Below are 72,089 nucleotides of genomic sequence, written 5' to 3' on the forward strand. Positions count from 1 at the left end.
CTGCTCCTGGATCTTCCAAACCAATCAGCCTCAATCAGTCCGACCCCCCTCGAAACAGTCTGGCCATTCTCCTCTGACATCTGGCATCAAAAAGGCACTTTTACTTAGCTGCATACTGCCACTCACTGGATATTTTCTCTGTTCTAATCATTTTCTGTAAACCCAAGAGGTGCATGCCTCAGTAGGTCAGTAGCTTCTGAAATACTTAGACCAGTCCATCTGGCATTAATAACCATGCCGTCTTCAGAGTTACTTAAATCACTTTTCTTCTCTAGTTTTCTCACTTTGAACTTCAGCATGTTGTCTTGAACATGTCTACATACCAAAGTTCATGTGATTGACTGATTAGATATTTGAGTTAACAAGCGGTTTAACCGGTGTATTTAATAAAGTGGCTATAAAAGCTTAAAGAACACAAAAGACCTAAACATTTTTTTAATTCAAAATTTCTTAAATATATCTACTGTAACCGTCATAGACATCTACTATATACCACTTTGTGCAACAAGATGCTACAGTAAATCTATATAGCATTTAGCATTTTGTTTTTGCACTGAACAATTGATGTGACATGTTTGGGTCGTGTTGTTCTTTTGCCGTAAATAGCAGAAAACTGAAAGTGCATATTCATTGACACATTTCTGATAACATGTCACACACAATCTGTTACAAACAGTTCAGCCAATGCCTCCGACAGCAATCCTATCTACCTTAATGTTGCTGCTCACTATCGTTCTCACATACTATCCTTTTTGTCATTTCTGTTTTATCAAACAATAGAGATAGAAAGAAAGGGCCTTTTATCAGGATCAGTTGTCAAGTTCACAAGCTATTGCAGCACAGTGGTGCATCAGCTGGCCTTTTACTAACCTCCTGCTCTCTGTGATACCGCATTTAATGCAGCCACTTGTAGTATAGAAAATCTGTATAGAAAATCTAAAATGCGGATGGGATGGTGAACAGAAGCATGTTGCATTCAATCAGGATAGTCCAGAACTCAAGGTCACTTTGTGTTTACAGCAACAGCCATTCTGGAGAGTGGTGAATGAAACTACAGCAGAAACATATGACACCGTTACACCACTGTATTTTCCATGTTTAGCTCTTTCCATAAAGATGTGCCAGCCAAAACTAGCCATCCTAAACACATTAGACAAAATGCAGTCACATGTCACCCCATCTCTCTTTCAGTGGTGCATGTAGAGAGCTTCAGCAGCTGCACATCTGACAGTACTGTATAATGTTGCCTCTTAGTGTTACCCGAGGTGACAGAATGTAAAAGGCACCTCCAGATTCAAGCTAGTGATAAGAGGGAGAGACGTGATTTGTAGCAGTAAATCACTCACAGTACTCCTCCTGTTGTACCTGATATAAATGTTATTCCTTTAGATTTTTTTTTTCAAGTGCAAGATAAACTCTGTAATATAATTACATATGGGCAAAAATGGGAGAAGAGGGTTGTAGTCAGTGTGTTGCTTTGTTCTGGTAAGCTAGATACTGTATGAGCTTCAGAGTAAATACGTGTGTTATTATGTATTATGCAGCGAGGTATTTATAGTTAAGTTAAATAAAACTAAAAGCCAAAACAAGATGTGAGAAAACCTTTTAGTTCACTAAAACAAAGCTGCAAAAATAGACTTAAAAAAAAATCAAAACAAAATAAAATGATTTTGGGACATCTTGGAAAATTAATTAAAATAAAATGAAATGATAGAGGAAATAACCCCAGCTTTAGTATTTAAGTTTGGTAAAAATGTTATTACTGCTTGCCCTATCGAGATATTAATGGATGTGTTCATTGTCTAAAATACTGTGTCTAAAAGTCCAGTGTTTTCATCTTGCCATTGACATCTCCATGCAATAATCTGAAAGCATAACTGTGACTAAATCATGTGATGCAGACATGCAGGGGCGATTTTACATAAACTGTTTTTTTGAAACTTCACTTACCACGTGTTCGTCACTTGTTTGTGCTACTGCGACTACACACTATGGCTACGATGAACACACCACGGTCTCGGCGTCTTTTACTTTTAACTAATGAGATTAGTTTTTGCGCAGTTGGAATTGTTTTGTTAGTATTTGTGATCACTCAACCTCTTCTGAGGTATAGTGTTTCCTGTTTCATTCGGTGTTATGTAACACATAGAATGAAACAGTAGAGATGTACTATTTATCAATAAATAATTCAGAGTATTCATAACAAAAGATAATTAAAAACCGAATTTAAAGGTGAATAATTTAACACAGTCTAATCTCTTTTTAAAATGCTCAAACTGTGTACACAGTGGATCATGGCAAGCTAGTCCCTGATTAAAATCTATGGTTTTATTGTGATACTAATATAAACACCCCAGCATTTTAAAATTAGATTATATTGATGTGTTTTTTAATCTTACCTGCACTAAAATGACATCTGTGTTCAACAGCTGAGGTGAGGGTGTTGTAACAGGAATGCATGTTGCATTTACAGGGAGACGCTTAATATTGATTTTGTGTGTCTTGTATGTAAGAATTCACAGTTGCTCATGTTTTATATCCACAAATAGCTCATAATGGCTGCATAATTAACTTTTATAATCAAACCTGGTGGCTACAGGGTTTGACCCTCACGCCGAAGATTGAAATGGATCCATCACAGGTTTTAGTTTTTTTCCATGGTCTCAAATGCAAATATTTAGGAGTTGTGCTTCCTGCACTAGTGTGTGAAATCTTCATATACACATCATATATAAATTATTATCCATGGTTTAAAAAGTTGACCTTTTCATAATAGTTAATTGCTAATAAGCCTAATATCCAGGGTTTCTACTCGTAATTAAAAGTATTGCGGTTTTAAATTTGTCATATTCAAACATATTCCTATTTTTGGTAAACCGTTGCATGGATCCTCTGATTTGTCACAAAGGTTTGAGTGCTTTCATAAAACATAAAATAGCAATGCATTGCAGAAGATTTAACAGAAGTAGCTCCATCTATATTCTTTTCAAAATGCGAAAAACCTGGAAATAAATAGAAAGAAAAATTCAGAATGGAACAAGCAGGGTTTTGGTCAATCAGGAAAACACAGACTCCTTAAGTGCAGAGGAAACGGACATTTACATGTGCATTACCATAAATTGAATCTGTCTCTTGTGTCTGTTGACAGATATTTTGAATGTCTTTAAAAGTGGGCCCGACATCTGTCTGTTGACAGATATTTTGAATGTCTTTAAAAGTGGGCCTGACAGTACCCTTTCTCTGTAAAGATGAATGTGAACACTAAAAGGGAAGTGCTTCTGACACTGGTTTTAAGTGGTATACTCAATGTGTAAAAACATGTCATCCATGAGTGATGATTTCATTACATACAGGATACAGAAGCACATGTTTAAGACAAAACGCAATACATAAGGTTGTAAAATGAGAGATTTACTTTTTTTTAACTGTAATATAAAACAGTGTATATCATATTTAAGGAATAGATTCAACTGAAAACAACCTCCAGCAGCTACTCACCAAATAGCAACACCTTAACAGTTATTAAAACATCTCAATCACTTCTAAGTTAAACCTAAGCAGAACACACCATCTCAGGGATACATCACACAGTCTTACATATTGCACCCACCCCCACAACATCAACAATGTATGTTACTCCACTTTTTATCACACCATAATCCCTATTGTGGAGAGGAGAACTTGTTTCAATGCTGCTGCTGATTTTACTTTTTTTTGCCCACAAAGCTTTAACTCCCAGAAACAGGCGGGTTTCATTTCTGAGAAAAAGAATGACATCTAATTCCCCTCGATTGCCCAGTGGAGGCAAACTAAAGCTGCTTTGAAAGGGCACTGATCTAAAGAGCCTCTCTGTTCAGGCTTATTTTCTGGTTTTGATCTATCTTTTGGTTACAGTGGGTCTCCATGAAGGATTTTATACATTGTTTGAGTTGACTGACCGAGCGCTGTGTCCTCTGGGTTTTACTGCATGCTGCTCTAGTGAAAGAAATGCAGCCATTTTCTCCTTGACTTCTCTGAAATAAAGCTATATAAATTCATATATTTGCATAATAATGTGTCTAAGGTAAAACAAACACTGTTATTTTAGTCTCTTTTCATACTAAGAAACTTTGTTTTCTGCTCTTAAAGCAAGAGGAGTTCCCACAAGGTATCTATGCAGTCTCTGTGAGTGAGGGCTATGTGTCTCATGCTGAATTCTGGTAAACTTGAGACCAGATCTTATTAGCACTGCCAGCAGGTGCAGGAGAATTTGTTAAAAAAATTCTTCAATGATCCACCATGTTGTTAATTAACAATAATCTCCCACTTATTTTACAATTTCAAAGCGCACTATCCGGAGGGACATTGGTGCTTTGCACCATTCTGCTGCAGTCAGTAGTTTGACTTCTTGAGTTGGATCTTAAGAAGCGTCAGCTAAACATCAAAGGGCCTTTTTTTTTTAAACTCCTCAAGTTGTAGTTTGAACTGAAGGAAAAAGTGCTTGAGAAATATAATTGGATCCACATTGGGGAGCATGTTACACAAGGCATAGAGATTAAGGCTTCATGTCCAGTGGCATTTCCTGAATGGTTTCTTCAACTTTGAATTTTTGCATGAGGTGTTAATGTTTGACTGTTTAACAAGCTTAAAATCAAGTCTATGTAAAGTGCACTTTTCCCCCAACAACTTTGGTAATTAATTAAGTAATTATATTTCACTGCTCAGAAGTTTAGTTTAAGTCAAATTTGCAAGTGATTGGTTGCATCACAGCCTTTGAACCCTTTCACTGTCCCTTTTATATTATTTACACAAGCCTCTGTTGGGTTTTATTTGAATGTTCTTTTTACTGGATAGTTCTTATCATTGGTTAATGTCTCAGAACTCTACCTGTGCACCTGATATTTATTGGTTAACACGCTTGAGGCAGAACTGCTCTTTTCAGATACCAACTTTAAACTATTTTCCTCAATCGGTAAAGCAGTGAAGGTGGGTCAACTGGTGCTTGATAGATGATCTTCATATATACATATTTTTTTATCAGTCACATTTTTGCATTTGTTTTAAGGAACGTCTGTGTTAGCATGTCTGTTTCACATTGTATTCATCAACCATAATATTCAGAATCAGCCTGTGGTGCAGAGTCACAGTTTTACCTCATCAACTGCCTCATGAGATGTGGGGTCCCACAGGGCTCAGTTCTTGGACCTATTGTCCTTTGGTTACATCTTCGTCCATACATCCATCCGCCCATCTATCCATACAGGTTGCTGGAGCCTATAATGGTTGAGATAGGCTATATAGGACAAGAGGCAGGGTACACCCTGAGCATGTAACCAGTTTGCATTCAGTTCTTTTTCTCATTTAGTCCTGACAAACGCACAAAAATTGACTGGATTACTTTTGATTTCTTACAACCGAGCACTGATAAATCTGAAGTGCCACTACCCACCTTGGACGACTAATAACGACCCAAAGCAATCTGCTAGAAACATGGGCATAATTTTCAATCAGTGTCTCAATTTCAACCAGAATGTCAAAAGCCCTGTCCAGTCTTGCTTTGTACAGATTAGAAATACTGCAAAGGTCAGTCCAAGTCGCCGATTTCCTCCCTGCAACTCACTGTAAACATACAAAACACAGCGGCAAGACTCACAAACGCTTGGTGCAGGTAACACATTACTCCAGTGCTCACACAGTTGCACTGGCTTCCAATTTCCTTCACAGTCCAAATTAAGATTTTACTGCCTCCTTTTAAATCACTGCTATAATAGGGAAGGGGGAGATACTATAGTTGTGATCATAACTTTAAGATAAAAAGATACTATTTAATTTGCAAAACTTATTGTAGATGATGTAAGCATAACATTTTTCTCCAGATTTACTTTGATGATACACAGATGCTCAACATCAGTAAACTCGGTATCCACATACCAAATGGTATGTAAAAAATACCAATAAAAGTATAATAAATTTAGGTACAGTGTATTTTATTCACAAGTTACTTCTACTGTTTGCTAGATGCATTTCACCACAGGACCTTGTTCTTTATTGCAGAAGATAAATTTCACACTTACCGCTGTGATTTATATTGAAATGTTGGCTGATTTTCAAGAGCAACAAAGGAAAACGTTTCTCTTTAGCTTTCTAAAGGTACCAGTATATGCTGTACTGTTGCACTGCACTTTTAAAACACCTTTTTTCCACCAAAACGCTGCACTGCTTAGCTTCAGTCACCACATAAAGAATTCTGCACTCACCAATGCTATTTGCTCATATGAACCTTATTGTTACACATTATACTTGCCTGTCTACTTAATCACTGATGTTTTTTCCTCTATGCACTTGTCAAACTGCCCACATTGATTTGTCTTCTATATGTTTTGTGTTGCTTTTTGTTGAGATTTAGTAGCTCTCTACTTCTCTGGTATACCTCTCCAAAACAGAAGGGCCCGCGTTCCAACAGCTCATTGTTACTTCAAAGTACTAGTGGAAGAAGGACTCACAAGTGTTTCTGTCCTCCTGTAAACCTTTATGAGCTGCTTCATGACAGTGTATTGCAAAAGTAGTTCTGATAAAGCTGTAATAATTTTTGGCCAAAGTGGGGAGCTTGCCCAAACTGAAAAAAACTCTTTTTCAGGTGGTGCTTTAGGCGCATCAGTTTCTCAAGTACCCTCCACAATCAGCAATCATTCCCCAGGAAGGAAGATGTATGACTTCCCTTAACCCAGAGTTCCAAACTCAGTTCGATCAAGGGAGGAAACCACAACATGTAGTGTACCAGTTTTGTTTGGCTTTTTTTCTGTCTATAAAAATTATTACAATCAACCAAAAGGTTGATCTATATGAAAGCTATAACACTAATGAGGTTTGTTATAGAACCTCTTTATTTGGAGTGCTGTGGAGCTTCTGTGCCTGCAGGACATGATCAAAGATGAACCCTATAAAGGACCAATTAGAGATTCCAGTGAAAAAACTGAATAGAGATCAAAGCGAGAGGGGTGGGGAGGGGGGCATAACGTGACAGACCTGGGATTTAAAAAAAAAAACCCCAACTCTCTCCCATTATTATTGTGAGCACATCTGCTAATGGGACTTTTCAGAAAGGGAGCCATTATGGTTGCAGAATGATTAAGGTGTGTGCTGAGGTGCCGTTTGTAATCAGTGAAGCAACTGGGGTGTATTTCGTCAGGTTTTCAACATCACTGTGAAATAGACAACCTGTGGGTAGTGGCTTGAATTAGAAGAGATTTAATTCAGTTCAATTCAGGTTTATATATATGTATACATATCGTCAAATCACAACAACAGTTGCCTCAAGGTGCTTTATATTGTATTATTATTGCACACTCTCTCTGACTTTTCTACTTTTAAATTCCCTAGGAACCACAAGTAAGACAGTAGTCTGAAGTGATCTGTTGGGTTATTTGGTTGATATGCTACTGTTACGTCCCTCTGCAGCTTTTAATCGTCTCAGTGTTTTCAGCTGGTGCTAATTGGCCACACCTAGTCAGGTGTGGATAAAAGCATACCTGAGGCAAGCTTTCCGGCAGTGCACTAGTCTTTGCCTTGGTGGCACCAGCCATTTTAGCCAACCTGGTTTTCCATTTTAGGATGAAACCTCTTCTCACCCTCACTCTGTTATTCATCTCCTTTTTTTTATGTTGCGGCTTTTGAGCCAGGTCGTAACATAAGTGGTGGCACGTCCGGGATATTTGGACATTTTAGTGGAGACTGAATGTCAGTTTGTTTTGCTTTTAAGTGGGTGAGTGATGGTGTTCACTGTAATTGAGCAAACTCCCTTTAGTTAGTGTGTTTCAGCTGGGTGGCTGTGCTGCCCTTCCATCGAAGCACTTGTTTGTTGTTTTGCTTTATTGTTTTAGTTTATTGTGTTTGGTGGCTATCCTGGGTGGGGGTACGCTTCAGGGTTTGGTGGGAGACTGTACCCCGGTCTGCTGCCTATCTTTGAGTTTGCGTTTAAAGGTGCCTCGAGCCCGGTACACCACTGAAGACTAGACAGGTAAAGTTTTATTGTTTTTTAGCATTTTAGGATGGGAGTTGCACATAGTAAATCAGTGGCACCAAACTTGGTAGGAGGTTTGAGACCATTCTTGATTATGGTCTGTAGCTGAGGCAGGTAGGCTGTTTTTAAGTTGGCATTGTGTGCACACCCTGTGTGTGCATATGTCAGTGTGGATGGATGCTAATGAGATCCTTGTGAGGTGAGTGTTTTGTGCTGTGACCTTTAGTGTTGTGGGGAATATGGCTATTTTGTTGGATCACTTGTGAGTGTTGTTGGCCAGGTGATGGCAATAACACTGTGGGGTGCTGAGCCACCCTTGATGTGATCATTGTGGCCATAGCTCTCCATTTTGTGGTTGGTCACTAGTACGCTTGATTTACTGAACTTTTTGGATTAAAGTAACTTGTTGTGGTATAGGGCCACTTGTATGTGACTGTTTGTGTGGTGGAGACAACAGATCACTTGGTTGTGATTATTTGTTGCTACTTTTGGTTTTGTGTTGTAGCAGATCAGGTAATCATTTTGGGTTTGTGACTGTTGTGCTCCTTTGTGTTGGTCACATGTTACTTTTTGTCTGTTCGGTGTGGCAACTTCAAATCCTCATGCCCATCCATGCTTAGAGATGCCAACTATAATGTGAACACTGCTTCTGTTAGCTTTAACTTTTATTCCAGGTTTGTGGGTCAAGGAACTGAAGGCTTCAGAGGGGCTTTTAATAAATTTAAGGGTCCTAGAGGAACCCTTTTAAGGGAGGTGTTACGTCCCTCTGCAGCTTTTAATCGTCTCAGTGTTTTCAGCTGGTGCTAATTGGCCACACCTAGTCAGGTGTGGATAAAAGCATACCTGAGGCAAGCTTTCCGGCAGTGCACTAGTCTTTGCCTTGGTGGCACCAGCCATTTTAGCCAACCTGGTTTTCCATTTTAGGATGAAACCTCTTCTCACCCTCACTCTGTTATTCATCTCCTTTTTTTTATGTTGCGGCTTTTGAGCCAGGTCGTAACACTAAGTATTTTAGGCTTTAGTTTACTTCAGCCCTATTCCATATAAATCAGGTATCATACAAAAATAAAAATAGCTTCAAATACAGACATCACAATAAAAGAATATGACTTTAAGGACTTAACAACATTACTTCAGTTATAGTACACAAACATCTCTTACACATTAGCACTAAGGGAACACTGAATGCCCTGGTGGGTTTTGTCCATAAAACTACTCATCTAAGATTACCACAAAGTAAAAGATCTCACAGCAAAATTCTGCAACATTTTAGGCACTATTGCTCCTATCAACTCAGTGAGCTGGGATTTTTTTTTTAATTCTAAATGAACTACTGTTACAGCAACATGAATTGCTGTCATTTTTTTACATCACAAAAACCTGGCATTTGAACATGTGTGTAGATTTTTTTTTCTATAGCCACTGTACATGCGTTTTATCCTCAGATTAAAATTATTATTCTGTGCTTGATGTGCCTCACCTTTGGCCCTGGCTCTTCCCCTCTGACTGCACTAGGACATATTGCTATCTGATAAAATAACACATTGATTCGTGCCATATAAAAAGTGAGACATGTCAATTCAGATTCTTTGTCAAATATACACAAATGAATCAATTTACGTCAGCAGCCTAACAATTGTCATGATAATAAATACTAGTTAATCTATAGCACCAAATCATCAGTCAGTGCCTCTTCACCTCTGTCCGAGCTACAACATGGCAGAGCTGCCTCTGTCACCTGATGAATAACAGTGAGACATTCCAAATACTACTACTCTGAGACTGAGATAACTAATAGTGCTGTTGTGCAGTTAGTTTCCAAAACACGTTATTCATGGTTACATACAATTTTAGACTGATGTGGGCCAAAGCCTAGCATAGCCTGTAACGTTATTATGACAGACACATTTTAGGAGTTAACTTGGCTTTAAGTGACTTACAGGTTTCTTTGAAAAATACTTTCTTATATCCAGGTTCATCCCCTTCTCCTCCTTGCAGGTCCTTGCAGCGCAGGCTTGCCGCTGATAAAACTAAACAGAGCTCCCTGAAAGGCACAGCCAATCACATTGGCCATATTTGTCACATGAGGTAGGACTCCAGTAGAGAACCTAATTTCATGATTTAAAATGCATCTTAATCTATTACAGTTGATATAAACCAACACTGACCATGCGCACCACAGCCACTCTGCACCAGTCCAGCGCACTGCTTTACAAGAAATTCACCACAGTATGACAAGCTAACCTCTTTATTAACTACACAGGATTTTCATGACATTTGAATAACACAAAAATAGAATAGCTTGTGATTAAAATTACAACATTAAGCTTTAAATCTGCAGTTTATCAAGCATCACTGAGCAGTCCTTACCTTTAAACCTAACCTGTCATCTTCCTCTCCTGTCCTGTCTTTTCTCACATCATTCTCCAACTCAGAGATTTTTCCTTTTTGTGCTTGTTGTGGTTTGCAGGACTAAGAATTCATCTTAATTACAGAGTCATAACGCCAAACATAACAATAAAATCCATAGACTCTAACCATACCACTGAGATTTTCACATTCAATCGCCCTGGTATTTCTTGCTGTTGTCCAAGTGGTTGGCCAATTTTGCTATAGCTCAACCTAGTTTGTTTTGGAAACACCATATGGATTTTTCTAAAAGATTAACATGCTGGCACAATCCTAACAGATGGTAATCACCATTGTAGCTGCTGTTTTGCGATACAACTCAGTGGCACTTTCAAATTGACATCTGGCTCCATCATTTAGTTCTATACACAAGTGGCAGAGAAGGAAAAAAACAAGTCAGCGGTCACTTTTAAGGTCTATGTTGACCATGTCGAAGGCAAAGTGTCCACTTAATCAAACACTTTCCCCTCCAAAAGCCTCTCTCCCCTCATCTTCTTAAGGTGCATTTAAGGAATTAGAATATCCTTCATGATGGCGGAGGGGGAACAGTTTCTTGATCGCACGATGCGAAGCAGTGCAAGTTAGCATAATGAAAAGTGCCCAGTATATTTCTTTGCCTCACTTTTCTCCAATGTTCCTGTTTTCCCTGCTTGTGCTCTGTTAAGAAGGTATAGCGGGTCATCTACCAATTGGATGGTTAGTGATTCAGTCCCCGGCTCCTTTAGTCTACATGCCAAAGTACCCTTGTGCAAGATACTGACCCTCCAAATAGCCCAAAATGCATTCATTATTCAGTGTGAGTGTGTGAAGTTTAAAAAGGCAACAGCACAGAAAAAGGCACATGTGGGAACGAGGCGTGTACCGTAGTAAGAAGGCACTCAAATAGAGTCGATAAGCACTCAACCAATTTGAAGTTTTCAGTCCTTGCATTTTGGACTAATAATTTCACATGATTCATTAATTTACTTTTTGGTTCCAGCTTTTGTTAGTAAAGCTCCCCTTTCACTGTGCTTGGATTAAATTAAGACGGTACTGATGATTGATGTGCATAGTGTTTGTACTCAGGACTATACAGCCACTAAATGGCCTAAAGAGCATGAACATGGGCACCTTACACTATAATGAAATCGTTATCTCTGTATCAAGTCTATTTTTTCTGCCCGGTAACAAATTAATAAAGGCGAGAAATTTTCTATTACCGTTAAAACTTTTCAAATTACTGCTTTCATTTTCAGACTGACAGTGTCCCTCTCTAGATGATATCAAAATGAGCTGCTCAGATACAATTAGTCATAATTAGATTATCTGCAGAAAAGATTATGCTCATTTGCTAGAGAGCCAGAGCGTGATGAGATCACTTTCGAATTAACTTTTGAGTAATTGGGTCCATATTACCATAAATGCACATAAATGCATATAAGCTTCAATATGTTGCTGTTTATTTGTTAAATGTGACGCAGAATAGCGGCAATAGAGGATGCTGTGAAACTGAGTGTGACTGTAAGAGAGAGACAGCTACGAATAATGGTTGTTCAGTGTGTCGGCAGAGGTGAAGTGCCCTGTCAGTGCCCGTGACGAGTCCTTATTCTGTGCACAACAACTGGGATGAAGCACGGCGACCGCGCTTAACACACCGCAACAGCCGCTGTCAGGCTGCCGCCAGTCAGCCTGCTGGGTCAGTGGAGTCTGTGAAATCCAAACTCAGCCAGGTTTCCCAGACAGTCGATAATTAATAATTAGATCCCAAAACAAATGATTTCTTCAGTCAGCATCCATTATTGTGGAGGGTTTGTGAGTGTTTGGACGTCAGCAGAGTGTGTCTGATCATGCATGGAGCATAATTACCATCGAGGGAAAACAACCGCTTGTTTTCATTCTGTCCACCTTCTAACCTTCAAAACCCAGAAGACAAGCACCTACAAGTATTAGCATATTTATATTATGAATCTTAATTTTCCATTAATAAAGAGGTTTAAGTGAGTCTATTTTTTTCATATGGTGGCACAGCAGTTTTTGCCCAATTTACAAATTCACATTATATTATTAGTACGTAATTAATAATTCAGTCATGAACATATCACTTTTTCCATGTTGCTGAGAAGCCTAAACTTTTTTAAAAATTTTAAATTACATTTTTTTTAAATTCATATATATATATATATATATATATATATATATATATATATATGTGTGTGTGTGTGTGTGTGTGTGTGTGTGTGTGTGTGTTATGGAATGCCCTTTAGGAAAATATTATATATATATTCCAACCAAGTCTGAATATATAGAATGATCTTCTGAATATATAGAATGAAACTTGAATATATAGAATGATCTTCTGATCTTCTATAGAATGAAGCTTGACGTCACGGAGGCGCTTGCGCCATCTAGTGTTTTCCTTGTTTGTACCTGCGAGGAATGGCACTATGAGCAGGTCCGCACGGAATTTTGTGGCTCAAATTCTAAGGAATGAGGAGCTAATTAACACCCTGGCAAATGCATGTTCTGGCCAACCTAATATTTGTACTAGTGTACCGCATCGTACTACTGATGAAGAAATTTATTCACTTTTTCATCGTGGAAGACCAAATGCAGTGAACCTCTCCGGTCAGATAACCCCTGGTTATCCAGCTAACGTTATGGAGAATGTGCCTTCCACATCACAGGAGTGCCCCACAACAGGTCCCATCTACAATCTTAGACCTTTTACTCGAAAGGGCCCAAGGCAGAAGAGGTAAGACCAGAACTAAATGCACTGAAATTACTAGTGGAAGGTTAGTAATAGCCCGTAGGTTTCAATTGCTCGACGAAGCTAAGTAAACAAAAATATCACAAAAAAACAAACCAAAAAAACTGTGCGACAGACTGACAGCGTGTGGACGTGGAGACTAAACTGTGCACAACAGTTAATTTGTTTAATTGTGGAAACATGCGATTTCTATAATATTTCACGTCCCGTAAGCTTAATCTGCAAACATTGTGTAAAAGCAAAGCACATCAGTTGTTACAATACATAGTTGTTGGCAGTATATAATTTAATGAAACCTTTTTTAAAGCAACAAAAAGTACTCCGTGAATTGAAGACATTTGTTTATGTGATTGTTAAGTTTCTCCACCCACCCATCCCACTATCTTCCATCATCTATCCATCCATTCATCCATCCATTCTCTTCCACTTATCCAATTCAGGATTCCAAGAGCCTATCCTAGCTACCATGGGGCTAGAGGGTGTTTATTAATGCAGATTAGACATGTGTACAGCATGGTGTATTTTTTTAATTAAATGTACTTCATTGATCAGAGAAGTGTGAGTATATTACATGCAGAAATGTTTAATTTGCCTTTATCCTCCATTAGGTTTCCAGCACAGCTAAGCAGGTCACATTCTGTGGCTCAGTCTTTCACCAAAGAAGTGATTCTCTTGCCAGACCATCTAACTACACATGTGCCAAGGCGTAACAAAAAAGCTTGGCTTTTTGAAAATGGACATATAAAATCTGCACTGGAGTTTAGCTGTGACTGGGACTCAGACAAAGTAATGCAGGCAATAAGGACTGCCTTCCAGCCAGTTCTTGAAGGATGCAGGTAAGCATTAGATCCTTTTTTATAAAAAAAAATAAATTTTTTGTTACTTAGATTATTATACTATTAAAGGTCAACTTTGGGTATTTCCAAAAAGGATCTGGGAGCACCGATCGGATGACTGGATTGATATCTTTTAGAGTTAACAAAAATTAAGCCTTTTAATGTATTGTATTGTATTGTAGTCTGTTAGCCTTAACAAAAATTTCATATACACTATGTTTTCTTCCTCCCCTAGGCTACAGATTTTGCTGGCATGCCACACCAAACTAGTTGAGCCATCACTCACTTCCAAACAGACTTTGAATGGAGACCTTGTGAAAAAACTGTTTCATCAGAAGTCAATTTATGTCAGACCTGACAAGGTCATCTTATGTGAGGACAATGAATCAGTAAGTAATCCTGATCATTTCAGCAAATGTATGTATGTTCATAAAATGAGAGTGAAAAAGGCAAAGATGGATTTTAAACTCCCTTAAACATTGTCACTTGTATTATGTTTTAATACATAATACATAAACATATTACTAATATTTATTATGACATTTTGTTGTCAGTAAAATGAAATGTATTCTCTGTTTTAATTTACAGACATATTCTGATGGAGAGAGTAGCCATACAAGCAGGCAGGATTTCACAGAAACGTTGAATTCTGACAAATGCGGTAAATATTCCTATCTAAAAGTCGCTCCAAATAAACTGTAAATTAAGTTGGTTCAGTGTCTGTTACTTAGTCATCTTAGCCATTGTGTCTTTAGTTAAGTGTCAAGTCTTTGTTAAAATCATATTTAAATTTAGTTTAATATTTTGAGCAGGAAGAAATGTACCCCTAAATACATGAAAAGCAAAAGCTATATATGTGATGAGATGTTATTCAAAAGTTAAACTCCTGTTCTTTGTGTTCTCACAGTTGAAATTTCTAAAGAAGTTCCCTCAGCCATTCCCATTGTTAACGCACAGTCCATGTCTGTTGATGATGAGGTCATCTGGTGCGTTGCAACCCAAGATGTTTGTACTGTTGAATCTTCCATCTCTGCTGACACCCTTACAATGTCCACCAATCCTGCTGTCGTTGCTACTGATGAGGATGAGCCTTACTCCAGTGGAACATCTGCCTTTGTCAGTTACAACACACCTGGCTTATCAGCGGGTTCTTCTGCCAGTGTTACTGGTGACACACGTGTCTTCTCTAGTAACACCTCCAGTGTGTCCAATGGACCTACCCAGCCAAGTTTATCCAGCACATCCTACAGGTATGTGTTTTGTACATGTTTGTATCTTTTAATCTTTTGAGCTATATTGTGCAAAAGTCATGAGCCACCCCTGCTTTCTTTGTATTTTGCTGGAAAAATAGGAAAGAAGCACAGTGATTTACTGAAGTCTACAAAATTCTGTCCAGAAACAGACATGGAAGCGCATTATATTAGAGTATTATATTAGAGTATATATATCTAATATATATATATATATATATATATATATATATATATATATATATATATATATATATATATATATATATATATATATATATATATATATATATATTAGACATGGGTTGCATCCTTCTCCCATATGCTCTTCCGGTATTGCTCCGTCTCCAGCCTTGGTGGTGCTGTTCTCTTATTGTTCCCTTGCCACTGAGAGTACACCTTTGCTGGTTCTGTGGAGAACAGCTGGTTTATTCTCCTGCCTTCGATCTCTCTGGTGTACCTCCTCAAGCGGCTGGCCAAGGCTGTGAGTCTTTGCTTGGCAGTTTCCAAGGCCTCAGGTATGGACAGCTTGCTGTATTTCTTAGGCACCTTATTTGTCGCACCTTTCTGCAACTCTGTTAGTTGGCTAACCTCCCTCCGTGCTACTTTGATCTTGCCCTCTAGCCTCCTTCTCCATGGAGGGTACTGCCCCTTGTCGCTGTTCAACTTGTAGCCAAGCATCTCACTGATCACTGCTGCCGTATTGTAGATCAGCTTGTTAGTGTCGGTAATCGTGGTTGTAGGTATTGCCCGTAGTGCTGCATTAATTAAGTGCAGTTAATTAACTGCATTAATTAAGTGCAGTTAATATATACATATATATATATATACATATATATATATATATATATATACATATATATATATATATATATATATATATATATATATATACATATATATATATATATATATATATATATACATATATATATATATATATATATATATATATATATATATATATACATATATATATATATACATATATATATATATATATATATATATATATATATATATATATATATATATATATATATATATATATATATATATATATATATATATATATATATATATATAACCAGCTGTTCTCCACAGAACCAGCAAAGGTGTACTCTCAGTGGCAAGGGAACAATAAGAGAACAGCACCACCAAGGCTGGAGACGGAGCAATACTGGAAGAGCATATGGGAGAAGGACGCAACCCATAACGGCAATGCTCAGTGGCTAGAGGATCTGAGGGCTGACCACAGCGACCTCCCTGAACAGGGTCCAGTAACCATCACAGTGGCAGATATCCAAGAAAGGGTCTCCAGTATGAAGAGTTGGACAGCACCAGGGCCCGACATGGTTCACGCCTACTGGCTGAAGAAGCTAACTGCACTCCACGAGCGTCTGGCAGCACAAATGAACCAGCTGCTAGTTAACGAGAGACACCCGGAATGGCTAACTGAAGGCCGGACGGTCCTGATCCCCAAGGACCCCAAGAAGGGACCGGTCCCCTCCAACTACCGACCAATAACCTGCCTCAGTACTACATGGAAGCTCCTGTCAGGCATCATATCGGCTAAGATGAACAGGCACATGGGTCAATACATGAGCGGGACACAGAAAGGAATTGGCAAGAATACCAGAGGCGCAAAACACCAGCTACTGGTAGACAGAACAATCAGCCGAGACTGCAAGACCAGACTGACCAACCTGTGCACTGCCTGGATTGATTACAAGAAGGCCTATGACTCAATGCCCCACAGCTGGATACTGGAATGCCTAGAATTGTACAAGATCAATGGGACCCTAAGAGCCTTCATCAGGAACTCAATGGGGATGTGGCGTACAACACTAGAGGCCAACTCCAAGCCCATAGCACAAGTCACCATCAAGTGCGGGATCTACCAAGGAGATGCTCTGTCCCCACTGCTGTTCTGCATAGGCCTGAACCCCCTCAGTGAGATCATTAACAAGACTGGCTAGGGATACCGACTACGGAACGGAGCAGTTGTCAGCCACCTCCTGTACATGGATGACATCAAGCTGTATGCCAAGAGTGAACGAGACATCGATTCACTGATCCACACTACCAGGCTATACAGCAATGACATTGGAATGTCGTTCGGACTGGAGAAGTGTAGTCGGATGGTAACAAAGAGATGGAAGGTAGTCAGAACTGAGGGGATTGAACTACCAGAAGGCAACATTGCAGACATAGAGGACAGTTACAAGTACTTGGGGATCCCGCAGGCGAATGGGAACCATGAAGAGGCCGCTAGAAAAGCTGCAACCACCAAGTACCTGCAGAGGGTCAGGCAAGTCCTGAGGAGTCAGCTGAATGGTAAGAACAAGATCCGGGCCATCAACACGTACGCCCTGCCCGTGATCAGGTACCCTGCTGGGGTAATAGGCTGGCCAAAGGAGGAGATAGAAGCCACTGACATAAAGACAAGAAAGCTCCTTACCATGCATGGAGGGTTTCACCCCAAGTCCAGCACCCTGAGGCTGTACGCTAAGCGGAAGGAAGGGGGCCGGGGACTGGTGAGTGTCAGCACCACAGTCCAGGATGAGACAACGAACATCCAAGAATACATTGGGAAGATGGCCCCAACTGACCGAGTGCTCAGTGAATACCTCAGGCAGCAGAAACCCAAGAAAGAGGAGGGAGACGAGGAACCATCATGGAAGGACAGAGCCCTGCACGGTATGTACCACCGGCAGATAGAGGAGGTGGCTGATATCCAGAAATCCTACCAGTGGCTGGACAAAGCTGGACTGAAAGACAGCACAGAGGCACTAATCATGGCAGCACAAGAACAAGCTCTGAGCACAAGATCCATAGAGGCTGGGGTCTATCACACCAGGCAAGACCCCAGGTGCAGGCTGTGTAAAGATGCCCCAGAGACAATCCAGCACATAACAGCAGGGTGCAAGATGCTAGCAGGCAAGGCATACATGGAACGCCATAACCAAGTGGCCGGCATAGTGTACAGGAACATCTGTGCGGAGTATAACCTGGAAGTCCCGAGGTCAAAATGGGAGATGCCCCCAAGGGTGGTGGAGAATGACCGAGCTAAGATCCTGTGGGACTTCCAGATACAGACGGACAAAATGGTGGTGGCTAACCAACCGGACATAGTGGTGGTAGACAAACAGAAGAAGACGGCCGTAGTGATCGATGTAGCGGTTCCGAATGACAGCAATATCAGGAAGAAGGAACACGAGAAGCTGGAGAAATACCAAGGGCTCAGAGAAGAGCTCGAGAGGATGTGGAGGGTGAAGGTAACGGTGGTCCCCGTGGTAATCGGAGCACTAGGTGCGGTGACTCCCAAGCTAGGCGAGTGGCTCCAGCAGATCCCGGGAACAACATCGGAGATCTCTGTCCAGAAGAGCGCAGTCCTGGGAACAGCTAAGATACTGCGCAGGACCCTCAAGCTCCCAGGCCTCTGGTAGAGGACCCGAGCTTGAAGGATAAACCGCCCGCAGGGGCGTGCTGGGTGTTTTTTATATATGTGTTGGGAAGGTTACTTTTAAAATGTATTCCATTACAGAATACAGAATACATGCCCCAAAATGTATTCTGTAACGTATTCCGTTACGTTACTCAATGACAGTAACGTATTCTGAATACTTTGGATTACTTAATATATTATCATGCTTTTTACAACAGCGTGAATGTACTATTGCTGTGTGATTTATTACTATTACTGAAGGTCCGCGACTCCGAACTGTAGTAAAGGGACCTCTGACTAATACGGCGGGGTCCCTGTCGGCTCGTATCCGAAAACTAGCTTTACTTTGTTGTGTGGGTCAACTTTGCCTGTGAGAGACAGAGAGAGGCGTTGAAAGGCTGCTCCAACGGAACTTATTGTTTTCGGAGGAAAACACGAACACGGTGTACAGTCGAGTCTTAATAGCTTACTTACAACTGGGCTCGTCAGGCACTCTTCTTGGCTGCAGTGGTTATTATTATATTTACATGCTTCCAGCTCCCGTTTTTCCTCGATAACAACTCGTACCTTTCCACTCCCCTTTTTCTCCCTCCTCGCGCTCACAGACCCATAACGTGTATGGCAGTCCATTCTCCCTGCAGCACGAACTACACTGGCCATGATGCTACATTCTTTAGAGCTATGCTTGTAGCATTCTGCCTGTTAGCTTAGCACAACAACAACGAAAAGGCGCTCTCTCACCCAGGAAACACACAATCGCAGAGAGAGAGAGAGAGCGTCGCCCTGTAACCATGGCAACCGTAACGCTGCCGCCTGGAACAACAGAACGTAGCTGTCAAACAAAACCCAAACAGTCCTGACCCGCGACAAAATGAAACAGGAAAGTACCGCAGTGTAATCCATTTATTTCAACAAAGTAACTGTATTCTGAATACCACCTTTTTAAACGGTAACTGTAACGGAATACAGTTACTCATATTTTGTATTTTAAATACGTAACGGCGGTACATGTATTCCGTTACTCCCCAACACTGTATGTATATATATATATATATATATATATATATATATATATATATATATATATATATATATATATATATATATATATATATATATATATGTTTACCCCACAAATGTTCAGTTTTTTAACTTACTGATTTGCCATGTTTGTTTGTTTTTTGCTTTGGTTGTTTTAAGTAGTTCATTTAAAGTTATTGTTGCAGTGTCAGTCCTATTTTTGATTTAATGATTTGTTAAATAAACTATTGAAATTAACCTGTTAGTTTAATATTCCTACATTTCCTGGGGTACAGTTCCCCAGGTGACACTGTATGTGTCTTTTTTCCAACTTTTTAGAGTACTGCCACAACCACATGTAAACATGTGGTGTGAGAGGGTTAAAACTCAGTCATTTTTATAACTAAATAGATTAATATATTGCACTGCAGTACTATAACGCTGTTTATATTACAGAACAACTATAATGTACAGCTTAGATCACTGCTGATATTGTTTTGAGGCATTTGAATGTCTAAATAAAAAATTTGACATTTTGTGCCTATCGCAGTTCTTTTGATAGTATCAGTGATTAAATAAAAACTATTCAGATTAGAAAATGCATCAGTGTGACAGCACTGTTGCCACAAGAAGAATGCAGCTCTAGTGACCTTATTCCCTAAACATAGCTGCGAAATTAATATAAGAGTGATGTCGTACTTCAGGTAATCATTTTGTCACACTCTGATAACCACAGAGGAAGGGTGGCTCAGCTGTGCAATGAAAGTGCTGAATTTGGTTAATCTATTCTTCACTGTTTTTGTATCAAGCAGAGTTTGAAGCAGTCACCTCTCATAAACACCTTGCCTATCAAGGGGGTGGAGAAGGTAAGTCGTGCTTCACTGTCCAGACTTTCCTCTGCCCTCAAATGAGGATATTGCAGTTAATAAACATGCTGTTTCCCTAACAACGTTTCTGTAATAGGGGGTGCATTGCTGTAGTACAGAGCCTGAGCGCATTAAAGGCACAGGAATCAGGATCAAACTAACTTTGTTGTTCATTATCTTTGCTAACCAGATGCCCCCTACAGCAAGCAGCTTTGATGTCAGCTAATTATAATCATATAATCAATCATGTGATTCACGTTTTCAGAATACCATTTATTTCTCAAATTTTCCTACATAAATTTACACACATGAAGTCAAGAGAAAAAATGTTAAAGTAACAAAAGTCATAATTTCTAATTAATGCACACATTTTGCAAATTGCTCATTTATTTTATTTGGCTTCTGTCTTTGTAAAGTACTGCTATGGAAGTGTTGTGAGCAGCCTGATCACATTCATTTCCTTAACATTGCAGTACTTGTGATTATTTATAGCTCAGTGGGCTTTGGTTTTTGACAAAAGTAAAGGCTATACCATCCTCTGGGTGGCAATCTACTTCAGTTTGGGTAATTTAATTCAGATTGTGTTATTAACCTCTTAAGCCCCAAGAGGTTAATAACACAATCTGTTACATTTTGAGCTTCCTGCTCGAAAATGTAATGCCCAAATTTAATTTAATAATTCTCTGCAATTACAAACTCTGTCCTTACAATCTTGGTATCGAAATAAAGCTAACACTTGTGAGATTTCATCAGACGTGTAAGTATTGAAGCAGATATTACTGTGTCAAAGTTACTGAGACTGGAACACAGAAAAAGTAAGTAGATTTTATCCTCGCCTAATTTTTTATTTTTAGCATATAACCCTTTTAAAAATGTGCCTCAGTTCACATTTGATTCCAGAAATTCAGTAACCAATATATAAACATCATCTGTGCAAAGAGTTATGTTTCTAAAGTGAAACAGTGAAAAATTACAGGCCTGTCAATACATGAATATCCAGACGTTGTACAAAAATGTCCAATTTTGGCACACAATTGGACATCATACCAGTTGAATTTTTTTAGGTATTAAAGAGAATCAGAATCAGAATACTTTATTGATCCCTAGGGGAAATTATTTTTCGTTACAGTGCTCCATTATAAACAAACATTAACAAAGACAGATAATATGCTAACTAAGAATAGCACAATATATACAGGCATATATATACATAAAAGTTACTTATTAATAAGTAGCTGAAAAAGAATATGTGCAAGAAGGGTGCAGCTGTTGCAGTAAACAGTGTGTTAAGTGGATGAGCTGTACAGGGAGATGGCCACAGGCAGGAATGATTTCCTGTGTCGTTCAGTGGTGCTTTTCGGTAATCTGTCTCTCACTGAACGCGCTCCTGTGACTGACCAGCATGTCATGGAGTGGGTGCTGGTCAGTCACAGAAGCAGAAATTAATTAATTTTATTAATAGGCCTAAAAATGCTTTTTATTAAATATATTTTTTGAAGAATTAACCACACAATTACATGGCAATGGCCCTTTTCTGCCGTGCGCATGGAGAATTTAATTGGTCTCTGGCCCTTTAAAATCAGAGGGGCTGTAACTTTGGTTTCTTTTGGTCAATTTGCGTGATGACACCTGAAACTTGGTGTGTGGAGTCAGTGATAGCTCTGGAAGCTCACCAGCCTGTCTTTAGCCGGTGTTCTGGGAATCCATCCTACCTGACAAACCATCCTACCCATTGTTTCTATGCATGCGCACAAGGCAAGGCAAGGCAAGGCAAGTTTATTTGTATAGCACAATTCAACAACAAGGTGATTCAAAGTGCTTTACAGAGACATTAGAAACAAGAACAAATAAAAAGCATGATTTAAAATTGAATAAAACAAGCAAATAAACTAACTAACTAATTAACAAACAAACAAACAACAGTATATAAAATCAAAACAGATAAAATCAGAACAGTAGATAAAATCAGTAGTTAAATGTAAGTTTTGAAATTTAAGCTTAAAGTGTGGATTTGGTGCTTTATTCAAATGCAGCTGAGAACAGGTGAGTCTTCAACCTGGATTTAAATAAACTGAGTGTTTCAGCTGATCTGAGGCTTTCTGGGAGTTTGTTCCAGATATAAGGAGCATAAAAGCTGAATGCAGCTTCTCCGTGTCTGGTTCTCACTCTGGGAACTGATAAAAGACCGGATCCAGATGACCTGAGGGATCTGGATGGTTCATACTGGGTCAGGAGGTCATTGATGTATTTTGGTCCTAAACCATTCAGAGCTTTATAGGCCAGCATCAGAACTTTAAAGTCTATCCTCTGACGGACAGGCAGCCAGTGTAAGGACCTCAGAGCTGGACTGATGTGGTCCACTTTTTTGGTCTTAGTGAGGACTCGAGCAGCAGAGTTCTGAATGAGCTGTAGTTGTCTGACTGATTTTTTAGGTAGACCTGTAAAGATGCTGTTACAGTAATCAAGCCTACTAAAGATGAATGCATGGACTAGTTTTTCCAGGTCCTGTTGAGACATCAGATCTTTTATCCTTGATATATTCTTGAGGTGATAGTAAGCTGACTTTGTTATTGTCTTAATGTGTTTTTCTAAGTTTAGGTCTGCATCCATCACTACACCCAAATTTCTCGCCTGGTTTGTGGTTTTTAGATGTATAGATTGAAGTTCTCTGGTGACCTGTAATCGTTTTTCTTTGGCGCCAAAGACTATTACCTCAGTTTTGTTTTTGTTTAGCTGGAGAAAATTGTGGCACAACCAGTCATTGATTTCCTCAATGCATTTACCAAGAGCCTGTACAGGGCCTCGGTCTCCTGGTGACATTGTGATATATATTTGTGTGTCATCTGCATAGCTGTGATAGTTTATTTTGTTGTTGTTTATAATCTGTGCCAGTGGGAGCATGTAGATGTTAAACAGAAGGGGTCCCAAGATGGAACCTTGGGGAACTCCACATGTGATACTTGTCTGCTCAGATGTGAAGTTACCTATTGATACAAAGTATTTCCTGTTTTCTACGTATGTTTTGAACCAGTTTAGTACAGTTCCTGAAAGACCTGTCCAGTTCTCCAGTCGTTTGAGTAATATGTTGTGGTCAACTGTATCAAATGCTGCACTGAGATCCAGTAAAACTAGGACTGACATTTTTCCACTGTCTGTATTCAGACATATGTCATTAAACACTTTGGTCAGAGCGGTTTCAGTGCTGTGGTTCTGTCTAAAACCTGACTGGAAGGCATCGTAGCAATTATTCTGTTTTAAGAAGTAACTGAGCTGTTGAGAAACTGCTTTTTCAATTATCTTACTTAAAAACGGGAGATTTGAGATCGGCCTGTAGTTGTTCATTTGTGTCTTGTCAAGATTGTCCTTTTTCAGTATAGGTTTGATTACAGCAGTTTTTAGTGATTCTGGAAACACACCTGATAATAAAGAAAAGTTGACGATCTGTAACAGGTCTGACTCTAAAGTCTTTGAGACCTTTTTGAAAAAACTTGTTGGCAGGACATCTAAACAGCAGGAGGAGGAGTTCAGTTGACCTAAGATGTCCTCCAGGTCTTTGCTGTTAATAGGTTGAAACTGTTTCATGGTGTTTAAACAGTTTTTTGGTGGACACAGTACATATCCTGGATCTGCTGTTGATGTACCAATTGCTTGTCTAATTTTTTGGATTTTTTCAGTGAAGAATTTGGCAAAGTCATTGCAGGCCATGGTCGAATGAAGTTCAGCTGCCACTGACACAGGAGGGTTTGTTAGCCTGTCAACTGTAGAAAATAAGACCCGAGCATTATGGCTGTTTTTAGTGATGATGTCAGAGAAGTAGGACCTCCTTGCATTCCTCAGTTGTAAATTATAATTGTGAAGTTTCTCTTTATAAATGTCATAATGAACCTGGAGGTTTGTTTTTCTCCATCTGCGCTCAGCTTTCCTACACTCTCTTTTTTCATTTTTCACCAGTGTGGAGTTTCTCCATGGAGACTTTTTCCTTCCAGAGATAACCTTCACCTTAATGGGAGCAATAGTGTCCATTACATTTAACATGTTAGCATTGAAGCTATTGACGAGCTCATTGACTGACCCTCTGGGCAGGTCAGGTGTTAATGGGAAGACCTGGTTAAAAATTGCACTACTGTGTTCAGTTATACACCGTTTTGTGATCACTGTTGTTGATATATTTGTGTGGGCTGAGATTTTACTTTCAAAGAAAACACAGTAATGATCAGACAGGCCCACATCAGACACAGTAACCTTTGAAATGCTCAGGCCTTTGGAGATCAGTAGGTCAAGAGTGTGTCCTCTATTATGTGTGGCCTCTGTTACATGCTGAGTCAGCCCAAAGTTGCCCAGAGTGTTACTCAGGTCTTTAGTCCCTTTGTCCTGAGGGTTGTCCACATGAATGTTAAAATCCCCAGCAATAATTACACAGTCAAAATCAACACAGATCACAGACAGCAGTTCACTGAGGTCATTAAAAAAGTCTGTGCAGTATTTGGGAGGCCTGTAAACATTAAGAAACACAACTTTGGATGGGGCCTTCAGCTGTAAAGCCACATATTCAAAAGACTGAAAACTTCCAGGAGATAGCTGCTTACATTGAAATGATTCATTAAATAAGACAGCAACCCCTCCTCCTCTCCTGCTCGCCCTGACCTCACTGATAAAACTGTAGTTAGGAGGGGTCGTCTCGATGAGAACAGCTCCACTGTTACTTTGGTCCAACCAAGTTTCAGTTAAAAACATAAAATCAAGGCTGTGCTCAGTGATTAAATCATTAATTAAAAATGTTTTCCCAGCTAGAGATCTAGTGTTTAATAAAGCCAACTTAAGTGTTTTAGAGGTATTACTTGTCCCCTCATGTTTGGGAGCAGTCTGTGGCACACAAGGTATGTTTACTATGTTTAAAGATCTTTTAGAGTGCAGCTCTCTGTGTTTTGACCAGGCCACATGTCTCCTGTCACCTAAAAGTACAGAAATTTTAAAACCTTCTAGTAAACAGGGTCCCAGCTTCTCCTGGGAAAAGTCATCACTGCCATAATCCTCACAGCCCGGACCCTTCACATATCACATATCAGACTGCGGAGACAGGGCATGAAGAGGAACTAAGGGGGGCGAGGCTGGGCAATGTGACTTCGATTGCTCTGTTGAGGGTGGGGCTCGATGGTGAACCTTTGGCCGCTCTGGTGGGGGGTTTATGGGGGACAAAAAGGGATTGGGACGGGGGGTAGATCTGAGCCCAGCATTGACCCGCTCCATCATCTCCTCAGTGAATTTCAGGTGTGGGGAGGAGGGAGAAAGGGAGGGGGAGGAGGGTGATGGCCTGTCAGGGGTTTGGGGGACTGGGGAAGGTCGTGGTCCCTTGTCCTGGTCGTTGGTGTTGTTGAGAGAGTTGGAGGCAAATAGGGACCCCTCTTCTTGCCTTAGATGTCTCTCCTTTCTGAGGCTCTTCCTCAGATGCCATGGATGTCTCTCCTTTCTGAGGCTCTTCCCGGGTGGGGGCAAATGGAGCTCCTCCTCAAGGTTTCTGCTGGGCTTTGTCTGTTCTTGGAGTACTGTTTGTTCCTCTTTATGAGATAACTCCTCGTTTATCTCAGCCTTGGCACCAAGCACGGATGGATGACGTATGGAATAAAACAAGTTGGAGGTGAACAGTTTCACCCCTGACTTGTTAAAATTAAATCCATTTGCTTTGAACAGATGCCTGCGTTCCCAAAAAATGTTAAAGTTGTCGATAAAATGCACTGAGTGGTCAGCACATGCTGATATAAGCCATTTATTCAGTGTAAACAACCTGCTGAATCTCTCGTCTCCTCCTCTGACCGGCGGTACAGGTCCGCTGATGAATACAGCTGCATTCAGAGAGTTTACAGTATTTAATAATCCAGTAAAGTCCCGTTTCAGAACCTCCGACTGTTGTTTGGACACATCGTTTGACCCTGTATGCAGAACAATGTTTGTCACAGTTGGATATTCATCTGCAATTTGAAGAATTCTCTCCTTCAGGTTGTTGACCATATCGTTAGGAAAGCAAAAGAAATTCAGCGGCGAATCTTCCTACCTTTGTGAATATAAGCTAAAAAACATACTCTGACGGGTAAAATTAAGTGCCAAACCATCCTACCTTTGTAAATGTGACGTACAAGCATACTTTAACAGCTAAAATTAAGTGGCAAATCGTCCTACCTTTGTTAATATGAGCTAGAAGCATACTTTAACAGCTAAAATTAAGTGGCGAACCATCCTACCTTTCTGAATATGAGCTAGAAGCATAATTTTACAGCTAGAATTCAGTGGCAAATCATCTTACCTTTGTTAATAAGAGCTAGAAACATACTCTGACGGGTAAAATTACGTGCCAAACCATGCTACCTTTGTGAATGTGACCTACAAGCATACTTTAACGGGTAAAATGAAGTGGCAAACCATCCTGGCTTTATGAATGTGAGCTACAAGCATACTCTGATGAGCAAAGTTAAGTGGCACGAAGTCTGGAGAATTTCTGGTTTGGTTTTGTTTGTTTAGCGGTCTCCTGCGCATTTACGTAACAGCTCGTTTAAGGGAGGGAAGACGATATCACATAATTTATTTGAGATATTGACACTATATTCACTTAACAACTCAGTAGCTTTTCATGGGAATAGCAATCTAGTTGTCAGAGACCATCAACAAATAATAAAGTCAAGCTAGCAGCTGTAGCAATAATACCTTTATCCAGCGGTCTCTTAGGAATATAATTCTGAAACCTGCCATGAATCATTTCGGTTATTATTGCAGATTTTAAGTTGAGAGTAAATTATAGCACGAGCTTAGAAAATAATGTTGTGAAAAATAAATCAAATATAAAATTGATCACAAACCGTCCCAAGAGAAAATCCAAGCATACTCTGCATTGTCTTGTTAGGATTTATTGACCTTGTTCAGTTAAACGCTACAAAAAAACTGGTTTTGTGACTCATGTCACTGATTCAGTTATTTAGTTTTGACTATGTAAAGCACCACACTGGATTTTAAATCAAACAAACACTAAATGATTAAAAAGCATGCTTGGACCTTTAATTCAAGGTATTTCACAGGTAATCTGTCATGAGTCATTTGGACAAATGTGTTGTTCTAGATTGCAACAGGAGAAAGTATATTATGGCATGAACTTATAAAAATACTTTTGTGGCAATTAACTAACATCTGATTCTCTAAGAGGCAATCGAAACAAAATCCACAAAGCCTTCATACAATTTATTGACCTTGTTGAGATAAGCTATACATGAAACCTGGTTTTGTGATTCCTATCAGTCTACAGTGCAGGTCACTGAAACACTTATGGCCTGTCTTATTGTAGCCTGACCAAATGATTCTGAAGGCAGGTGAAAGATTAAATAGTCATTCAGTCAAATGTCATTACTGACCTTCAACACCCACATATAGATTTACAATGTTCATCAAGTAGAAGAGGGATCAATAGATAGATTCTCTCCAGAAACACTAAACTGAGTGACAAATTTCAAGGTCACGCTATTTTTATTGTATGTTACAGAGGACATACGAAGGACAAAACGAAAGTATTCTTAATGATGCTTCTCATCACACATGCTTTGTAATCATCGCTTCATTTTATTTTTTTTAATCAAAAAATGGGACAAAGGTAGGTGAGGTGAACTGATTCTTTGTTGTATTGAGCTGAGAAGTAAAGAAACAGCTTCAGAAAGGACAGGGAAAAAGGCTTAATTCCATCTGTCGTCCAATCAGGCGCCTCTGCTGTTTGCGTGCCGGTCTCATTTCCCGGTCACAAATTCAATCCAACCAGAGCCTCTGCCTCTCTCGGGCACAGGCAGCTAGGTTGTTACTTTGAATATGTGTATTTTTTCTCATTTTAAGGAAGTCACCAGGTTCAAATTGATTCTCTGATACAAATACTTTGGAAAACAGACGGGGAATGAACCATCAACAAGTATGGTGGCTGGAGGTACTGTGTCACGGTCTGACTGGGACAGACCGTATGTGTTGCAGAGGAGGACTCAAACGCAGACCAAAATGTGGTGTGGATTAACAAAACAAGCCGTTTATTGAGGTTAGCAACGAGGGTACAAAATAATAGGGCATCGGTGAAAACTAAACAATAACCTAAACTGGGTGAACTAATAACAAAACATGAAAAACCTTAACCATAGTGAACTGACATGGGTACCTGGAGATGAGACATGGATGAGCAGACGACCTGACAATGGCATGCAGAAAACAAAGGGCTTAAATACATACATGAGGTGATCAGGGGAGGTGGAGACACATGGGGGAAACAGCTGACAGACATAAACCTAATGACAGGACCAGGAGAGGAAAGCTAAATACAATAAACAAAGAACACATGACATTGTCAGAATAAAACAGGAAATACTAAAACTAAAACATGACAACACAACTTAACAGACCTAATATGTGATGAATAAATACAAAACCCCAAAACATAGAAAACCCAGGAACAATAACTGCCTAAACTAAAGGCAGATAGGAAATAACACAAACTAAATCACATAACAAAATGAGACAAATACAAACATGAACTCAGAGCGCTGGGTCAGAGACCCAGCCTGTGACATACTGTGCTTTTTTTCGGTTGATTTTTTCCTGCTTCTCACAGAACGCAGTACTATATGCAAAATAGTGTTTTAGGTTTATTGAAAGCTTTACTCCTACTTTTGTCTAAAAAGTGTACAAGAAAACAAAATACACTGATGGTGACTTTCTAAGGTGATAATAAAGTTATTGTAAAAAAAAAGTCACCAGGTCTGCAATCAGCAATTATGTACCAACTCAAATAAATATTTTTTAAAATGTAGTTTATAGAATAGAAAAAACATATTTGGAAGTACAAAAAGAGTCTGGTGGGCTAGGGTTGCCAAATTTTATCTTTTACTACTGGGCGGCTAATATCACCAAATTATTGCACTGGAAATATGTTTATGAGAACAGCGAGGGTGAGGCTTGGGTAAAAATGGAACTGATGTCTAATCCACTTCCCCTCCTAACCTCATCCCTAGCTCTAAATCAAAAACAGAAAATAACAAATCCAGTTGTAAGAACATCTATTAAAATATGGCTTCAATTCAGAAGGCACTTCTGTTTGCAACAGGTTAGTAATTTTTTCCCTGTTGCTTTTAACCCTTTTTTTTGCCATCCATTTCAGATAAAGCATTCCAAATTTGGCATAATAATGGTTTGAAGTTTTTTTACAATTTATTTTCAGGAGAAACTTTTAACACCTTTGACGCTCTGATGAGAGATTACAATATACCAACCTCACATATGTTTAGATACCTGCAAATAAGAAGTTTTGCAAAAACATTGTTTCCTTCTTTCCCCTACCTACCTCCTAAAAATCAAGTGGATACCATTTTGGAAATGGATCCTTTTGGCAAAAGGAGAATCTCCGTCATATACAAACTGATACAGAGCTTAAGGCCTATTACTTGGGAAAAAACTAAAAATAATTGGGAAAAAGACATTGGGGTGGATTTATCTGATGATGAGTGGAGATCTTGTTTGAATCGTATACATACTTCCTCCCTTTGCATTCGCCATGGTTTAATTCAGTTTAAAATTCTTCATCGTCTTCATTATACAAGAGAAAGGCTTTCAAAATTTTTCCCAGAAGCCGATCCTGCCTGTCCCAGGTGTGGACATAATCCAGCAAATGAGGGTCACATGATGTGGTCTTGTCCGAACCTGGATAATTACTGGGGAAATATATTTAAAGCATTATCTCATATCAGTGCGCAGAATTTAGTGCTTGATTTCCGCATTGGCATTTTTGGAGTTATGCCATCTCAATACAAAATTAGTAAATCTCAGGAAAATGCCATAGCGTTTGCTGCATTGCTTGCCCATAGACTTATTCTATTCCACTGGAAGTCTGATAAGGCTCCTTCATATGGTTAAAGGAGGTGCTTTGGAACGTGCGACTTGGAACCCATTTATTGACTATATAAAAGCGTATTTTCCAGATGTGTGACATACATTTTTTGTTTGTTTTGTTCTGTTTCTCTTTACATGAGCCTCGGGTGGGGAGGGAGGGGGGGTTTCTCTTTTTTTTTTTTGTATAATGGCATTCATTATGTATTGTGACCATGATTTGTGAAAAAAAAAAATTTTAAAATAGAAATTAAAAAAATAAAAAAATAAAATGTAGTTTAATCACAAGAAACAGCAATAAATTCATATCCAGTCATTATTTCTGACCCAGTTCTCACTCAGGCACAAACAAAACAAGGTAGTTTCATTGTTTTTTTAAAATTTTTTATATCATAAGTATTTATAGTCACTCATCAAATACCCTCAGATAACTGTATCCAAAAATTCTGCGCTGACAGTGTATTCCTTACTCAAAACTGAGTCTTAAATCATCAGCATGTTAAAAAACACTTCACTTTGTAGAAATTAATAATGTTAAATCCTAGCAGGATGGTGCTACGATGATGAAGGATCGTGATTGGGTATTAAGCTTTCAGAGGAAAGTGGAGGTCAAGTCTGCCTACTGTCCACTGTTGCTTAATGAGCTAGTATTGAGCAGCTTTCAACACCGCCAACTGAAAGATTCCTTTTCCATTTTCTTATTAGATCTATGATATCATTAAATGCATATACTGACAATATTTCAAATTATACTGGATACTACATATTTGTAAAATAAAATTATGATTTAATCTATTAGTATTTTGTATTCATATTGCAAAATAAGTTTTTGTATCTATTTCTGCCCCATTTGAGGTGCTGTAGCAAAGACTGTAAACTTGAAGGAAAAATAATAGTCACAGGGAAAACAAAGCCCTTTATCTAGCTTTCTTTTTCCACTGGAAAACAGAACTGTTTAATAAAAGTAAGGCTTAAAGGGAACCAGTCTAATCATCAATTGTACCGTTCTTTGGCCACTATTATGTGGTTAGCATTTCCTGCACATCATAAGCTCTAAACTAAATCCAGGAGATGGAAAGCAGACTGGGTTAACAAAAGGCCAGACATTTATTAAGGTGATGCAAAAGTCCAAACCACAATCGAAACCGTCACAGGAGTACATGGAGGAGAAACAATCTGGGAAGAATAACAGATGCTGTGACAAAGAGTGAGGGGACGGCAGGACTATTTATGCCCATGGGGTAATCAGGGAAGTGGGGACAGCTGTGGAGAGCAAGACATGAATGCAAAGAATCAAGACATTCACAGGAAAGGAAGGAAGACTGACTACCATAATAAAACACGAACCAGCTTAAAGGATAACTCGTAAGCACAGAGACAAACTACACTGGCCTGAAGGAATACGGAGGAATCTAAACACCAATAAACCGCAGAAACCTTAAGCAACACTCAGTTACAAATCAACTGCATAATGGCACCAATACTAGTTACATACAAATAAACCATCAAGTAATAAAGAATGAAGAAAAACTATGAATACAGAATCGTACCCAATCACAAACTAGAACGCAAAACTCAAAGGAACTCACACCGCAACATGATGCAGAACGAACCTGGGAGAAGTTTGATTAATAAACCTAAGACTGATCTGCTCTGAAATACAGAAACCAAAGCTTTAAAAATATAACAAAGGAATCAAATTCACTGTGGAATAAAATGAAACACCTTCACTCAAACATCTAAACTATAATCAAAATACAGGAGGAACCTAAACCACAGACGGAGGGCCACATATGCAACCCACTTTGATCTTAAGTGGACCGGACTGGTGAAACTACATGAAAAATGTGCAAAATTACAGAAAAATGATATGAATGATAGTTCATAGACTTTGCATAGACTTTCCTGTAATTATAAATTATACAGTTTTTGGAATTTTTTATTTACTGTGGAATAATAATTAAAAAAAAAAACCAGGAACTTAACTGTTTTCCAGTCTTCTTAACTGGACTCAAATCTGGCCCACGGGCCTTATCTTTGTCACCCACCCTAAAAAGCAACTCTGTCTTCTAAATTCAAAATGTGGCAAAACCCAAATACTGAAAGTTGCAAATTTAAATCCAAAAAGCCCTAAAGGGATATATTATACAAATAAATTATCAGTGATCAGTTCTAGGCACTGATTCTTAATGACGAGTTCTAGGTATTATTAAGTAATTAAAGGATTTTTTTCCTCTATTATGCTTTGTTCAGACTGTGTTCTTAAGCTGATGGCACCATGACCTAGGTCATAACGGTGAACTTGTGTTATCTTTCTAAAGGTTGTTTCTCATAATCTAAAAAGGTTTTGTCATTTGTTGAATTCTCCCAATTCTTTCATCTTTGGGCTGAAGGAAGGACAACACTCGGTGTATAAATGCTCAATCAACAATCATTTTATTCCATACAATTCTCATTATTCCATACAACACTTTTGCGCATTAACCATCCGGAGGGGAGATGAGCGCGGGAGGGTGTCCGCCTGATCTCGACGTGTCTGAGCGTTGCTCACATTCTTATAGCTTCAGCCCCCCTCCAAAGTCATAAAACCTAAACATCCACATTCTTTCTCTCTTTCAGTGAGCCTAAGTTATGACCTTGGCTTCCTGTTCAGTATGTTCTGTTCTTTTCTAATCAGACAAATAAGGACATGATTCTCTGAAAACAATATTTCTTATAACAGCAGTAACATGCATCATAAAACAATATCATTCATTCACAATAAATCAGCAGTCTAATGTAATACAAATCAGTTTAATAAATGTAATAGTTATCACCTTCTTCTAGGTCAGGAGAATAATGCAAACTAAAACTACATAATGATTTCACAATCTTTAATTAGGGGTATAATGTGGCATAAGATAATATAATAATCTCACACATTGTAAATTCAGTAAAAACTTCTTTGTTTCATCCAGAAATGTTAATCAAATATGCATTTTCATTTTTTACCAGACAGTAAATAAAATAAGTAAATAAATAATAAATAATTTAATTTGAAAAAGCACACATTCTGCAGCAACAAGCGTAAATAGAAAATAGAAAAATGTGAAACTGTTAAATGATTGAATGAGTGGAACAGACTTCCCCAATATGACATTGTCTGCTTGGCAGTCCTGATATACTTCAGGAAAGATTGCCGTGTCAAATGACTCAGCATGGTGTCTCCTGCTTGAGTAAGAGAGTGCATGGATGTGTGTGGGAGGGTGGAGGGAATCCATAAAGTGAGAGGGACAACAAGATCAGCTATTGATGTGGAACCTTGCCTTCCAGTTTTATTCAGGTGCAGTCAGTCTGTTAGAAGCTACTGAGCTGGGGGCAATTATTGATCACACTCAGTAATCAGTGACTGGAAATGATAAATTTAGGACTGTGAATGCAGAGATAGCTGTCATTAAATGTGACTTTATTACACCCAGGAAAAAAGGAGATTACGTTTGCCTCCTGCAAATGATTTGCAGTCTTTTTTAAGTTTTTTCTTTCTTTCTTTTTTTTTTTTAAAGTTTTTAAAATGTAATAATCAGTTTTATTATCACCGGCTTGTCAGCTCCATGCAGTGAGCTCAGTATGAATATGAATTGGGTGCAATTGAGTCTAGTACCAGTTGTCCTGTCCATCAGAACTGGATGCCCCAAACTTGTCAGTTCTTTTTACCACTGTTGGCATGTTTTTCCTGTTGCTGCACATTACATAACAATGAACTCAAACTACCAGTAGAGCTTTTGCACACTTGTCAAATCCAAGTATTTAAATGATAATAAAACAATCCTGTTAGCTAGAAACCTGAAAACTTGGGCTGATAAGAAGTATTGATAAAGTCTATCCATCCATTCTCTTCTGCTTATCCTTTTCAGGGTTGCGGGGGGCTGGAGCCTACCCCAGCTGTCTTAGGGCGAGAAGCAGGGTACACCCTGGACAGGTCGCCAGCCTGTCGCAGGGCTAACACATAGACACAGACAACCATTCACACTCAGATTCACACCAATGGGCAATTTAGAGTTACCAATTAACCTATCCCCACTAATTGTATGTCGTTGGACTGTGGGAGGAAGCCAGAGTACCTGGAAAGAACCCAAGCAAACACGAGGAGAACGTGCAAACTCCACACAGAAAGACCCCGGCCTGATGCTGGAATTAAACTCTTGCTGTGAGGCAATAGTGCTAACCACCATGCCACCGTGCATAATGTTTGCCATTCTCATCAACCTCACTCCAAATCCCAGTTCTGCTGCTTGGACTGCATGCTACTTGACCAGAACAAATAACAAGCAGACAAAGTTAGCAGACAGTGAAAGAGCGAAAAGTTAAATCTGAAAGACTAGAAAGAAAGGCTAACACGTATTAAGGTTGAATAAGTTCATTTAAATGAATCTTTCATTATTTCCAGTCATGGGATGGAGATACTTGCTCAGTATCATGAAAATAGGTACCCGATGGCCTGTGTCATCAGCGCATCCCCTATTCTTCTCATCCCTGTGATACATTCAAGGTGTAGATGTAAAAAAAAAAGTTGCCGTTAGCTAGCTACTTCAGCATCTAGCTAGCTACTTCAGCATCTAGCTAGCGTTACAGAACTGAAGTAAACATAAACTCAGTAAGGTAGGGTTTTGTTTTTTTAGTTTTTTAGGGTCATGTAATTTCAGTAATAACGTTTTAAGCGGTTTAACAAACAGACAAACAGTTTCTGTACAGCTTATTACAAAATGTGTCTGCTAGCTAAATGTACAGTATGCTAATGTGCCTCACTCAGAGATGGAGAAAGACATAAGAAAGTGAGGAGAGTTTATTTTCAAAGGTAAGGACTGTTCAGCATGTGAAACGTCATGAAATGAAGGAGACGGGAAACTGGAAATTTAAGTCCTACTTAGTCTAACTCATTGTAGGTTTTTAAATACAATGTTGGGTCCACATATTGTGTGTTGTTATGTTTTTGTAAAATGTGTTGTAAAACAAATTCAAGGATACTAATTTTGTGGTATTTAGAGGTTGCATGAAAATACTGCAGAAGAAAGTGTGTTACAGCTTACTGCGGGCTAAAACAGTTAGCTTGCCGTGCTGTGGTGAAGTTTGCCTTATGCACTCTGTTGGATCGGATGTGGTCTTCATGCTCGATGTTAGGTCACATTAGGCATAGCAGGTAATGGTGCTGATTAAATTAACTACCTGAATTTCTACATTTCTACATTTTTTTTATATTTCTGCTGTTTTTCCACTTTCTTTTCTCTAACATATTATATGAAACTAAATCTAATATTCACCAACACTGACATAAGAGCTTGAACCTTAATTTCATATAACAAACCTCAAAATAAGCATGTATAAGGGAAGAAGGGAGCTTATACCTCAATAATGAAAGCACTGTTGTATGTATGTGGGCATACATGTTTTTATTGGTTTGCCTCTGTACACGACCACACCTCAGCTATAAATTTAACAAAAGCAGTATGAAAATGGAATTACATCCATTTTCATACACAGTCCCCCATTTTTTTTAACTCACCGAATTCTACCTTTTACACTTGCTTTATAGTGTCTAGGCTTTATACATCAGCCATGTAGCTTCTAACAAATTAATATGTGACTTTTTTCTAAGTAAATCTTTTCCCCCACATTGCACTGTTACATGTTCTGGTTCCCCCATGTGCCACATCCCACTTTAACCTCTGATAACAAGCCAAATTTAATACCAAACGAATCATGGAAGAAAAAACGTAAAGACAACAAACAGAAACATAGATAGATATGGGGATAAATGCAAGGGAGGGGACGTTTTTCTAACCACAACTCTTGAAGTAAGTGGCTGATGTTCAGAGGGTCCCTGAAGAGACGATGTGATTTAATCAATGAATGTGGGATCAACGACACTAACAAATGTTAACTGACTGATGTCAGGGTTACGCAGTTGTTCATTTGTCTTCCTAGATGTTCTCAGACATGCAGGTCACAGGACTTAAGTGGTGACCCCATGTTCTTTGAAAAGTAACCATGCACACCGAGGAAAGAAAAAGCAAGCATGCCTGTTCAGCTTCCGACATGCCGTTTTCAGCATCATTATCTCAGTGCATTTCTTGTAGAACAGAAAGAAAACATTTCCTCAGAATAATTCATGCAGTTGCATATACAGAAAATCCTGTTTTTCCTTCAATTTAGTAAAAATTCAATATTTTCTAAACCCACAGTATGGACAGTCCCAAGATTACAGACAGTGGGTCAGCATCATCTGTGGTCATAACCGTTTCTGGCAATTTCCTGAATTGTGGGTTGGAGTAAAATGCGGTGACAGTTTGGTCTCCAATCAGGGTTCATGGCAGAAGAATTAAAGTCGATAGTTGGGGGGTGAGGCAGGTGAGGTGACTCAAGGCTAAGGCCTGACCTTGGGGCTAAGCAGTGATCTTCTGTACGTGTCATCCTGGCATTACTGATATGACGTGTTGTTTGTGTGTCGTGTGCGATGTGTGAAAAACAGGTCATGGCACCTATTTTTCAACCTAGAAATCTCTTACTTGTCCAACTAATTCTCCAAAGTATCCAAAGTTTTTTTTATATACTATTACTATCAAATGAAAGAGCAACAAATACAAACATAATGGATAATGCAGTAATATTCAAACCCTCCAAAAAGAGACAGTCGATGTCTAAAAGTTAATAGGATTATTTATCTCTTTTCTACTCTGCGTAAATGTGCTCCCATATCCTGCAATTACATTTGACAGACTTCAGAAAGCCTCTTATCAAACTTTACGACATATTTGTATCCCAGTGACAAGGTTATAGGTGCTCCAGTGTCTTGGTATTAAATTTCACTCTCGTAAAAGCATTTGGGAATACAGATGACTTCTTTCTCTGTCAACCTGGGCCTGTGACTAATGCTGACTATAGCCTGACTATGCCTGGGTGTTTAGGATATCGGGCTGGATGCTGTGCATCCGTTAAATGAATGACAGGTTAGGAAATGGTATTTCCTGGATCATGTAATAAAAAGAAACATTGATAAAATATGCAGTCCAATGGTATCTGTATGCTTGTGAATCCATCTCTTGACAATATCTACATCTGATAGTGACTGAATCAGGATATCGATTGCCCTATAATATATGACGCCTCTGCCTAAGCCATTGATTACTGTCTCAGCTGGAACATACATCCATGGATAAAATATACGATCATCCACATATTAATTATACTTCCTCTTCTACCTCCTCCTCCTAGCAGTAAGTCATGTCACAGCCACAGGACATCACACAATGTCAATCAATAACATCAAACAGCTGCTTCTGAGGTCATTAATATTAACTAGACATTCTTTTACCAGACATAAAGTGAAGATTTACTCTTCCTAATATTCTTTTTTCTTACCTCTAACAAGAACTCTTTGTTGGAAGTGACACATCACAAATAGGTGCCAAATTCCACTTCTCTTAAACAGGTTGGGTGGTGCCGCTCATAAACTGCACCAGAAATGAACACCACGAGTTTTGTTTGGCAAGGCTGAGCAGGTAAAGTATTAAGTCACTAAATTTCCCCTTGGTGAATTTCATTTCCCTTGTCAGCATTGCAAACAAAATGACAGCTAAGCATCTCATATACCAACAGCAAACTGCAAACAGCAGCAATTTTTTAAAACATCCTTTAGATGGGTGCAGTTTTGATGCGGTGGCGTGTTGCTGACCGACCGTGATGCTGCCTTCATGGTCATTATAAACGTGTCTGGCCTCTATGCGTGTTAAAAAAAACTGTAAATGTTTAAAAATGACCTTTAATTGAACACGGCCGTCTGTAAGTTGAGGAAAAGCAAGTGGCAGGCAACTCCCAGGTTTACCAATTTAACAGAATATCCAGCTTCAACGCTAAAGTGATGAATATTACAAACAGATTGGCTATATCATTCACATGAAGAGTGATCCTGTCCCAGGTGATGAGGAGGGGTGGACTGTACATCAATCATGTCTCCGCCTGCTGCTGAAAAAGGATTTAGTCCCAAACTCAAGATGTCTGAGATAGGAGCTGGTCGGCAGTGTTTATGACTAGTGGCCACATATAAAACAGGTGAAGGTGGGAGGGTGGGATAATTGACATGTCACTCATGAGATAGTGCCTCATCTTCTTTCGCTCCTGTGAAGTTCAGAGATTTATGATGGAGTGATTCACAGGCATTTACAGGCCTGCCCGTCATGCCCCTACTTTACGGGAGATAGCCTCTCAGTAGTTTGCAGTCCTGAGAGATTGGAAGACGGGCATTACTCTGCACATGCAACAACAGGCAACATGCCCTTCTGTCCCTGAGACAGTGCCAGTCCTCAAAGAAGGTGCAAGGCTTTTCAGAAAGACACTCACCTCTATCTAAAATGCCATTTCAGTCTACCTTGTTAATGGCAATAAGACAACCCTCAAGTAGATGGGAAACTTTCCAAGCATGTACTCTGCCCTTTGACCTTTTGCTCTCGCTCTCTCTCACTAACAGTGTTTCATTAAGTAAGCATAAACAAGCGTCCTTTGCAATCACAACAGCACAGTTGTTTTAATGTGACGAGTAGTTTTTGGCAAGTGAGCGTCTGCTGACATTATGTCCTTGTTTGAGATGCAAAATAAATCCGTTATTGATTAATGGCAAGATTTATGGTTGCAAGCAACATTCTGCAGTCTGTTTAAGTGAGAAGTCCACTTGATCAGAGCTGTTATAACCTCCATGCCCGACAAATGTGGCATTCAGAATAATGGCCTCAGTGTTGACTGCAGTCATAAAACCAATTGGGAAATGCCATTTAGCCATATGAGTGGAAAGTATGGCCTTTTTAATTGCCTTGAATATTACTCGGCACACACATCACAAATTTGAACTGTACTCTGCCAAACAACTTTGATTATTTAACTGCTGATTTGCTTGAAGTAGATAATATTCATCAAAGCCTTCCTTGTTGCCTCTTTTTTCATACATGGAAACAAGATATAAAGGTCACTGTTTACCCCTTAATGTATCTTCTTTGCGGGCTTAAACTTAAAATCTGTTTCCACTGACTGCCACAGGATCAGAAGACCCAGGCACAGGTGTCATCTCCTGGCGGTGGAAGCTACGTCCATCTTTTATACTGTTTATGGCTGTTGGTTCTGACCTATTCTGTCACCATAACTGAGCCATGGGCTATTAGGATTTCTTCTCAGGTTTTTATTTGACCCAGCTGTCATCCATGTACCTGATCCATTGGCTATGCTGGGCCAAAATCAAAACCCAAGAAGTAGAGGCTTTCCACTAACACATCTACTCTGTGGACAAACGCATCAAGTTCACCAGGGAGGATACAAAGGAAGCTGGACTGCTATTCCTGGATGGTGCTGTGCTCATTGAGGAGAACAGAACATTGCAGTTTACTGGAAATCCACAAACACACAGGCCAGTGCTTACTCTTTGACCCCTAACACTCACTTGGGGTTATCAGGACACATGATTTAGATACTTCTTACCTGCTATTAAGTTGTTTACATTAAATACTCCACAGCATTTATTCATGCTTTTCCCATATTTAATATGCTGGACTTCCCCTAAAGGCTCAGCGTTTTATATGGCACAGATCCCAACACTATACCCATAACACCTTGCTTAATTTATTCTTTACCAGACCTCAGAAACCAATTATTATCAATTTTAGTCAACATATCATTTCTTGTCTTATGGGTTATGCTGCTATTTCTTCTATTGACTATCCTTATTGATCAGTCAAGAACAACTGACCTTGTTTTAGAAGGAATACATAGGCTGCACAAATCAGATCCACTAATCCAAGGAAAAGAAGCATGCAGGTTTGAAAGAGGCTCTTTATCAGCAGCTTGTATTGATTTCAAGATGGTAGAATATTTGAAAAAATCATTTTGATAATTATGTATACAAGTAACTAGTCACTGTTTTTTTTCTTGAATCTATATCCCCAAATGTATGTGAATATTCACTAGAAAAATAACACATAGTTGCAGAAAAAATATACATGAAGTACATTTTACTGGACCTAACTTTAAAAGCTACAGCTGATGAGACTGTGACCTGTCGTTGCATGTTATAAAGTTTTCAATTACAGCCTGCAGTATTACGCTATAACAAACAGTGACACAGCACTGAGAAAACAATTTCTGTTGCTCGCTCTGATTGTTATCATTTTATTTTTATTTTAACGCTCTTCCTCCACACCGCTCCTTATTTACATATCCATTAAGTACGGAAAGGACACCTTGCTAATGAGAAACTGAGCTTGCCATTTTCCATTTCACTGCTTGAGGTTAGATTTTAACTGGCTGAGTTTCACTAGAAATATATATACAGTGAATACATTTTTCTTGTGTTAAATTATTTTTTTTAAGTCATGACTAAAATTCATTTTTTTTATTTGACTGTGAAAAATCTGCTCGTAGTTTACCTTACTCTAACACTGGTCTGTGTGAGTTTACTTTGCTGTCTCATATCTGTTGTTGGCAGGGCAGTGTTTTACAACCGTTAATTTCATTGATCTTGTTTTTGCATCTGCTGATTTGTACAAGATATAAAAGCAGAACACAAATAAAACTGCAGTCAACAGAACATTTAACTTTATCTCGGTACCAGTAAAGCACTGCTGTGCTCTGCAAAGCCTTCATATTGTTGTATGTGTGAGAGGCAATATAAATAATTCAATTTATATGAAATTAAATTCCCCATTAAGGGCAAATTAGTGACTCCTCTGTGGCACAGATGGTTGGTGTTCAGAGCACACTCTACTGTATGCCGCACCTGGGTACAATCAGAAATAAATACAGGAAAAGTGCAACAAATCCACAAAGAAGACTTTCTTTGGATGAGATGGGGAGGGGCTTGAGTGGGATTGATTGAGTTCATCTAACATGACTGTACGGTTGACATGATGTTTAGGTTACCATTTAAGGAAAACTGTGAGTGTCTCTGCTGTGAAATCCATTTTATGGACAGCCAAAAAAAGCAAGAACCACATTTCCCGTTTCCACAGGGATGCAGTCCATCACGTAGTTAAAGTATAATAAGCTTTACTTGTAGCTTACTTTTATTGACTGTTGCTGTGCACAAGGCCATTAATGTAAAAGACTGGATGGTAGCGCAGGTTGCTCCAAAACCTAAATGTATCATTCAGGTTTACAGGGGTCTTGGCATGTAATAAGTACTAATGCAGCCACATCCTGGATGCTAGGGTTTTACCAGTGTGCTGATAAAAAGGCAGATAATCATTGTCCTGCTTAGCTGTGATCATGTGCCATCCATGATTTCCAAGTAAAATTCAAATTTTGATTTCCCAGATGACAGGCAAGGGTTTTCCATGTTGCCTCAGTCCACCTTATACCTGGATCTTTTATACGAGCCTTCTTTGGATGATAACGTTTTAACTCTTTTATGAATATAGCAACAAACTGTAAATACTAAAAAGTCCTGCTGAGCCAATGGTCTTCTCTACACAACTGTGTCTGTTTTTGATGAATGCTGCCTCAGGGGCTGAAGATCACAGCCATCGAGTATTGTTTTTCAGCGTTATCCCTTGTGTACAGTGATATTTCCCATTCCCCCAATCTTATAATGATAATTATGTATCCTGCATGATCAATTTCCCAAATTATTTCCAATTTTACATTAGGAAATGCTATTGTTTCCCCTCATGACTCAGACTCTCTGGGTGCTCTTTTTGTTACCCAGTCATGTTATCAAAGTAGCTAATTAGTTGTGAGAGGTTTGAGTGGGTGTCTGTTTGAATCTTTAACCTCCCCTGTTACAACATTTTTTACATGTTTTGCCTGATGAAGGCCCCCCCCCTAAAAAAAGTCACAATCTGTAACAAAACACAACACAATAAAAATGCAAACTAAAATACAGTAAAAGTAGATGTAACTATGTAAAGTCAGGCTTAGTAAAATTAAATAAAGATTATTATACTGACTTAAAAGGAAGAGTCACAATGCTTCTGTCATATGGTTTCATTGTGATGGATGTTAAGGCGAATGCTATTCTGTATTTTTTGATTTTGTGAAAAGCAACATCTGAATGCTCAAAAGTCTTCCACTGCTTTCACCCAAAGTTTATAATGAATACATACTACCAACCAAGTACCCCAAAAATATATCTATATTTGAAAATAAAGTAAAATAAAGGTTCAGATAACGATCTATGGCAGATTTAAGCTATTTTTAAGTGCTCTACATCTGGGTAACTCTTCACAACCCAGTGCTCTGAGTTTCTGTTTCTTTTACATCAGTTCACACACAAAGTGTTAAAAGAGCGTCCTTTCTGGTTAGCGTGATTGTAGGTGATTGTAATACCTTCAACGACATGTCTTACTGTGTTTGCAAGTTTGTGATCTTAATTCTTTATAAAGCCAGAGAGCCAACAGTAAAGTGGTTGGTGTAACAAGGTTGTGGTCTGAGTTACAGTTAAAAAGTGAAGATTGATTACTGCAGTGGACTTCAGCTCCTCGTCTAATCAGATGGCTATCAACACTGGCTCATTTCAGATGTACGGACAGTTGGATAGACCTTGCCAATGTGCTCTTCCACTGCAGAGAGGTAACACAAAGTGGCATCTTCACAGGGCACAGGAGAAATGTGAAATTACCCATACCACCTGCCCATGGTCTTTGCCACGCTAGCTTTCAAGATAATGAATTCCTGCAGGCAGTCTCATTGAAGGCAACGCCACTTTACCACACTGCACAGCTGCACCACTTCAGCAGCAGAAACATTTCTAAATAGTCTCATTTGGCATAGGTACTGCAATAGAAAAGATCATTTTTCCACACTTCAAAAGTGTTCCGAATCATCCTGTCAGGGTAAAACCAAATTAGAAGTAAAAACATCAGTTATATATTCCAGAAAAACTCTTCTATGCTTTCATTAAATAACTTTAGAATAAATAAATAATCTTAATTGTCAGCACTACTTTTTTACCTTGAGTTAAAAAAAAAGGGATGTAGGGCATGTGGGGATTTACATTTTAAAAAAAGAGTTAGCCATGAATTCAAAGAGCAAGTAAGGTAAATAACAATTTTATTCTATTTATTTATTTGCTTTTTATGTTCCCTAAAAATTTAAAGCTTCTAGATTTAAGTGCAAAAACCACCTTTCTAGTATAAAATTGGTTTACGTTTTCTCCATTACCAAATGAATAGGTGTAAATGCCAGTGACAATGCCATGCACAGTTTGTGCCTCTGTAACTTTACAGCTGGGCTTTATTCATCTTGTAGCCAGTTTAACTACTTGCAAATATAAAACAGATTTGCCCTCTGCATAATCTATAGGATTATTTCACTTAAAGCACACTGTAAATAAAAGTGAGTGAAAGCACGATGCTCTAGATGATTTTAAGCTGAAACTCTGATCATTACTTTGCTAATGACCAGGTTTTGTGTTCAGCATAAGTTACCATATTGATTTACATAAAAAAGAGTCACTTTCACTACTCAAAAAACTGCTATTTCAAGCTCAACGTAGCCCACTAACCCATTAATCTTGCTTCGTAGTACACCCTTCACACGTCCGCGTAGTTATTCAACTTGTGAAATGAACAAGGTTCAACCAAGGCACAGAAAAACATATCAGTGATTGTGGTGGAGCTTAGTGTTATCATGTGACCTCCCTGGTATGTTTGGAAACATTTGTATTTATGATGGACATAAAACAAGCACTGAGGCCTGAAAATATACATATACATACATAACTAGTTATGCACTTTGTTTCTTCTCACAGTAGAAGTGCAACCATCACTCTGTCACAACTTCCCTTTGACTTAATCTAAGCCTAATTAGTGCCTAATAGGTCCATTTGTCACCCTACTCGAGCATGGAGGCCTTTAATGGACTGCAATTAATCTGCTTCCAAATAACAGTTGTTGCTTTTTGTCATTTACATTTTTTGCTGTGATTTAGTAGAATGATGAATTATCAATAGCAAAGTAGCTATTTAAAACAACATTATGGCATGGGTGTGCATTTGTGCAGGCTATATATTACATAAAAAAGCATAACAAGTAGTTGACAAATTGTGGCCTAATCATGCCTGCCACCAAAAAGGAAAGTTTTCTTTGTGAGCTTGTGCTTCTGCACTAATTAATGCCATTGTGACATTGGAGGACACACCAGCAGTGGTGAGACTGTAGATGGATACATCGACCGGTCTGATGGCTTAGCCTCTGGGGACAGTGACCAGTATTTTTATGTTTCTGATGTAACCAGTGAATATCTTCAACTCCAGTTAATGTTTTTAATGCAGATAAATTTAAATAAAGAAAAAAAGAAATGCAAAATACTCATCAGACAATAGCCAGAGGTTCTGAAACTGAATTTTGGCTAAAACTCTCCAAGTGAAATGTTTACCTGCATGCAAGCAAAGTCTGCTGAAATATGATTGGTCGAAAAGCCTTAGAGGATGAACGGATGTCAGAAGGCGCTACTAAAAATCTTGTACTTTGAAAAGTGATGCTGTGTATTTATATTTAGATACTGATTTACTGAAAATTTCCAAAGACCGATCTGGCAAACGCAAGAAAGTACATAAGTGGCCATAAACCAAACATCTATTTCGGTATAAACTTACTACAACTTACTTAACTATTTTTTTTATTGTTTCAACTATGAATAATAGTAACAAACATTTAGAACATTTACCACAAGCGCATCAATTATCTAACCCACTTTAGGCAAGTGTCGCACTTTCTGTATTTTGATTTGATTCAGTTCTTTACTTTGCCTGAGATTATCAGATTATGTTTTATGAAAAAGAATTACAAATTTATATTTTTAAATTTGACGTTAAAACCTACAGACATAATTGAGGAAGCTGTACCACTGATGTCAACTGTAAAATAATAATTAAAAAAAAAGATTTTGTAGTAAACAATAAACCATCAAGAATGATTTAATTGGTGTCCCCTTTAAGGGACTCAAATGTCTTCTCAGGTTCACTTACTGAGACGAAAGTAAATTAAGGAACTCCACAGAGTACTACCCGAAGGTCTTCTTTGAAAGACTGCCAAATAAACAACAACAACAACAACAAAAAATTAAACTGAGACACAAACCTTATCTCATTTGATTTGTGAGCCACTGTCAAGGCGATATACCTGCAGATGGATGCTTTTGTTATGGCTCTGATAGTTATGGTTCTAGTTTTAACTTAGGCACAGTAAAATGTGTAAAATAATAACTCTTACCAGTTCATTTCTTCTGCCTTTTCTTAAATTCATCTGTCCATTTTCTTCTGCTTATCAAATTCAGGATCATAGAGGTACTGGAGCTTATCCCAGCTGTCATGCAGTGAGAGACGCGGTATACACAGGACAGGCTACCAGTCTGAATAGGACTGACACAGAGATAGACAACCATTCATGCTCATATTGAAACCGACAGCCAATTTAGAGTCACTAATTAGTCTAAAATGTATGTCTGTAGACTGTTATTACATTATGATATCATATTGGTCCTTCTTTTGCTGCCAAAAGAGCCCTGGCCTGTCAAGGCATGGACTCCAAGTTTTCCAGTAGAACATTGCCCAAACTGTGTCTCCACCGGCTTGCCTTCTTCCCATAGTGCATCATGGTTCCCGATGTAAGCAACGCACATGCACTCGGCCACATAATGTAAAACAAAACATCATTCATCAGTCCAGCTTCTTCCTTTGCACTGCAGTCCAGTTCTGATGTACTCTTAGCTACTGTTGGTGCTTTGGGCAGTGGACAGGGGTCAGCATAAGCATCCTGACTGGCCTGCAGATATGCATCCCCAAACTGCAATGACCTTTGTATTCTGACACCTTTCTATCAGAACCAGCATTAACTTTTTTGGCAGTTTGAGCTATAGCTCGTGTGTTGTATCTGGCCACACAGACCTGTCTTTGTTCCCCATGTGTATCAGTGAGCCTTGGCCACCCATGATCCTGTCCCTGGGTCACTGCTGTCCCTTCATAGGATCACCTTTAGATAGATACTGACCACTGCAGACTTGGGAACACCCCACAAGAGCTGCAGTTTTGAAGACGCTCCAGCCCAGTCTTCTAGCCATTAAAATTTAGCCTCTGGCAAATTTGTTTAAATCCTAACAGCTACTCATATTTCCTGCTTCTAATACATACGACTTTGAGGACAACATTTCTCTTGCTCTCTAATATATCCCACCCCCTAACCACGATGAAGCGATAATCAGTGCTATTAACTTTACCTTTCAGTAATCATAATGTTATGTCTGTTCGGTGTATTTAAGGTACAGAAAGTACACATGCTCATTATGTAGAATGACATTTGTTCAAATACATGATCATAATTATGGCTTCACTAATGTTGCAGCTGCAGTTGATTTTAATTATGTGTTGCTGGGTAGCTTAGTCTATAACAATACAATTTATATGTGAATTAATAAGTAACTAAGGCTTTAAAATATGGACTAGAATCGTAGGGAATAGAAAGTATGATCTTTGGATACAAAATCTAAATGTTATATTTTTCTGTCTAACTAATGCAACAGTTAGACTCAAAAATCTGCTTTTTAAGCTTAGTTAAAAGATATGAAGATATATGCAAAAGATTTCCAGACATTTACAGAACAGCGTCAGGGACTCCAAATACCAGAAATCTCAGGGAACACAAAGGAAACCCACAGAAATGCAGACAACACAACAAAAGACAAAGGGAGACTCAGGTGATGTATACACAAGATAACAAGAAGAGAGGTAACATAGGGGGCAACACAGATGGGGGGATGTCCCGGAGTATCTCACGCTGGCCTGCTTTTTTAAAATTTTGTTTCTCTTTGTTGTTTTCTCTCTTTCTGTTAGTGTGTGTGCATGTGTGGGTCTTTTCTCTGTCTTCCTCTAGGCACTCGCCTATTCTTGTGCCTATGTGTGCCCTAGTCAAAGGAGCTTGCAAAGAAAAGCGTCTGGACTTCTTCTTTGAAGCGCCTTGAGGCGACTTATGTTGTGATTTGGCGCTATATAAATAAAATTGAATTGAATTGAATTGAATTTAAGTTGCTTGAAGACGTTTCACCTCTCATCTGAGGCGATGAGAGGTGAAACAACTTAAGCAACTTAAAGAAGTCCAGACGCTTTTCTTTGCAAGCTCCTTTGACTACGATGACCTGGATGACTGAGAACCTTCACAGACATATGTGTGCCCTAGGAAGCCACGCAATACCTGACTGTCTTTGAGGTTTTATTTCTACATGACAATGGAAGTGGAACTCAACACATGGCACAGAATGCAACAGCCGCCAAAATAAAACAGGAAGTGAGACATTGCTGAACAGTGGGATGAGCAAAGAAAGGCAAAGGATAAATGTAAGACTAGAACAGAAAGGAACACAAATAAGGAATTAAGTAAAAGCATAATAATAAAAATAATAACAATAATAATAGCAAATAGCAATACAACAAAGCAAAAACCATAAAGGGCCACAGAAAAAGGACATATAGACAAGGAATTAAACTAAACCAATGATTAAACAAATAGAAAACCAACTAAATTAATAAGTATTACAAAAGAAATGAAATCAAACATAAATCATTCTCAACACCAAAACCAGACATGAACTCATAAAAATATATGGACTGGGTAGGTAGAAACTATAATGATAAGATTTAATCAACCCTTAAAAGGGATCGCCCATTTTCATTTTTAAAGTATAACTAATTGTTGACAAACTTCTGGTCCTCTTAAAACAACACTGTCTGAGCATTTGACATTATACAAAACAAGCCCAGTTCATACCCTTCAAAACTAATAAGCTTGTGCCCTCTTTGCATAATTGGAACATTTTCTGAGGCTCCAACTCAGGGCTCATAGCAATGAAAAAATATTTTTTAAACAGAAATGACATTGGAGCAAAGTAGAGTAACCTTGGCAATGTTAACACCAATCAGCCAAATATCTAAACATAAACTGAGATGGAGTCATTTGCAAACACTGCTTGTTTTGCAGTGGTGCATTTGTATTGACTGGTTTCTAACAACTGGGTTCATTAAATTTCCTGTCTGTGCCCACGTTGAACAGTTGTGAGTTCATTTTTCTACTTGACCTATTTTTAGTAGAATGGAGTAGTGTTTTCAAATGTGGAAATATATAAAGTCATTATACTTTGCTTATCTGATGTAACAGTATTACATCATATGACCAAGAAACTCAATATGAAAGCTCTTCTACTTTTAGAATAGAGAACAATTTGTAAAGGGACCAGTATAACAAATCAGAATTGATCAGAACTACCAAAAAGCAAAGCCTTTCAGTACACCAGGGCACAATAATTGCTCTAATAGAGGGTGTGTCTCAGGGATTGTCCAGGAGGACCCATTACTGGTTATAATCTGCTAGTATGGGGAATGTAAATGGAAAGCTCTCACGGTTATCAAAACATTGCTCATTAACTCTTACCATACCAACAAGCATTTCCATGCAAATGTAATAACTACAGCCTGACACTGATACATTGATTTACTCTTTCATTGTCATTATCTGTCATATGTGAACTTATTTGTCACGCCATAGCTGTGCTTCTGATAATGGAAGTGGGGCAGGAACCCAGAAAAAAACACATGATGGCAGAAATTCAAAGCCATAAAATGACGGTCACTGACTGTTAAGCATTTTTGGAAAAGTGCCTTGTACTGTACATGCATCCCCCACCAGCACAGAGCTATTATGAGAGCTAAATCATAGTTCTCTGCTGCCAACATGGAATTTGATATATAGAGATGGACAACAGTGTTTGACCCTGACTAAAGCCATGCCATCAGCTTGTTTTGTAACTAAGCACAGTAATGTGAGAGGAACAAGGCAGCACTGTCCCGAACTGAACTGAGACCTTGCCCCAGGACAGCATACGCGGACAGACCACACTGTTTGCATTGTGCAACTGTCATTGGAGAGACGCATGAGGAGAAACAGAAACAATGAGTCTGAATAGGAATAGGAAACATAGTCATTGATTTAGAAAACATATATTTGCACAAACCTTCTTTTGACACTTACTTTCGTTGCTTTGCTGTGACAGCTATAGAAAAATATCTAGTCTGTACGAATCAAATCAAAGTTCAAGAGAGAGCACCCTGTCAACTACACGTCTTTGTCAGCTTTGATGAGATATTGGCCGATGTGATATTACACATGGGTACATCCCATTCAATCTGAAAACCTTCAGATGGAAAAGACTAACCGTGACAAGGCTGACCTGTCAAGTTTCTACAATGTGGTTCACCTCTTGAGGCACACCATGTGTCTTTACACTCTTACACTAAATCATGAGTTCAATTAACTGTGCAGCTTCACTGCTTCGACTTGGTAATTATATATACCATAAAACGGGTTCAGTGTTCAAGGTTGGTTTTACACAAGGCCAAAGAAAGGCAGTTAACCTTGGGAGAAAGAGTGGCAGAGGCAGATGGAAACTGTTTCATACCATACACTGCTTCTACGTGGTGTCAGACCATGCAACATGAGATTAGACGTCAAGGCAACCAATGCAGGTTGTGATTTTAACAATACCCAATACAAAAGTCCTAAACAAAGCAAACAACTACTTCAAGTCACATTAAAATATTATTCTTTGATCTTGGATAGAAAAAAAGTAACTCGCAGAACCCAGAACACTCAGCTGTTTTAGTTTTGCAGGTGTTCAAACATAAATCAAACTACTGTATGAATCAAAATTCTGACCTGATGATGGTGCCAGATGAAAACTCTTCATCTACCATATTTTTTTTTTGGAGACATTTCACCAAAAGCCAAAACGATCAATTTGGGATGAGAAAAAGAATAGTTAGGATTTATCCCCTGGACGAGCTGGAGGAGGTGACTGGGGAGAAGGAGGTCTGGGCTTCTCTGCTGCCCCCATGACCCGGCCCCGGATAAGTGGAAGAAGATGGATGGATGGATTTATCAATGAATGTGCCTGTTTTTTAATGGAAATCTAATCCAAAGTTGTTCATATAGTCAAGTTCAGGCCGATGTGGCAAACCTATTGTGAGACTCTCAAGGAAGGAAAAAAACAAGGAAGTTAGATCATGTGTTAAGAATTATATATATATATATATATATATATATATATATATATTTAACTTATAATCAGAATTAGACCTAAAATTATTAAAGATGAACGAAAGTGATTCTGAATATGGTGGTAGAACTAAAGCTGTGTACACACTGTAAGTGATTTTCAGCGATTCGGTGACCAGAAACCATAGAAAGTTAATCACTTTCAATGGCTTCCAGTGACTACGGGTGAAATAACCATGGGGACAGAAAGTGTGAGGGACCGAGTCTGAAAGTTTTCTCAACTTCCAGGTGAGTGATTGAAGTGACTACCAATGAGTTTGAAAAACACCCAGGATTAACATATGACCTGGTAGAAGATGAGATAGATGGCTACATGCTGGGGAAGTCCATAAGTGACAAGCTTCAATCTAGCCGCTGGGTTTTCACTGGTTTACAACAAAACAGTTTTAAACAACAAATGAACAGATGCACAATTTATCGTGCTTTTAAAAAAATTTTTTAGTTCAGTGTTGGTGGTGATGAATGCACTTTCTCACAGTAAGGCTACTACTCTAAGTGCCATTAAATGTTGCAATAGTTTCCTGTTTTATCTACCTCAAAATGTTCTAAACCAGGGGTGGGCAACTCCAGGCCTCGAGGGCCGGTGTCCCTGAAGGTTTTAGCTGTGTCCTTGAACCAACAAAGCTAATTTAAATGGCTAAATTAGCTCCTCAACATGTCCTGAAGTTCTCCAGAGGCCTGGTAACAAACTAATCATGTGATTCAGGTGTGTTGACCCAAGGTGAGATCTAAAACCTGCAGGACACCGGCCCTCGAGGCCTGGAATTGCCCACCCATGTTCTAAACTGTTTCTAAAATGTGCTGCCAGAGTACTTAGAATGACTTATGTGTGTATTTAAAGCATTTAAATACACATAGTCTATGTGTATTTAAATGCACACATAGTCTATGATCTTACATCACTCTCTTCTCTTCTTCCAATCTAGAAAGCAGGATGGTCCTCGTCCGAATTTGAATCTGTCCAACCCACCACGTTGACTGATTCATCTGGCATACTGAATGAAACAGCAGTTTCTCTGTTGAATAAGCAATCGATCCAATTACTGCCTTGTGAGGGGGTAATGACTAACCAATCAGTGCCATGGGTGTGACTCAGGCCATTGTCATCACTGTCAAGCTGTGTGCCATGACAAGGATATCTTGCGCCACCAGTACTTGCTTTGTTTTGGCACGCCTGAGCCACGAAATGTCAAATGGAAGAGCATGATGAATTGTTTTTCTTTTGCTCTGACTTATTCTGAAACCACAAGAAAATACTAAAAAGGAAAATATGTGTAGTGCTGACATTTCTGGTTGCTATGCTTGTAGGATGGTATTATAGTCCCACTGTGAGGAATTTTATTCCTCACAATGATTTTATTACGTTTTATTACATTTTTTAAGACAGACAGTTTAAAAAATAGACAAACAAACTGAATTTAGAATTTAAAAAAATATGCCAAACTTGTTTGAAAATCAAACTGATTTAAAAAAAAAAAAAAGCCTGAAACATTTATAAAGGTTTCTGTGCTTTTGTTTTATTTCATTTTGTTCAAACTGTGACGATATAAAGGGCAAACCATGACTGCTCCATATATTATATATATTATGTTATAAATTATACTTAGATCTTTCTCCAGATTTTTGATCTCCAACTTCTTGTTGATACTAAGTTTCTGACTTTCAATGCCAATAAGTGATGATTTAGTCAGTATTATAAATATGAATATACTTCCAGACATATCCTGGAGCAAGGTGAATATTGACATGTTGAATGATAAAAAAATTTGATGCAACTCCAATGTTTTACATTTGGTCTTCCATCTCGGATTTCTGTGACTATATAAACTTTGTATCAAGAGCCCAAGATATGCTAGCACCAAGTAAAAGGCAGCTGTTAAATCAGAAGGAACAAACACCTGCATGAAACACAAAATGTTTTCTACAAAAGAAGAAATCACACATTAGTCACGAAGGCTTTACGCAAGCTGAGCTGTGATTCCACCACCTTAAAGTAGCAACGGATCATCTTCAACGTTAAACTACTGACAAGTGTTGTGACTAACTTTGATCATCTCGTTACAATTAAATCTACTGCTAGGAAACTTTAGGTTCTGTAGATATAATTTTGACAGTCTGATTTTATCTAACCTATAGCTACTGTCTTGTAATGTATATGTGATCTGAACCTTATTCATAAGAAAAGATAGTAAAGTAAAACTTAGATCAGAGGTGTTGTTACATTGTATCTTTTCAACAACTGACCTTTCAGGCTAGTTATGTACACATTGTCAGATTATTTAAGCCTGGTTTTAGTTAACCGGGAATGACTAATCTGGCTAAAAAAATGTTTGATCTTGAAAGAAAACTGTGCTAGAATTCACAAGTAGTGAGTGAGCGAGTGACACTGTCCATAATCATAAAACAATGGAGCAAAAATAAAAAACTGCTTCAAGAAATTGCTCCTGAATATTTTTCCAGGACAAAAGGCAGATGCTTTATGATTTGGATTAAGCAATATGCATGCTGATTCATTTCACAGTCATCAATCCCGGAAGTAGCTTCCTTTCAGATAGAGAGACGAGGGCGTCTCATTAAAATGCGACACATTTGATGCTTCAGACAGAGCTTTGTGGACAGGTAATGTCCATGTGTTAATGTGATCATTAAGCAAATTCAGCCACTGTCAAACGTAATCTAATAATGTGTCTGACTGCGTGAGAGTCTGTGTAGCTGTGCATATTTGTGTAAAGGCGAGAGAAGAGAACGGACGAAGGAAATGAGGAGCAAGCAGTCAAAACAAAAGAAATTCCAGACCCAGCGTGTTTCTGGATATTAGCACTATAAGGGTTCAACTACAACCCATTTACAGTAAGCAGATCTGCTGAAATCAGTGTTAACGTCTGAACCGTACTAAGACTGCCCCAGTGTGTGGCAAATCCAGAGCAGCACCCATCATTTAATCCTCTGCCTGGTGTTTGGCTGCTCAGTGGAGCAAAGTATTATTTCCTGGGCATTACATGTGCCAGAGCTCCTTTTTAAAGCCAATGAAATGTTTTAAATTCAATTTGGGTCTGAAGTGCACCCTTTCCTGGAAATATTATTCTCCCACATTAGAGGCCAGTGAATTTGTATGTAATGTGTGGAAATCCCATTATTAAAGCAGACTTTGACGAGAGCCTGAAGGACAGACAGCCTGATTCCTTCAGAGAGCTATCTCGAGTGCATTTGGCACAGGTGTGATCTGAATGCCAATGGCAGGCAGTAGCTCAGTGTGCTTAGTAAGAAAGCAGCATCAAGAAAGGATGAAGGAAGCTTTGAATTGCGTGTAATTTTATTTTATTTCTTTTTTTTTTATTACCTTTGTGTCTGCGTTTGACTTTAGTTGCATCAGGAGACAGTAAAAGATAAAAACTTTGATAACTTCTTTCTGCTGAAAAGTCAAACCAAATCATAGCAGGGAAGATACGGGGTAGAAATAAAATAAATTCTTTCTATTATTCATCATCACTCACATAGGTCAGTGCCTTAACACCTTCTGCACCCCTGGAATCCCAGTGTTCAATTTGGCACACAAGACTGGCTAGATATTTGTGACCCTGACCCTCACTATTCTCAGCATGCCTTTTTTGGCTGCTTGGTATTGATTAAGAGTTCCTGCTTGGATGGGAACACAGCTGGGGTCTTGATTCTCACTATGCTCATGCTGACCTTCTTTCGTTATCCACCGGAGACGGGCAAAGGGACAGACAATGCAGCGGCAAACAATTTTCTTCTTTCTCCTTTGAATACATGACAAATAATTTCAAAGGAATTCTTGAAGTTACTGCTTTTTTATACCTGTGGAAATAAATTCTAGGTTTCAAGCGGTACAGTGTTGTGAAAAAGTATTTGACCCGACCCTATTTCTAATTTCTAAATTAGAGAAAGATAACCAAAGTAAATTTTAAAAAATGCAGTTTTTAAATGATTATTTTATTCATTAAGGGATAAAGTTATCCAAACCTGGCCCTGTGTGAAAAATTAATTGGCAACCCTTATTAATTTATGAATGAACTGGATTAACCACATTTTTTGGAAAACTGAGTAAAGCTTTACTAACCATGCTCAGGCTTGTCAGACCTGCTGAATCAAGAAATCACTTAAAAACAGTTTGACAAAGCTACATAGGCTAAAAGATCTCACCCCCCCCCCCCCCCCCCCCCAAAAAAAAAAAAGCCATCATGCCAAGGAGACATCTGAGAAACGAGTCGCGTAATCTAACAGTCTGGAAAAGGTTAGAGATCCATTTCTAAGGCTTTGAGACTCCAGTAAACCACAGCGAGAGCCATTATCCACAAACGGAGAAAACGTGGAACAGTGGAGTTTCATGCAGGAAGTCAAAAAAGAACCCAGAAAAACATCTAAAGAACTGCAGGCCTCACTTGCGTCAGTTAAGGTTAAGGGTTCATGATTGAATGGTACGAAACAGACTGGGCAAAAATGGTACTTATGGGAGAGTTCTAAGGAAAAAACCACTGCTGACCAAAAAGAACACAAAGGCTTGTCTTACATTTGCAAAAACCATCTTGATGATCCCCAAAACTTTGTGGAAGGTTTGAGTCTGGTATAAAACTTGCATTTCATAAAAAGAACATACCAACAGCAGAACGTGATGGTGGTAGTGCTGCTTCAGGCTCTGGATGGCTTGCTGTAACTGATAGAACCATAAATTCTGTTCTCTACCAGAAAATCCAGAAGGAAAATGTCTGACCAAGAAGTCCACCTCTGAATGGATCCAACAAACAAACAAACAAAAATGTAGGTTTTGGAGAGGCCTAGTCAAAGTCTAGACCTAAATTAGGTTGAGATGCTTTGGCATGTCCGTAAACAGGCTGTTCATACTCAAAAACCATCCAGTGTGTCTGAATTAAAACAATTCTGCAAAGAAGAGTGGGCCAAAATTCTTCCACAGTGCTGTGAAAAACTCATTGCCAGTTATCACCAATTCTTGATTGCAGTTCTTGCTACCAGGGGTGGAATAGCCAGTTATCAGGTTTAGGTAGAATTACTTTTTCAGACAGGGCCTGGTAGGTTTGGATAGCTTTTTTTCCCCCTTAATAAATCACCATTTAAAAACTGCATTCTGTTTTTACTCGGTTTGTGTAATTTTTACCTTGTACGTGTGACAAATATATGTAAAAATAAGAAATCAGGAAGGGTCAAATACTTTGTCATTGCAGTGTGTATTCATACAATTGCAGTTACACAATAACAATACGTTTTGATAACAAATAAAAATTCAAACTCTTCTGGCCTCAAAGATCCTTCTGAGAGGTAAACCCACACACGAGTTATGTCCACACCAAACCCAGAACCTGTGATAAACGGCCAAAAACACATATTGCATTAAGGGGTCAAAAGCCAGAAAGGCTGAGCACCAGTGGAAAGAGTTCACTCTTCATCTCCCGCTGATAAACCTTTGAATCATAAATTAAGAATTATATTATTTTTTACAGAGTAAATCAAAGACATCTATATTGTACTGTCTCTCACAGTAAGGGTCTTCTACGATGTAAAATAACACAATCTTAAAAAATGATCAGTGTGTCGAGCCTTAATCAGACTCTCCAGCTGTGGCTTGTAAAGCATAACAGAGTAAGTTTTTTCACACGCCATACTGAGTAAATCTTTGCCCGAAGGTCTCTTATAATTTTTCCAACAATATTCTTAACTTCATGGATATTTGCTAGGAAAAGATTGAACAGAAAAAAAATGCTTAAAAGGGTGAAAAAATTGGGACTAAAGTGCAGCGGAAAAACTGAGAAAGAAAAATAAGGGGAAAAAATCTACTTGACATGTGAACACTGAACTTGCTGCTGCTGAACAGTTTGAGAATTGACAGTTGTGAACCGCCACTTAAAGGTTGCTTACCTCAGAGTTACTTCCTATGTTACTCTGATTACTCCCACTTACTTCAAAAGCCACAGAAAACTAAGTGGCCAAGGGCCTGTGCTACTGACACTGTTACATTAGACAACAAATGACCTCGTCAAGAGGTCAGACAATAGCAGCGTGCACTAAAGCTGCCAGTGGGTGGGACACAGAGTGTGCACAACGACTCCAAACAAGATATTCAGTAAAATAGAAGGACTTTCACTGTGAAGGAGACCTTTAGCAAAACTAGTTCATATTTAGGGATCAGCAAAACTGTCGTATTGAGTTCATTTTTGCTTTATTTGGATTCACTGTCTGAATAGTTAATAGCGATTTTTTCCCTTCTATTCACATTTTAGCACCTTTCTTGTCTTAGGTTATGTATTTGTTAACTCTTTACTTCTTTACTTTTACACCAGCACTTCTGTGCCAAACGCCTGGTGTTTGGATATGACTCAGTGATGATGCAGCAGTTTGAGAGGAAGAGGCTGCTGTGTTCTAGCCATGATGCGTTTGGTTACTGTTCACTGAAAGGAAGAATTTTCAGTCACATTAACACAATCTTTGCACAAAACTTGTCCTTATTGGGGTCTTTGCCCTATGCTTTTTTGTCTACTTCCAGCATGTAAGGCAAATGTACATGTGCAACTTGTTAGAACGGGGCTTTCAAGGACAAACTGAAATATAGAGTCGAAAGAGTGATGCGGCTTTAGAGGCCAACTTTAAGTCAGCTATGTTTTTTTTTCTTTCAAAGAAGAAGACATTGAACTTTTTAATTGAAAAAGCACAAAAATATGAATATGAAAGGAACCAGTGCTCTGCAAAGAATTTCTTTTTACAATGCATCTATTGCCAGACAGGAAACAGCAGATTCCTGATTTTTGGCCTTTTACAGAACGCACTTTTACATGCAGCGATATTGACTCATCATAGCTCATGTTATTGGTTCATGGCAGGAGTCTAAGATGAGATGAGTCTATGGCTACGTTCACACTGCAGGTCTTAGTGCTGAATTCCGACTTTTTCCTCAAATCCAATTTTTTTTTGTGTGGTTGTTCACACTACAAATAAAATGTGACAGCAAACGCGTGCTAGTGTGAACGGTTCACGGCCCTCAAAGCGGCCCGCATGTGCAAAAGATTAATTTTGACAAATTAATTAGAGAAAAAAATGACACTGAGAAAAAAGAGAGCCCGTGCTTTAACGATGGCCGCCATGCTTTCTCGTTTGTCTTCTCCGGCGCTGATAATTGGCGTCTGTCTTGTGTCAGTGACGTAAAAGATGGATTTAATGCAACATGACCATTCAAACAGCAGTCGCTTTCTAAAACATCAGATATGAATCAGATTCAGTACCACATACGAAAGTGACCCAGGTCAGATTTCAAAATATTGAATTTTTGCTGTTCAAACTGTCATACCATGATCGGATATGGGTCGAATAGGGTCAAAAAAGTCTGATTTGATGCGCTTCCGCCTGCAGTGTGAACGTAGCCTACCTAAGTAGCCTTCCTAAATCAAACGTATTCTGTTACTGAGCTAGTCACCACAGTGGATCATCTGCCTCTGTCTCACCAATCCTTCGTTCTTCACTTTGTCCACTACACTGTGGTCTTTCTCTTGTCCTCATGTCATATTCAACATTTGTCCAATATAACCACTCATTCTCCTGCACATGTCCCAATCATCCCATCCTTTCCTTGCTAACTTTATCTTCAAATCCTTCAACCTGAGATGTCCCTCTGATATACTCATTTTTTAATCATGTACATCCTGGTCACGCTCAGATACAATTTTAGCATCTTCATTTATCTGGGCTAGGGACAGGCAGTAGGAGTACACTGGTATATGACACCCCGGTGTATGGGTTTGGCAATTATCATATAATATATTTTGTTTAGGTGATATTGCATGGTGCACATTTTTTATTGGATTGCATTATGTTGTTACAGTGCTACAATATTTGTAATTTTCGTTGGTTCATGCACGCATCTTGCTTCCGGCAGTAGTGGCAGGAAAAAAAAAATGAATCTGCAATGAATGTGCAGCTGTGGGCCTGCATAGTCTTTGCAAGAAATTATTCACAATGTAGATGTAATGTTTTTTGTTTCAAAGGTCATTTATTTTTCTCTAAAAGCAGATTGCAAGGTGGGCAGGAAGTCTCTTTCCTTGTAAAAGTTCTTTTTTCAAATCTAATGAGCTAATCTCAAATTCATGGATATATTTTTAAATGGGTCAGACTTTTAATTAATGCTGGACTAAACAAAAATGTGAGGAAAAAATATTTAGTGAACACCTTCCCTTCTGTTGATCCTGAGGTAGATCAGCAAGCTTAAGCACTTAAGGATTCAGTGCTTTAAAATTTATTATCAGTAACATCTGACACCCCGTTTACTTAACACCTCTCAGTCTCGTGGAGGTGATCAAAGTGTCTTCTGGTTTCTCTCAAGCAGTGTACACCCCTCTGCTGGAACAACACGTCTCGCCTAAGCCACACAAATCAATAAAACGAACCACAGGAATATTGCGAGAGCAAGGAGTCAACAGTGCATTATCTCCCTTGAATTTAATTATCGTGAGCTACACTGTGGAAGATGCCCAAGCTCTTAAAGATACTGCAGTTAAACAGTCAGTTAGAAAAAAGTTGTGCAAAGCTGTCCAGAATGAATGTTTCACAAGACATTAGTCTGAAAATGTTTGTGTGTGCAAATGTGAACTTTGCCTAATAGCAATAATAAGAATGGTAATAACAGTAATGTAAACCAGATTTAATACAAAGACAATATTTGTATAAATGTATGTATTGGTTATACCTTACTTTAATATACTATTTATAGTATCATTTAATTTCCATGTAATTTTGTTTCACAAGCTTTCCTGTAAATGGCAGCATAGCTGTAAGAGGATGGCATCAGCCAATGATTTCCATTATGCAGTCATCTATTGTGTCCTCTCAGTCTCCAGGAAGCATACAAACTGGCTAATTATGTTTGTCTTATTACATTTTGGCTTTCCTTCTAACCATTTGTCATATATTTATGTGGGGACATTTAATTACATTAAATATAAGCTAAGAGAAAATGGGATGTTAAGCACACTGCCTCTGACATGTGCAGACACTTCCATTTCCATTGGTCCAAATCACTGTCAGCCTGATTGATCAGGATTCACAATATCCTTAGGCTGCCTCATTTCCTGCTGGTTGACTTTTATAATGAGGTCTGGATGAAGGTCTGGGTTTTCTTTTTCAAGGGTGGCATCTGTTGTGAAACACATAACGTAGCAAAGACAGCTTGTGCATAGTCAAGTGTCTTTTCAGTGCACACCGCTGCAACTTACACCCTCTTAGTATCCACTTAAACACGGCTGAGGGTGTAGATTTCCGTTTTTGTGAAATGAGGTGCAGCTTTAAGAAGCTATGATGGCACTTTGGATATTCTCGACCTGTGACCCTGTGGCATTAGGGACTTTGTCAATAACAGCTAAAATGTTTCTGTAATGCAATGTCTGTGTCCTGGATATCCTTTGAAAACTATAAGTGTGTATAGTGTAATCAGACAACAGGTCAAATATAATGCATAATATATGAATTGCAACAACCACGATCTAGTATTTCCTTAATTAAAATTCTCTTTTTCCAACCTTATTCCCAAATATGCGCAATAAGCCTACTGACTGATGGTTTTATCCATTGTCAGGGATGTTACCATTTCCAACACGTGTTACCCTGCATAAACTGAGAACCTGTGTGAACTGCAAAAAGCTCATTTTGGGTTGTTGTTTTAGAATATCCAGGCGTTGCCTGTGTGAGATTAATTGAAGGACAGGGAGCGGAACTTGGTGAAAATAATCTCATTTTAAAAAGAAACGTGTCGCACTCTAATAAGGATCTTTGTTCAATGCCTGCAAGGAGGCAGGCTTCTGAATACCTTCATAAAGCCTACGAGCTGTAGTAGATAAAGGCCAACAACATGTACTTATAAACATGTACATTCAATAAATGGATAAATCCAGTTCCCCCTTTCCCCTTCAGTTTGGAGTTAATAAGAAACATTATATATATATATGTGTATATATATATATATATATATATATATATATATATATATATATATATATATATATATATATATATATATATATGTGTGTGTGTGTGTGTGTGTGTGTGTGTGTGTGTGTGTGTGTGTGTGTGTATATATATATATATGTGTGTGTATATATATATATATATATGTGTATATATATGTGTATATATATATATGTGTGTATATATATATATGTGTGTGTATATGTGTATGTGTGTATATGTGTATATGTATATATATATATATATATATATATATATATAGAATATATATAGAATATATATGTATGTATATGTATAGAATATATATAGAATATATATATATATATATATATATATATATATATATGTGTGTATAGAATATATATATATGTATATGTGTGTATAGAATATATATATATGTATATGTGTGTATAGAATATATATATATGTATATATATGTATAGAATATATATATATGTATATATATGTATAGAATATATAGAATATATATATATTTCATTTTTCATTTCATTTATTTATTCATTTTCAGGCACAACAAATACCTATATTGAACATAAAATACACAAAACAAAAAACAAAAATTGCCTGAAAAAGGAGTGGGACGAAGAAAACTTATTAAATCCCACCCCTATACTCACTCATCAACAAAAAAAACAATAAACTTCCCGCAGCTACGCCCATCATTGCATACAGACCCATCAACAGCTCCGGGCACATACAAGCATCTAAGCGGCAGCTCGCAACCAACAATTAGAGCCTTCATAACTGAATACAGAATATATAAATTATAAATTGCATTACCACAGGTAACAGGCAGTAATAACTACAAGTAACAAACACACATACATATACATACATATATATCTACACACACAAGTACATATATGTACATACATACGCACACTTTATTTATTTATTTTTTATTTTGGAATCCATACCAGCCATGGTAAGAGAACAGACATTACAGAGCACACTAAAACCCATCATTGAGTATACTGTGACCAGACCAACTGTTTGTAGAGAAATTTAAATCTATGAATATTTTTGCATTGTTTCAATTGTAAACTCAGACTGTTCCAGATTTTCACACCACATACAGACACGCAAAAGCCTTTACGGGTTGTTCGAGTTCTGGGTAATTTGAATTCTCCAAAGCCTCTCACATTATAAACCTTTTCTCGAATTTCAAATCTAGTTTGTAAATTTGCCGGTAAAAGTTTAGTAAAAGCTTTATAAAAAATTATGGATGTATTGTAATTAACCAGATCCTGGAGTTTAAGTAACTTTGCCTGAAGAAAGAATTTGTGAGTATGATCTAGATAACCAGCCTTGTGAATAATACGCAGTGCTCGTTTCTGTACTGTGACTAATGGATTAGTTGTATTTTTATATGTATTTCCCCACACTTCCACACAATATGTAAGATATGGAAGAACCAGGGTACAGTACAGAGTACGAAGTGCATCTTTATCAAGGAATTGTTTCACTTTGTTCAAAACTGCGAGGCTTCTAGAAATTTTGGTTTTTATGTGTCTGACGTGGGGTTTCCATGAAATTTTGTTATCAATTATAACTCCCAAAAATTTGTTTTCACTCACATTATCAATTGGTACACCTTCAATGATAATTGGTAATTCTATATTATATTTTAAATTACCAAAAAACATTGCTTTAGTTTTATTTATATTTAATGATAATTTATTTATGTCCATCCATTTTTTTATTAATTGTAGCTCCCTGTTTACGGTCATTACAAGATCAGTATAATCATCGCTACTGAAAAATATGTTGGTGTCATCTGCGAACAGTATGAGTTTAAGTACTTGAGAAACATCAAAAATATCATTTATGTATACATTGAAAAGTTTTGGTCCCAACACTGACCCTTGGGGAACACCACATGTAATACCAAGTTTCTCTGAATGGTAATGCCCTATGCTAACATATTGTTCCCGACCCGTTAGGTAACTTTTTAACCAGTTACCAGCTTTCCCTCGAATACCATATCTTTCCAATTTATCCAGTAAAATTGAGTGATTGATTGTGTCGAAGGCCTTTTTGAGATCAACAAAAATACCAACTGCATATTTATTTTTATCCAGTGTATCAGTAATTTCTTCTACTGCCTCAATTATCGCCATTGAAGTGGTTCTTTGCGTTCTGAAACCATACTGACCAACATTTATTATTTGATGTTTTTCAAGGAATTTTTCTAATCTTGAATTAAAAAGTTTTTCTAGAACTTTTGAGAATTGAGGCAGTAGAGAAATAGGCCTATAATTGGTAAAACTGTGTTTGTCATTACTTTTATATAGTGGTATTACTTTCGCAATTTTCATTTTTTTTGGAAAACAACCGGACTGAAATGATAAATTACAGATATATGTTAAGGGACTAGCAATATTCAGAATAACCTGTTTAACTACAGACATATTTATGTCATGATAATCCATTGAAGACTTACTTTTACATTTTAATGTGATATTTATTACTTCTTGCTCATTTGTAGCTGAGAGGAACAGTGAAAAGGGATTTGATTTTATATTACTGATATTTTCATTTTTATGACACGGGATGTCCGCTGCTAGTTCTGGGCCAACATTTATGAAGAATTTATTGAACCCATCGACAATATTACTCATGTTGTGATTTTCACCATTTGCATCAGTAAAATATTCAGGATATGATGTTCCAGAAGATCCTTGTTTAATTAAGTTGTTTAACACATCCAAATCAAATCAAATCAAATCACTTTTATTGTCACATCACATGTGCAGGCACACTGGCACAGCACATGCGAGTGAAATTCTTGTGTGCGAGCCCCACAAGCAACAGAGATGTGCAAACACAACAACACAAACGAGCAAAATACAAGAATGGCCAACCTGAAACTAATAAATATATGTACAATATATAATAGTGTATGCATTTCTGGATGTGTATACTAAATATTTTCCTACATGTGTGTGTGTGTGTGTGTGTGTGTGTGTGTGTGTGTGTGTGTGTGTGTGTGTGTGTGTATACACATTTTTACAAATTAAATAGTAAAAAAGTAAAAATAATAATAATAATAATAATAATAATAATAATAATAATAAAATATATAAAATATACAGAGTTGAATATGTGCAAAACAAGTGGCATTTATATACAGTGTGGAGTGCATAATGTTGAAGTTCCAGTAGTGAAGCTGAGGTGTCTATGACGTGTTCAGCAGTCTGATGGCCTGATGGAAAAAGCTGTCTCTCAGTCTGCTGGTACGGGACCGGATGCTGCAGAACCTCCTTCCTGATGGAAGCAGTCTGAACAGTTTATGGCTGGGGTGACTGGAGTCCTTGATGATCCTCCCCGCTTTCCTCAGGCAGCGCTTCCTGTAGATGTCTTGGAGGGAGGGAAGCTCACCTCCAATTATCCGTTCAGAGCACCGCACTACTCGCTGGAGAGCTTTGCAGTTGTAGGCGGTGCTGTTGCCATACCAGGTGGTGATGCATCCGGTGAGGATGCTCTCAATGGCACAGTGATAGAAGGTCCTGAGGATGCGGGGGCTCATGCCGAATCTTTTCAGTCTCCTGAGAAAGAAGAGGCGCTGCTGGGCCTTCTTCACTGTTTTGTTTGTGTGTACTGACCACGTAAGATCCTCAGCCAGATGTACACCAAGGAACCGGAAGCTGCTCACTCTCTCCACAGCAGCGCCGTTGATGGTGATGGGGGTGTGTACTTCTCTGCACCTCCGGAAGTCCACTATCAACTCCTTTGTCTTTGCGACGTTGAGGGTGAGATGGTTGTCTTGACACCAGTGGGTCAGGGCGCTGACCTCCTCCCTGTAAGCCGTCTCATCACCGTTGGTGATAAGACCCACCACTGTAGTGTCGTCCGCAAACTTCACAATGATGTTGGAGCTGTTAGTGGCTGTGCAGTCGTAGGTGTAGAGTGAGTACAGGAGAGGGCTCAGTACACACCCCTGTGGAGCACCAGTGTTCAGTGTGATGGGGGATGAGGTGATGCTGCCCAGTCTGACCACCTGGCGTCTGTCAGACAGGAAGCTAAGGATCCAGCTGCAGAGGGAGCTGCTCAGTCCTAGATCCTGCAGTTTCCTGTCCAGTTTCGAGGGAACGATGGTATTGAATGCTGAGCTGTAATCTACAAACAGCATCCTCACATACGTGTCTCTCTTCTCCAGGTGTGACAGGGCAGTATGTAGTGTCAGGGCTATGGCATCATCAGTGGACCTGTTGTGGCGGTATGCAAACTGTAGAGGGTCCAGTGAGTCGGGTAGTGCAGAGCAGATGAAGTCCCTGACCAGCTTCTCGAAGCATTTGCTTACGATGGGGGTCAGGGCTACAGGTCGCCAGTCGTTTAATGAGGAGATGGTGGAGGATTTGGGTACAGGGACGATGGTGGCCATTTTGAAGCAGGCTGGGACTACAGACAGAGAGAGGGAAAGGTTGAAGATGTGTGTGAACACTCCAGCCAGCTGAGCCGCGCATGACCTGAGGACGCGGCCGGGAATCCCGTCCGGACCAGTAGCTTTGCGTGCGTTCACCTTCCTGAAGCACTTCCGCACATCCTCCTCAGACACAGTGTGCGCACTGACGTCATCCGCGGTGCGCACACTGTCCGGTCTCATGGTGTTCGCTGCGTCGAATCTAGCGTAGAGTACGTTTAGATCCTCACACAGAGAGGCCGTGGTCTGCGGTGTGCTGGTTTTCCCAAGTTCCTTTTATATTGTTTTTATTTTCATATAATCTTCTTCTATAATAAAGTTGTTTGCTCGTTCTTATAATATCAGTCAATTTATTTCTATATGCTTTATATCTTTGTTCCACTTCTTTTGTTTTTACTTTGATAAACTGTTTATACAGATTGTTTTTCTTTTTGCAAGCATTAATAATTCCTTTTGTGAGCCAAGGACTTTTTATCTTTTTTTTCTTTGTCATGTGTTCGTTTACAGGACAATGTTTATTGTACCACATAGTAAAAATATCTAGAAAATTATCATAAGCCTTGTCCACATCTGACTCTTCATACACCGAACTCCAATCTTGTTGTGCTAAATCGAAATTGAAGGCATGAATTGCTTCTTCATTTATTGTTCGCTTTGCTATCATGATCTTGGTATCTATTTTTTTTAAATCACAGTCACACAAAGTAAAAACTGGTAAGTGGTCAGTTATATCACAGACAAGCAGGCCACTATTAATTTGGAAATCCATGACATTAGTAAAAATGTTGTCAATAATAGTGGCGCTATGTGATGTTATTCTGCTTGGCTTTGTTATTGTTGGATATAGTGATAAGCTGTACATTGTGTCAGTAAAGTCATCAATGGCTTTTAACCTTGTTGGATTTAGCAAATCAATGTTAAAATCACCACAGATAAATAGTAATTTTTGGTTCACCGAAGCAAACGTTTTTTCTATCCATTCATTAAAAGTGTCAATACTTGAACTGGGTGTCCGATATATGCAACTTATTATAACATTTCTCTTTTTTTCATTCATAATCTCAATAGTCAAACATTCCAAAATTCCATCAATAGCCATAGACATAGTTGTTACAACATTATATTTTATAGAGTTATGAACATATATAGCAACCCCGCCGCCCGCCTTATTTAATCTATTCATGTATTTTAAATCATATCCATTCAAACAAAAATCTATTCCTTTATCGACATTGAACCAAGTTTCAGTGATGGCTATAACACTAAAGGGGCGAGAAAATTGTTGCAAATAGTCCTTAATGAAATCAAAATTAGAGTACATACTTCTGCTGTTAAAGTGAATTAATGAGAGCTTCCCGTCTAGGTTAATTTCTTTTTCATATTGTTCCTGAGTGAAATAATTACAATTTTTAACAAAAGAAGAGAGAACGTTACTTTCAGAATCTATTTCTGGATCTATTATATTATGCTCCTTATATTCACAATCTAGATCAATTACTTTCTGTTGAAGAACTAATTTCAACGTGTCCATGTCATTTCCTGGTGTAATTGATACATTGGTGTCAGTTATACTTGTCCAGATCCTCCATGTTCCTCACTATCAGTACTTTTGCCTCTTCTGGTGTCCCATTTAGCTTAATGAAAATCTTACAGTTTGTTACCCATGTATGTTGTATTTTACCGTTCTTCTTCAGTTGCCTTGCCTTCCTCGCGATGTCTGCGTTTTTTCGTGTCAGATGCTCATTAATGAAAACGTCCGTGCCTTTCAGTTTGCGTCCTTGTTTCAGCAGTGCGACCTTGTTCTTCCGATTGACAAATCTCATAACGACGGCCGGCGGTCTGTCACTCCTCCTGGGCATATATATGTATAGAATATATATATGTATAGAATATATATATATATATATATATATATATATATATATATATAGAATATATATTCTGGTGCCAAAAATAAATGTCTTTCCTCAGTTATATCTGTACTCATCTATTCCTCATGCATTGCCTTTTATGGAGGTACACAGATATTGCATGACGTGCCAGTAAGTGCAAGCATATGTGAATGTCACTCACTAATGAGCCTTCATTGCTGTTATTTAAGGTAAGTGTTGTGTCAGGGACCTCAAAAAGTGCAACTGTTACAGAAAACAGCCTTCATAAAATGAAAAAGCGAACATTATCACGAATCCCCGCCTGGTACTTCCAAAGCTTCCAAATCTGTGCTGTAAAAAGAAACATGGACAAAGTGGCAGAGCATGCTGGGCTTGAGCACTAAGAAAAGCTTGAACTGCATCTGGGTCCCAGAGTGGATTAGCAGAGTTTATCAGCACCAGCACACAGTGGCACTCATTGGTTGCAAACTGCTGTGGATAAGTGACTGGAGAGTCCTTGGCCTTGGTCAATAACAGCCCTCGGGGCACACGGGGTGCTGGTCAATTAGAAAATGCTGAAACAGTTTCTTGGTCGATGTATTCACGGTCACAGTCTAATCTACTATGTATTTTGCAAACACTCCAGTGGATTCACGTTGTACTTTCACTTGAAATTAAATTCTTATTGGGTGATCTTAACGTGTGGGTTAAACTGAAGAGGGAGAAAAGCAAAAGGAGAATGAAGAGTGATTAAAAAAAGACCTATTTGTTTTTGTTACATATAATATTACAGCCCATGTTATTGTGTATCTGCTTACAGAGAAAAAGGAAGAATATTAAAAGACAGTGTGTAAAATTCTACTTTCTCCCCTAAAAATCCCAGTTATGGATGACTGGATTTTCTGCCTGCCATACACATTTTAAAAAGCTATCTCTAAAACATTTTCCCGTGTAAGGGAAGCTGCTTCACCTCACTGCCACACCATGTAACATTCATTGGAGGTGTCAAGGATTTAGACATAGTTTACATTTAAGAAGAAGAACACCTTCCATATGTTTCCTGCCTGACCTTTGTAGAAAATACAGATCATCCCTGACATGCTGCATGCATGTTTAAACATGGCTAAAGGCTTTTACGTTTGACAAAGACCATCTGCATTTGTGCAGTATCAGGGCTAACACGTGTGCTGTTGTTTTTCCAAACCTCTTCAAGGTTCTTGAAAGTGTTGTAAGGAGTAGGCAGATAAAAAAGTAAAAACTATAATTTTTATGAAAGATTGTAGATTGTTCATTTTAGTGATGAGTGTAGAGCTATATGAATTTGTGATTTTAGAATACTTCTGCAGCATTATATATGATTTTGGTTTGTTTAAAATACTCGTTGGCTGGTTGATTCAACCAAATATGCATATGGTCATGGCTTCAGAAAAAACAGCATCTGAAAAGCACGGTACTGTGTGACACTGCAGATATAATTTAAGCACTGAAAGCCAAATGTTAAATTTCTTCTTTTGCCCAAATGCTGAGTTCCAAGGATCAGCAAACACTAAGGAGGTTAGGGTTATAACTTTGTGCCAAAAACATTGAAATACAAGTTTCTCAATATCAGAACATAATTAAAATAATATATTACAACTTCAAATGAACAACAAGACCTGAAAAATTTCACTGTGTCCCTATTTCTTTTCAAACAAAAATGAAACTGAAATGAAAATGCTTTGTTATAAAACAAAGAAACAAACAATGAAACTCAGGGTGAGTACCAGTGGAGTGGAAAATATTCAGGATGGTTGTGAATCTTCCCATGAATGGACATGCCATGCAAATTCAACCCAAACAAACAAACAAACATGAAAAGATTTGGTTTGCAAAGTTTTGTACGAATGAACCACAAGATTTCTGGAACGTCCTTTGTCTATATGCACAGTCCCATGCTAAACACAGCATATCAGCACAATCACGCCACGTCATATCAACTGTCAAGCACGGAGGTGGAGGGGTCATAATTTGTTTTGTTTTTTTTTGTTTGTTTTTACAGCCACAGGACCTGAGCACCTTGTGCTCACTGAATTCCTCTGTATACAGACAGTGACTCCAAATAGCAGCAAATCTACAACAGGATGGCTGAAAAAGAAAAGAATTATGGTGTGGCAATGGCTCAGTCAAAGTCCACACCTCAAACTGATGCACTGAAATAACCACGAGGTGTTGTAATATACAGAATAAAGTTTGTCATCGTGGCATCAGTGTGCAACATTGTGTCCTTCCCTCTGTCCAAATCAAATTTACTACAAAACTGAAATAAAATTAAATACGCTGTTAAGAGAGGAAAAAAATACATCCATAAAATACAGTTTAATATCACAGTACTGAAAAAGCACAATTAAATAGCAATATGTGTGTTTTATGTTATTAAAAAGGTCAAACATAATTACGTCCTTTCACCAAAACTGTGTTGAAACTGTGACATGACACAAACCAGAAGTAAATATCTGATTATCTTTGATTAAAAATGTGTTTATCTTTTCCTGGAGGTGAGTTAAAATGTTAAGATCAGGGAGCTGTCAATGTAGTTACATCATGGTTGGAGTTTAGATGTAGATAAAAATCATAGATCTCTTTCTTGCCCTTTTAAATTTTGCCCTTGAGTCAAAAACTGTGCTGCAGTAGTTATCATGAATCACAGAAACCATAACGGATTCGGATTATTTGTTGCCATCAGCGGCTGTCACAGATTTAGTCGTACTTCCAAGATTGATATTTCTGTCAGTGAATCCACCTGCTCTTATTCACTTTTTAATCATTCCAGAAAGATTTTTCTTTTCTTTTTTAAAAATTTGTTGCCTAATCTGCATTTAAGACACAAGAAGTTCAGTAAAGTTAGGGCGAGAGCACATAATCATTGATACCTGGTGTTAAAATGCACTCTGTCAGCATTGCCAGCATCAGCAACCTGACACAAATGGTTTGATCACTAACTGCATCATTTTCAACTTGTGTTACTTTAAGAAGTAAAAATCTTTTATGACTCTTTTTGTGAGAGTGATCAAAAACTATGTCAGTTTTTCAAGCTGTACTGTGCAGCTATGAAACCCCTCAAACAAGGTCCGCAGACAATGGAAAGTTCATCAGCAGCAGGAACACAGGATCAGCAGCCCTGAGGGAGCAAGAGTAAATTGAGCTGACTGAACTAACACCAGCAGTCCAGAAGCTGTTGAAAGGTACGGCGGGGGTGGGGAGGCTGGAGGTTCAGTGTTTTGATGCTTATCCTTTGACACGTGAAAGAAGTCAAGTACTATGACCAGAATCCAACATTGTTCACGTATTTGGCTTCAATATCTGCTGATTGTCCTATTCATTCACTACATAATAGATTCTTTACACTAGTTTTTACCAGATATAAATTCTCTTAAACCACAAAGTGACTAATTAAAAATTTCCCAGGAACCAACATTGTCACATGAAAGAGCATCAAACGCTGATACTGGTGTAGCAGAGACACGCAGAGATATCCCTTGGAAAAGGTTCATTGATGCAACTGCCAAGGCACTATTGGATGCCAAGGGATCTTCTTTTAAAGAGTGATAAAGTCTGCATTTGGAGGTTCAGGAGTTGTCTGTTGATTGTAACACAAATTTGTAGAGCGGGGGACCTCTGTTTGTGACCTTACTTTAGCAGTTTTCTGTTTTTCACTTTGTTCCAGTTGTTCACTCACTCACTAGATCTGGGCATTAAAAACTACTTGGTTAAGTTTAGGAAAATATGCGTTTGATACATCTACTCACAATATTTACCCTGCAATTTATCCTTAGCCAATGTATTTTATAGCGATCCTTTACAAGCATCCATGAGTGACAAGCCGGGAGTGAGTACCCATTTCATTATTGCGGTAACCTTATAACAAACCCGGGAGACGACGGTAACTTTACAAGAAGTCAGTGACTTTTATTCATGCAACTCTCTGAACCTTCATGCTAATTAGCTGAATGCATCCCCTGGTTTAAATAAGGGAAAGATCACAGTCACACCAAATCTCCTCGGGTGTCTAAAAATGAACGTCCATCTTTGCTCCAGCTCATCTGAAGCCTCATTTCAATGTCCAGGGTAAGGATCAATATTGTCTGTGATGTAGCAAGAGCACAAAAAGGGGAAAAAGCTGACTTCCTGAAACATGACTTTATTCAAAATCGCCAAACAGGGTCTTGAAAGAGGATGACTGTTTATAATTTTATGACATATCAGATTAACATTTAGTTGATTTAGGTGCTGTGCTGAAATGTGGCAACCCCTTGCAACTCTCTGTTATCACTTTTTTAATCGCATTATAGATAGCTGGACATTTTAGATTGTGTTACAGCTGTTGCAACTGATGTTAAACACTCACAATTAACACTACCGCTCACTTTTAACAACATAAAAACTAAATATGCAAATCCTAATAGACCTGTTTACTGAATACCTTTTCATGAGGTCATAAAAACTGATTTCTTTAGTAACCTGTCACTTTTACCTGTGGTACAAGGAAGTTTTTACATTTAATTTAAATAACAGTGACAATAAAACTACAGTTTTATTCAATTAAAGATTTCATGACCTTTGTTTGGATACATTTAATTTTGCTTCTTCGGGGACAGATCATTCCCATCTAAAACATCCAAACCAGCATGTGCTTCAGTCTTGTAACCACACTGTTCTAATTAAAATAATCATAGACTTTCTTTGAACTAATGGGCTGCATAACCATAAAATATTCATGTCTGTCTGGAATTCATTTGTTTGTTGTTTATAAAGCAGAAAGCTTGCAATATGAGTTAAATATTTGCCTTTTGAATGCATATCTAATGTTTCATTTAACAGCCGGTATATTTCTTTCATGATTAATTAAAATGTTTGGGTTTTTTTTTTTGCTCTGTTATTTGATGCTAGGGACTCCTTGGGGCAGAGCTTCTATGCTGAAGATATCATTTTAAAGTAAATGCTATTTATCATATTCTGATTTTAATTGTTTTCCCCTAAAAATACAACAAACTTGTCTCCATGTTTTCAACCCTCCATCTTTCGCTGCTGCTTCTTTGGCATTGTAAGCTACAATAACGTCACAGCAGTGCAAGACCTGACTTTATTACATATTAAAAGTATAGTCCGTACTTTAATAAATAAGAAATGTGCATCTTGCATGGTCGTAAAAGACATTCCCCCCACACTGAGGAACCC

At 38.4% G+C, this 72,089-nt stretch overlaps 1 protein-coding gene across 1 annotated transcript; it reads left to right on the top strand.

The window, feature by feature from the left end:
• Positions 1-12,831: 12,831 nt before the first annotated feature.
• On the top strand, positions 12,832-51,557 carry LOC146617037 (uncharacterized). Its single transcript, XM_085372920.1, has 6 exons — positions 12,832-13,139; positions 13,763-13,990; positions 14,226-14,379; positions 14,579-14,651; positions 14,898-15,240; positions 51,506-51,557. The coding sequence occupies exons 1-6, from the start codon at positions 12,832-12,834 to the stop codon at positions 51,555-51,557; spliced, it is 1,158 nt and encodes a 385-aa protein (XP_085229046.1).
• Positions 51,558-72,089: the final 20,532 nt, after the last annotated feature.

This window comes from Diplotaxodon limnothrissa, linkage group LG15 (genome assembly GCF_057381915.1).
Source record: "Diplotaxodon limnothrissa isolate DT_005_m linkage group LG15, D_limnothrissa_male_GT1.1, whole genome shotgun sequence".
Classification (NCBI taxonomy): Eukaryota; Metazoa; Chordata; class Actinopteri; order Cichliformes; family Cichlidae; genus Diplotaxodon; species Diplotaxodon limnothrissa.

Bases quoted from the DNA above. Each gene is read 5' to 3' on its own strand.
- LOC146617037 (XM_085372920.1), top strand. From the start codon at position 12,832: ATGAGCAGGTCCGCACGGAATTTTGTGGCTCAAATTCTAAGGAATGAG. The intron at 13,140-13,762 runs GTAAGACCAGAA...ATCCTCCATTAG, and splicing joins AAGGGCCCAAGGCAGAAGAG to GTTTCCAGCACAGCTAAGCA. The intron at 15,241-51,505 runs GTATGTGTTTTG...CTTCCAATCTAG, and splicing joins TTATCCAGCACATCCTACAG to AAAGCAGGATGGTCCTCGTC.